This window comes from Medicago sativa, chromosome 6 (genome assembly GCF_051527215.1).
Source record: "Medicago sativa cultivar Bolivia chromosome 6, Bolivia_mono, whole genome shotgun sequence".
In the NCBI taxonomy this organism is placed as follows: domain Eukaryota; kingdom Viridiplantae; phylum Streptophyta; class Magnoliopsida; order Fabales; family Fabaceae; genus Medicago; species Medicago sativa.
In genome coordinates, this window is record NC_140754.1 from 1087980 (window position 1) to 1152936 (window position 64957).

Genomic DNA, 64957 nt, shown 5'->3' on the forward strand with positions numbered 1-64957 from the left:
ACTCACAACTGTCAGAACTGTGATTGCTTTGGCTTCCATAAATAATTGGCATATTCACCAACTGGATGTTAACAATGCTTTCTTACATGGAGATCTGCAAGAAGATGTTTACATGTTTGTTCCTCAAGGCATCACCACCTCCAAACCTAACCAAGTCTGCAAACTGCTAAATTCATTGTATGGTCTTAAACAGGCAAGCAAAAAATGGTATGAGAAACTCACCTCTCTCCTTCTTAAGCATTAGTACACTCAATCCAATGCTGATCATTCTCTGTTCATTAAGAAGACCACCACTTCTTTCACAGCTTTATTGGTATATGTGGATGATGCTATTATTACTGGTGATTCACTTGATGAATTTACATTCATCAAAAACATTCTCAACACCTCTTTCAAGATTAAAGACCTTGGACAATTAAAATATTTTCTTGGCTTAGAAGTTGCTCATTCTTCACAAGGCATCTTTCTTTGTCAAAGAAAATATTGCCTGGACCTCCTCACTGATACAGGTCACCTTGCATCCAAACCTGTCTCAACACCCTCTGATCCTTCATGCAAGCTTCACACTGACAAAAGTGCACCTTATACTGATGTGCCTTCATATAGAAGATTGATAGGAAGATTGATTTACTTAACCAACACTAGACCAGACATTACCTTTGCTACTCAGCAGCTCAGTCAATTTTTGACTTCTCCTACTGAGAAACACTACTCTGCAGCCACTAGAGTCCTCAAATACTTAAAGAAATGTCCTGGTCAAGGGTTGTTTTTCCCCAGACAATCTTCCTTATTCCTTTCTGGCTTTTCAGATGCAGACTGGGCAGGTTTCCTGGATTCTAGAAGATCCATTTCTGGGCAATGCTTCTTTCTTGGCAACTCTCTCATATGTTGGAGAACCAAGAAACAGTTGACTGTATCCAGATCCTCCTCTGAAGCTGAATATAGAGCTCTTGGTGCAGCAACCTGTGAACTCCAGTGGTTGCTCTACTTGCTCAATGATCTTCATGTCTCAACAATCAAGCTGCCGGTTCTTTACTGTGATAATCAGAGTTCTTTGCACATTGCATCCAATCCAGTGTTCCATGAGAGAACCAAAAATCTAGAGATTGACTGCCATCTGATCAGAGACAAAGTTCAAGCTGGAATCATGAAGCTTCTTCCTGTTTCCTCCAAAGACCAACTTGCAGATTTCTTCACAAAGCCACTGCTTCCTCATCCATTCAACATTCTCTTATCCAAGCTGGGCATGCTTAACATCTATCATCCTCCAGCTTGTGGGGGGCTATTAGAGAACAAAAAGAAAGAGAGTGATGTTACTTGAGCTGCAAGTAACTTCTATAGTTTGTTTTGATAAGCTGTTAGTTTGTTTTGATAAGTGCTTGTTCTTATCACATTTCCTTATAAATACTCATTGTAATCACATTTCACAATCAATGAGAATGAACCTTTTTCATTTTATTGCATTTCATAACACGATCAACCAACAATCATCAATCACTCCCCCTTCGTGATGGATTATCTTGTGACGAAATTTGAATTCAATTTACCAATGAAATATGTATGTATGTTGGCAGAAAAAACCTACAACAAAACTCCTCGTGATGCCGAGGTGAGTCAATCGATCAAGGTATTATTATTATTATTTGCTGTTCTATTCTTAGAAATATTATTATTCATTGCATGTATAGCAAATATGCTTCGTGATTGTTGGCATCACTGTTTTATTTCGATCATTCCTTCATCTTGCCTCTCTCAATGATTGGTTTTTGTTATTATATGCTATTTTGTTTCTATCATTCATTCGTTCATCTTGTTTTTACAGAATCTATTTTGAAGTTGTTTGAGGCTTTTCCTCTCAATCCCAAAAACACCGATGTTCTTTGGCTTCTAGGAATGGCTTTCACTACGCAGGCACTTTTAACCCGTAACGACAAGGATGCCAAACTATTCTTTGACACTGCAGCTGCTTACTTCAAACAAGCTTTTCGTCAGGATCCTTCCAATCCATCTTACCAATTTTCATCCGAACTCGCTCATGTTAAGGTATAATGCTTTTCTGTCATGCTAACTAATAAGAGTATAAGACCATACAAGTTATTGTTGCTTTTCAAATTTACCTGCACAAATCACTAACTTATTGTTATTCTTATACTTTTTTCAGTTTCATGAGCAAACTCGATGGCCTTCTTCTGCAACAAAGGTAACAAGACATGCACGTTTCTCTTCTTTCACTTTACTTTACTTTTCATATGCTACCAAATTTCTTGCTAGCTACTATCTAATATAATATAATATAATGTTTCTCTTATTCTTATACCTTTTTAAGATTCGTGGTCCAGAATGGCCTTCTTTTGCAAAAATGGTAACAAAACATACACGTTTCTCTTGTTTCTTCTGCAAATCACTAATTCAGCAATCATCACGGGCCATCTTCTGCTTCAAAGGTAACAAGACATAAAAGTTTATGTCGTTTCTATTCACCAATGCTTTCTCTTTATCTCCCCAATAGACAGTATATGTTTTTGCACTTACACATAACTTCAAATATTAGTGCGCACAAACTGATAGGTTAAGGTCTTGATTCCGTAATCAGTTTATATGTGTCTTACATCTTCATATGTAAATTGTGTTCACTTTTCGCCTAATCTATTTTGTTATTTTTCAGGCTCAAAAACAAAAATACAATAATCTGACGTATGACATACTTAGAAGCGTAACCCTGGCTGTTGGCATGGTTAAATTGGCCGAGTTTGCAAAACCCAACCAACACCACCATCCACACCGCCTCTGGGATAAGTGAAGCCATTTCATTTGATTTGTACATAGTTGGTTATTGAGGTTGATAATCACATCTGATTGGAAGGTGTTGCTATTAGTTAGCTAGTTCTGTTAATTAGAAAAGTATAAGTAATGTAAGTATATAGTTTCTGGATATGGTGAGAATCGATGGCTAAGCAGTGCTACTTATTTAGTTTCATTGAAGTTGTTTGAGACATAAAACAACTGACTGCTGGAGGAAGCTGTTAGGGTTTTTGCTTTATTGAATTTTCCATTATGGTAATCAGTTGTCATGCAACTTTGTGGACGATTTGTTTAGGGTCCTTGATAAGCTTTCTGCTTGTCGTCATACTTTAGCTGCATTTTGCTGGTTTTGTTTCACTATTTACCAAAAGAAAGGAACCCAAAAAATTGTGGCAGTGTTTGTTTCGTGTAATTTGTTGGTACATATTTAATGTATCTTCTGTGCCTGTAACTTTTTTTTGGCATAAAATTATGTTTTTGTCCTCTTGGTATGGAGGGCTTCTTATCCTGCCCCCTTTGCCGTCATTCCCTTGTCCTGTTTTTATAAACAAATTTGAACATGCCTTTGATGTTTCAATGTTTCAATGTAGTATTAGTGTCAACACTGAACATGCCTTTAATTCAAGATGTCGTTGTGTCAGTGCTACATAGGTGTCCCTCTTTGGATAAACAGCTTATATCACAAGCGTTTATCATGAGAAGTGCTTCTCTATGTATAAGCTATTTTACAACAAAAGGTAAAATAAAGTTAAATGGTTTTTGTATAAGCTATAAGTTGTTTTTCATAAGATATTCGAGAACTAGCACTGACACTTGACATGTAGACACCTATAATGATTTGAGAAAATGAAAGTGATGAATGTAATTAGATACGTTATTGTCGTGCCAGTGTCGGACGGTTTGGATAAACAACTTAATTTGCAGCTTATAGAAAACGAACGAGCTATAACAAATGCTAAAATAAAGTTAGTTTATTTGTATAAGCTATAAACTGTTTTCATAAGCTAACTTGGAGGACTTAAGAAAGTAAGTTGAAAACAGCTTATGAACATGTCATAAGTTGTTTTCATAAGTTCATCCAAACAGTCTCACAAGTGTTTATACAAATAGACATGCTCAACTATGCCAATCTAATTAGACCAGTAGAATATTTGCAATTTGCTTGTGACATTAACAGGTGCTTTTTTCAATGAATGGAAACATCAAAACATGCATAACATAACACATTGGAATTTTAATTATATTTGTATTACTATTAATGATTCGTGTCTTTGCTGAGAATGTTAGATTGGAAGGTGCAACTAGGTCTGTTTATTGGAATTTAGAAGAGTATAGATAAATAATGAAGTATATATCATAGAGTTTCTGGATACAATTAGAATTGATAGCCAAGTAATGCCACTTAGTTAGTTTCATTAAAGTTGTTTGAGGCATAAACTAGTTGCTTACTGGGGGAACCTGTTAGGGTTTTTAACCTTATTAGATTTTTGTCAGGGTGATTGATGTCACATATCTTTCTGGAAGATTTCAATTTTTTTAGGCCTTTAGGGTCCTCTATAAGCTTTGTGCCTGTTCTCCTACTTAACCTGCATTTTTGTGGTTAGTTTTAATGGCTTTGTTTTACTTTTACAGTTTACCAAAACAGCGGAACTAAAAAAAACATGGCAGTGTTTGTTTTGTGTAATCCGTTGGCACATTTTGTTGTAGTGGAGAACTTCATACTTAATATCTTTTCCCTGCCTGTAATTTACTGTGGCATATAATTATGTTTTTGTCCTCTAAGTATTTGATACTCTGCCAACGTTTGTTTCATAGAATTTGTTACATGCTTGTATTGGGATTGTGTAGTTTTAATGCAATTTTACCTTGTTTTCACATAATGCGTTTTTTCTCTTTTTACCCTGGAGAGTTTCTTATCCTGTCATTCACTCGTTCTGTTTTTATAAATAAATTCGAACAATGTTCCCATTTATTAATTGAAACTTCTATTTGCTTTCAGGTACAATGTTGCTGTGAAATGTGCAACCATAACTCCTGGTAAGCTGTATTGCGCTATAAATTAGTGTTGTCAAATAGCGGCTGCAGTGGCGCTATAGACTGTATGTAGCATGGCATAATTTGAAAACCAAGTTGAATTTGTTATTGACCTTGCTCACTTTATATCCATCTCTTCCATTATTCTGCAGGCACTGCAGTTTCTTGGTTTGCTATCTGCTACCTGCTGCAAATATATGCCCTTTATGATTGTGGACCAACAAACGGTACTAAATGATTTACCAGTCACCCTTGTGTCTCTTTTAGCCGATGAAAACTGGAACATTGTTGCAGAAACTGTAGTTTCCCATCTATTTTCATCGACAGAACGTATATATGATTGGACAATGCACATAGCAGATGGCTCTTATGTTCAAGGTTCACAAACCATTGATGAAAGTGAGAATCATATGGCTACTTTTCTACTGCAAGTGATGTATCATACCTGTGTATTATTAAAAAGGTACTTGCCATTAGATAAGCAGCTTAAGCTTGCCCGCATGGTTGTTGCTTGAAAGAAGATTTATGATAGTTACATTATGTTGACACTACAATAGGAAGCTTGTTGTTATATAATGTAAAGCATCACAAACGTGGAGTAGTTGAAATTCTTTCCACCAACAATTTTTTTTTTTTTTTTTTTAAACGGCCCAAGTTAGCTAGAGTTTGAATCCAGATCTTCAAACTTCTTTAACCCTAAGCTCAAACCAGTTGAGTTACTAACATGGTCAAAAGTTGTAATACACTCAATAGTGGGGCTGACAGAAGCAGTTGTAAGATATACTTATTTACTTGTCCAACTGAGTTAAATTAAGCAGAAGCAAATATTATACCATTCTGTTTTCTTAGACAAGCTGTGTATTAGTGCTACCCTTGGCATTACTTGCAGAGATGTGCAATGCATTTCAGTTAGGTTACAAAAGAAGAGATTTTAGTGTATTTAGCTTATGATATTTTTTTAAGTATGCATTAGTCATTTCTTTTCCACACGTACATGCAATCACATTTAATTATTATGTCACTTTTTGTACTATTTTTAAAACATCTTCATATTTAACTATGTAATGAAATATGATAATAAATGCATACAAATTAAATTGTATTTTTAACATAAACTACAAAAACTTTATAACGAAGAACACAAGATGTGGAAGTGAACTTCTAACTTAAATTAACATATTTATCCAAACATTCAAAATAAAAAGATGTACCCTACTGAATAAATATTAAAATTTCAAGAGAAACTTCAAAAATTGACAATCATTCTTCAAAGTAAAATACTATAAATTTCATATATTTTAAGCATTTGGCTCCTCCAAATTGGATGAATCATGAAATGCCGTCTCTCAAATTTATGAAGCAGCAAAATAGTATTTAAATAATAAAGCTAAAAACTAATCCTTTTAAGAATTCAAATTTAAAAACTAAAATTTTCTTTTAGAATGAATAAATCATCGAGTGATATATTTTACTTGGGACAAAACATATTAAAATGTATTTTAAATTTACTAGATAAAGGTCATTTGATAGTTCACTTCACTTACGATTTGATTTTGAAAATGAGTTTAACATTTATGCATTGTAAGTTAAACAAAATTTACATTAATCAAATATATGTGCAAATTTGAAAGTGTTATGAGAAATATCAAACATTTGTCAATGAATGTTGATTTAGTTGGTAATGAGTTGACTCATTTATATAGTTGTAGGCTTAAATCTTCGTTGCCAATATGAAAATGTCTTTAGTTTATGATCAATTAATTTTTGTTGAGCCTTAAAGTTTTCTCTAACTCTAATGAGCTTCTGAAATTCAAATCATCTAAACTTTAAAAAAAAAATATCTATTCATTTTTATTTCAAAATAAACATAATCAAACACACATATTATTATTATTATTATTATTATTATTACAAAAGTTGAAATATTTCTTCTTTTCAATTTTTTCAAACAAACACTTTTGAATTGTAACCAAAAAAAAAAAACAAACACTTTTGAATTTTGACACAGAACACTCCTGCATTCTTCAGTCTGCCGCCATGCAAGCTCATCGCCGCCGTGCGTGGTCACCGGCGATCAAAGGTTCCACTATTTCTCGAATCTTAAATTCAATCTATTCCCTTTCTCACTCAATTTTCACAAAGTATTCATCATTTTCTTCATCTTCTTCTTCTTCTCTTATTCTACATGATTCTGATTCAAACCCAATTTCAAGTCCATTTTACAATCTTCTCCCACCGACCCAAAACCCTAAAAACATTGTAAACCTCATTTCAACAACCCTCAAACAAAAAAGTTTCCACCTTTCTCATTTTCAAACCCAATTCAAAACAATTCTCCCTCATTTGGGTACCCATGAAATTTCTAGGATTTTGATTAGAACTCAATCTGATGCTTCCTCATCACTCACATTTTTCAATTGGGTTAAAAATGATTTAAGGGTCACACTTAGTTTGCAGAATTATTGCTTAATTGTTCATATACTTGGTTGGAATCAAGTTTTTGATCAAGCCATGAAATTGTTGTGTGAATTGATACAATTGAACAATGTGAATGTTGTTTCTAGTGATGATGTTTATAAGTGTTTGATTGATTGTAAAGATGTGTAATGCATTTCAGTTAGGTTACAAAAGAAGAAATTTTAGTTCAGTTCGTTTACAGAAGAAGAAATTTTAGTGTATTTTGCTTATGAAATCTTGATTTCAGAATTGAATTGATACTTCCATTAAAATGCCAAATACGGGTATATGCATATCTTTTTTTCGCAATTTTTTAAGTGTACGTTAGTCATTTCTTTTCCACACGTACATGCAATCATATTTAATTATGAGCAATGCTATTTATCAAGAAAAATTTTATCAAGAAATTGTCCCGAAATTAATGTTAGTCAATAAAATCTCAGTCTGGCCGGAAATCATGGGGTGATGGGTGTTATGTATTTTTTTTTTATGAAACTTTAATAAATAAGATTAAAATCTAAGGGTGATTATTCTGCCATGTCATTCTTGAATTCATCAAGAAAATCCATTCTTGATATCTAACATTTTCCTTTAATTATTATGTCACTTTTTTGTAGTAGGTATGCATAGAGACGGACCTAACAACAAGTCTCTTGCAACCACATAACAATTTCATTGAGGAAGATGACCCAATTTTTGACGAGGAGCAACACTTCGTTGGGGCGAGTTTAGGGATATTAATTTTCGGTTTAGGGATATTTATTTTCAGGAATATTAGAGCATCTTCAATGGGAGGTCTTTACTTAACAAGGACCACTCCCTGTAAAGGACCCTATTGGAGAAAGAGAAAATGAGTCCCCATTAAGGAATGTGTAACTATATAAGAAATCTCTCTCCCCTAGGTAACTAACGGGTCTCACGTTTAAAAGAAGTAATAAAATATGCACTATGTGGTTTCACTTACAAAAGAAATAATATTTTAATAATTAATAGTTGTTTTAAATATTATTTTACCTATTTGTCATCATTTTAAATAAAATGTAATTCATGCAAATTATTATTATTATTATTATTATTATTATTATTATTATTATTATTATTATTATTATTATTATTATTATTATTTAAGGAAGGAACGTAAAATTTGTAATGTTAATTTTTCTATTTTCAAATTATTACCAAATGTGGCAGAAATTTAATATATGAACAATACATAAAAGACACAAACATAAAAACAACTCATTTTATTAATATATGAACAATACATTACAATAATTCTCAAGCTTTTTAAGCTTATTACATAAGATCCTAAATCTATTTCTAATTTCCTAAAAGCCTAATTCTAATCTCCTAAGAGCATAGCCACTGGTATGTGATAGGACATACCAGTAGTTTGGCTATTGGAGGAAAACTAGAGGAGGAGGGAAGAGGAGGGCGGGAAAAAGAAACCAATGCCCCAGAGGGAGGTGGGGGGGTGCTCAGACTTACGCCTAGACAGACGAAACTAAGAACCACAGTGACCCACATGACCCTCAGATGAGCAGCACTTAATTGCAGCGCGGTTCCATCTTCATTTACCGTTCATACAAACCCTGAAAGTTTTCAACGAGGCCCTTATCTATGAAAGGCCAGCGATGGAAAACCATGGTTGTAGAAGGAAGAAGAGGAGGAGAGGGTGGGAGAGGATGGTGTGAGAAATGGTGGGGTTTGGGAGGCTATTTATAGGGAGGGGTGGGTAAAAAATGGTTGGGAAGCCATAAATGCAGTCAAAAAACGTGGTAAAACACGTTTTTTTTGACTTGACCACCGACAAAAACGTGTGGTGCAGACCACCGGAATACACCTTTGGTTTCCAGAATATATTTTCCGGATTATTGCGATTTTGATGAACGAGGGAAAAGTTGGCACTTCTTTGTAGGGTTAAGGACATTCCAGAATGTATAATCCGGAAATCTTCAATATATTTGAAGGAGAGCTTGAATTCTTTTGAAAGAGAGCCATCAATGTTCCTTTGAACGGTTACAACCACTAACACGTTTTCATTGACTGTATTAATGACCTAGGACTTGTTTTAGACTATAAATAGGCTTTCATCTTCAACAAATACCTTCATTCTTCACTTCACCTCTTTTCTTCCATTTTCTTCAAATTTTTTAAGTTTTGTAGGAGTGTTTGTGGTGTCATGGTCATTGTTGACCGTTCCTATGAACCCTGCAATTGTATTGCAGCTTGTGTGGGGTTCATATAACGGTCAACAGAGACCCTTGACATCAAATAAAGACACAAAAAAGCACATAACATCTTGTCCGTAGTTCATTTTCCGGAAATCACTAGCAATCTTGTCCGGATTATATAATCCAGACCAGGGGTATATTTGGAATTTTTGTAGGACGCGCGAGAAGGGCATAGGATGGGAAAAGTAAATCTCTTAAAACAACAGTATTACTCGAATGTGTATGGGCCGGCCTATTTTGGTTATGTTATTAGCTTAGCTTCAAATTTCAATGAATGCATAAGTCCTCTTGGACTCCAGTTGTTGACTTGACTGACCAGTTTAAGTTAGAAATTGATACTAAAATCCAATTTAAGTGACGTAGATATCAGGACAATTGACAACACATCACTACTACTGATAGTGGTAGCTTTAAGTGACGTAGAATTCGAACATAAGTCCTCTTTGCCATTTCTTATAGCATAAGGCGTTACAACAAATCTTTGAACACTATCACACAACATGCTGCCCCGCATAGTGAAAGTAATATATAACACCACACTCACTATCACTCTCTTTTTCTTTGTGTTTTCATATGTAATAAACTCTAACCCATTTTTTGTTTTTGTTGTTACGTACAGAAGAAAAAAACCAAGGGAGGAAATTGTGGAAACGCTGAAATTAAAGCAGCAACAATGGTGAAAACAAAGAAGAAAACAAAACCAAAAACAATGCCGTAGTTTTCAAAGTCTTTATGTTTTGCAACTCCATCAAAGGTTTCATTTTTCTCACACTTGTCATCTATGTTATTTAACTCATTTTTCAATCGTTGAAATTGAACAAAAACAACCATGTTTTGTGTGTGTTTTAAGGTGTTGAGACGATGAAAGCAGAGAGTCAAACAGGAAAAGTAACCGTCACGGGGAATGTGGACCACACAGAACTGAGTGACAACCTTGCTGAGAAGATAGAAAAAGAAAGTTGAACTCATTTCACCACAGCCCAAGAAGGAAAATGAATCAAACAAAAAAACTGATGTGAAGAAAAATGAATTAAAAAAAGAGATTCTGTTTCAGTTAATTTGTTTATGTAACGATTTGTTTATATATATTTTTTTTAATCTAATTTTTGTTTAATGTAATGTAACAGTTAATTACTACTTCTGTTTTGAAAATGGAACTACACTGTCAAGGATGTATTAACAAGATTGAAAAAATTGTTATGAAAACTAAAGGTGGGTTTTTCTTTATATTTTTCTATGATTTGGTGAATTTGATATTAACAATATGATTTTGATGCTTTTAGGGGTGCTTGAAATTAAAGTGGATAAAGAGAATGATAGTGTGGCTGTGAAGGGTATAATGGATGTCAAAGAGCTAGCTGACACGGAATCTTATGCGGAAGGTTGAGGTGGTTCAGCAGCCTAAGAAAGACAAGGAAGGTAGTGAGAAGGAAGGAAGTGAAGGAGGAGAGAAAAAAAAGGAGGGAGGTGGAGATGGTAATAACAATGAAGGAGAAGTTAAGAAAGGCAAGGAAGGTGGTGGTGGTGGTGGTGGGAAGGAAGGGAATGAAGGAGGAAGTAAGAAAAAGAACAAGGTGGGTGGAGATAGTAATAACAATGAAGAAGAAGTCAAGATAATGGAATATATGGTTCAACCACCCTTTGGTTTTGGTTTTGATTTTGGTTATGCAAATGTAAATGTTGAGGGGTACAATGCACAACTTTACCAGGAGCTGTTACATAGACATATGCAGTCACACCCACCACAAATGTTCAGCGATGAGAATCCTAATGCTTTGCAATGTCATGTGATGTGAGTTATCATTATGTTAGTAGTTAATTTCATTTAATTCAACATGATGGTGATGAATGATGTATCTCGTTGTAGTGTTCACTACTGTTTTTTCTTTGGTTCCCATGTAGAATCCTTCGAATGAAACAATTATATTCGAGGAGGTATTCTTCATATTAGAATTTCTCATATTAGAATTTCTCATATAGAATCCTTCTAACACATGACCATATTAGAATTTCTCATATGTTGGAGTTACCTCTTTCAACGGGAATTTGAATCATAGTTTGATGTGTTCTAGCTCATTCCACTAAACTTAATCCTTGTTAGTTTCACTACATCTTTGTATTTTAATTTTTTTGAAAAACATAGCTTTTTAAAAGGACTCATTTCACTAAATATTATTTTTGTATCAATAAATGGTAAAGGTTCACCTTTCAACCATTTTAAAAATCCTAATATTAGATTCACCCACTTTCAATTGTCTTCTTCAAAAAACTTGTAACTTTAAATTAAAAGCATTAAAAATTAAAAGTGATATTTACTTAATTTCACACAATAGAGAACATAAATAATCTTATTTATTTATGAATAAAAAAGATATGAATAGTATGCATATTAATTTGTCTCGGCAGATTTACGTAAAGCGGGAATAAACCGTATTTCCTTTCTCTTACGTACGATGGAAACACAAAGTTTCCACTTCTTACAGAATCATGAATATCCACCTGGTGCTTCCAACAGGGATAAAAAGACTTTGCGAAGATGGGCTAGCAGATTCCTTCTGGACGGAGAAATCCTATACAAGAGGAACTATGGCATGGTCTTGCTGAGATGTGTTGATAAACAAGAAGCTGAGAAATTGATGCATGATGTACATGATGGTACTTTTGGAACCCATGCTTCGGGTCACATCATGTCAAGAAAATTGTTAAGAGCCGGCTATTACTGGATAACCATGGAGCGTGACTGCCACAAACATGCTAAGAGATGCCACAAGTGTCAAATTTATGCTGACAAGATTCATGTGCCTCCCCACGCTCTCAATGTTATCTCTTCCCCATGGCCTTTCTCTATGTGGGGCATTGACATGATCGGAAGAATTGAACCAAAAGCTTCCAATGGACATCGTTTCATTCTAGTGGCAATTGACTACTTCACCAAGTGGGTTGAGGCTGCCTCCTATGCAAATGTGACCAAGCAAGTGGTTGTCAAGTTTATCAAGAATAACATCATCTTTCGTTATGGCGTTCCCAACAAAATCATCACTGACAATGGTTCCAATCTGAACAATAGCATGATGCAAGCTTTATGTGAAGAATTCAAAATTGAACATCACAACTCTTCTCCTTATAGACCTCAGATGAATGGTGCAGTTGAGGCCACTAACAAGAACATCAAGAAAATTGTTCAGAAGATGGTCACTACTTACAAAGACTGGCATGAGATGCTACCGTTTGCCTTGCATGGTTATCGTACAATAGTACGCAGTTCAACCGGAGCAACTCCTTTCTCTTTGGTATATGGCATCGAAGCAGTTCTCCCTCTGGAAGTGGAGATTCCATCTCTTCGAGTAATCATGGAAGCAAAATTAACTGAGGCTGAATGGTGTCAAAGTCGGTATGATCAATTGAATCTGATTGAAGAAAAACGTATGGATGCTATGGCTCATGGACAGTTGTATCAAGTGCGTATGAAGAATGCTTTTGACAAGAAAGTCCGACCTCGAGAATTCAAGGAAGGCGAACTTGTATTGAAAAGAAGGATAAGTCAACAACCCGACCCAAGGGGCAAGTGGACACCTAACTATGAAGATCCTTATGTTGTCAAGAAGGCCTTCTCTGGTGGCGCTTTGATTCTTACACACATGGATGGTGTTGAACTCCCAAATCCTGTTAATGCCGATATAGTCAAGAAATACTTTGTCTAAAAAGAAAAGAACAGCGTGGTAGGTCGAAAATCCGAAAGGGCGGCCTAGGCAAAAATGCGCTTCCCGGTGGATCAAAAACCTGAAAGGGCGGTCCTGGCAAAAGTTAGGGACAAAAAAAAAATGAATATGGAAAAGTTCGCTGAGATTGTACGCAACTCAGGCAAGAAGGAGCGCCTCGATGAGCCGAAAACCCGAAAGGGCGGTTCATGCAAAAATGAGGTTGACAATAAAAGACAAGTAACTATATCTGGCAAATCACCATCACCCCTTGGGGCATCTGCAACTGTCAATGATCGTCTTCATCAGAAGCTTCTGTACCTGTGAATTCAAAATTTCTATGAAATGTAGCGGTCATCGTGTTCAATGTATCACCAACCAATAAAAATTACCATTTTCCAAGCTTTGTAAATCCGTGAAGTCATGCCTTTGGCTGACTCTCACTCTTCTACATCAATTCGAGCCTGTGCTATATGTTTGAAACTCTATTTTTCTTTCTACTTTCAATACTATATACAAAATATTTTCTTTCCATTTGATAATGTCAATATCTGAAACAAACATCTTTGAAAATTGAAAAATCTTTTTCTGTCTATTTTGAAAGCAAACCTGAGCAACAGGGTACATTTCAATGAAACATGCATGAATAAATGAATGTCAATGTCTATTTCAATACAAGTTACAAGCAGGTTACTCCCCAGGATGATCTGTGGTCAATGGCAAGAATGAAAAACAGAATGAAAATCAAAAATGAAAATGAAAAGCTCGCTAAGTTGAAAACCCGAAAGGGCAGCTTAGGCAAAAATGAGCACCCCGCTGATTGGCAACCTATGAAGGCAATTCAGGCAAAAATGGGGCAATGAAAAGAATTTTATTCCCCGGTGAATCGAAAACCCGAAAGGGCGGTTCAGGCAAAAATGGGATTGAAAAATGAAAGAATGAAAGAATGAAATATGGAAAAGCATTGACCACAGATGCGAACATCCAATGTTTACCCAGCACTGACACGCCTAACAACGGCGACTTGTATCCAAGAATCTTCCAAGGTTCCCTCCTCTACAAGTTTTATTGCCCTCAGCCATGGTTTTGATACGTCTCTCAACGACGATCTCTCCAAAGAGGTTTTCCCCTGTGAATATGTTGCAGCACGAGCCACTACGTGCCCAATCTTCCAATGTTTTGTCTATCTCTGTGAAATTCCTCTGTCAAACTACAAACCAATCATGCATTTCAAGCATTCATACATGCATAATCATGCATTTTATGTGCTCATACATTCAATAATCTTGTTATACCATACATACATGTTGCATTTCCAATTTCAACTTTCAATCTAAATCAATTTCCATTTTCGATTCAGTTCAATTTCCACTTCAAATTCAACCCAATTTTAACTTCCAACTCAACTCAATCTTCAATCTTAAGTTCAGTTCAATTCAATTTCAAATGTCAAATTCAACTCACTTCCAATTTCAATCTTCAATCTCAATTTTAACTCAAATCTCAATTTCAAGGCAATCTCAATTTCAATTCAATTCAATCTCGACTGTCAAATTCAATTCAATCTCAATTTCAATCTCCAATTCCAATCACAATTTCAATTTCAACTGTCAAATACAATTCAATTTCAACTTTCAATCCAATTTCAATGTCAATTTAATTCAATTCAATTCAATCTCCAAATTCAATTCAATTTCAACTTCCAGTTCAACTCAATTTCAATCTTCAATTCAATTCTATTTCAACTCTCAATTCAATGTCTATGTCTATGTCTCTGATTAATCTTAATTTTCAATCTCTCTTTCAATCTCAAACTTTCAATTCAATTCAAATCAATGTCAATTCACTCTCAATTTGCTTTTCGCCAACAAAAATGGTCATGTCTATCTTCAAATCAAGTCAATGACAATTTACCCTCAATTGGTATCTTGTTAAATCAGACTTCCAATTTGTATCTTGTTACTGGTCAAGTGGCTAGTTCAATCCAAAGAATAGCTTGTACCTGCTTATATACCTATACTTCCGGACAAACGACAAGTTCGATCCAAAGAACAGTTTGTACCCAGCTTATGCCTTGTTATCAGTCAAACGACAAGTTCGATCCAAAGAACAGTTTGCACCTACCCACATGATGTGGTGATGATCCAACGGCGAGTTCGATCCAAAGAACAGTTTGTATCTACCCTTTTGTCTATATCTCCAGCCAAACAGCCAGTTCGATCCAAAGAACAGTTTGTGCCTACCTATCTGTTTGTATTTTCAATCAAGTGTCAAGTTCGATCCAAAGAACAGCTTGTATCTGCCTATATGTCTATGTTTCCGATCAAGTGTCAAGTTCGATCCAAAGAACAGCTTGTATCTGCCTATATGTCTATGTTTCCGGTCAAGTGCCAAGTTCAATCCCAAGAACAGCTTGCACCTATCTCTTGTTTTGTATTCCTTGGTCAAGTGGCTAGTTCGATCCAAAGAACAGCTTGTACCCTATTTTCTATCCCCTGGTTTGTCTACCCTGTCAATGTCCACCTGAATCCCCAGTGACATGACATGCTCCATAGACTCCAGTCGTTTGTCTTGCATTCATAATCAAAATATTGCATGACATTCATGATTTTGAAAATCCGAGAGCGTATTTTTATGTCCAAAAACAGTGCGAATGTTAATATTTAAGTATCTTCGTCCCGTCAAATCAAAGACTTTGTCTCTTGACTCTCCGGACAAAGAAAACTTAAATAGGGGCAGCTGTTATACCCTAATTTTGGACCTAAAAATACTAACTCAATTCTTCTTTTCTTGCATTTCAAGTCATTTGATTTGTCTCTGATCAATTACATCTTTCTCTGCATTTTATTTCAATATTATTTGCAAAATTCACATAGAAGGGTATTTTAGTCATTTCCTATGTTAAAATTTCTTTCAGTCTTTTAAAAATTTGGTTGAGTCCTTTCAATTGGTTTGTATAAGTCCTTGTTTCAATCTCATGTCAAAATTCATTTCAAAAATTGCATTTGAAGTCATTTTGAGTCAGTTTAGCCCCTAGGGGCATTTTAGTCTTTTCATGTGTTAAAACCCTGTTTAATTTCTAAAAATTGTCTCTGAGTCTTTTAATTTTGCTTGTGTAAGCTCTTGCTTTAATTCCCTGTTAAAAATCCATTTTAAAATTGCATCTGAGTCATTTTTAGTCGTTTTGGCCCCCAGGGGCATTTTGGTCATTTCACACGAAATTTCGACAGAGAGAGGTTACTTTAAAGTACCTCATTTAAGTAATTGGTTCGTTTTAGTCCGTTTTGTCATTTTTATTTGTTTCACTTTACGTTTATTTCAAATTACATTTTTTTAAATTCAATTTTATTAATTTTTACATTTTTAGTCTTTTTTTGTCATTTTTGCATTTTAGTCCTTTATTTTTAGTCATTTGCAGATAGGTCCAAATAGTTAGTTGCAAGTCCAGGGACACTTGGCAGCTCAGCATTGGTTCAATCATCACAATCATCACCTATAAATCCCAGTCATCACAGTCAAAGGGTCAACACTATTCATTTTTTCCTCATTTCCCACTCATCCTCCGCCACATCACCACAAAAACCCTAACCAACTTTCTCTCTCTTTTCTCAACTCTCTCCACCGTAACAACTCACTCCACCACCACTCCACCGCCGTAACCAACTCACTCCACCACCACTCCACCACTCTAACCAATCTAAACCACCACTCAGACCACTCAACCACCGCAACAGTCACAAACCACCGCAATCCATCGCTGTACAACAACGAATTCACCAAGCCATAGCCAAATCACACCGATTCTCCAAGAATCCGAATTCTCACAAATCCAATTCCATCACGAACGGTCTCAGATCGACGTAACGGAGTGGCAAGCAAAACGAATCGAAAGGCAGCAACGAACATAGGACGAATCCAGAACAGATCGAAAATAAAGAGGAAGGATCTTTCGTTCGAAGTGCTCCCCCGTCTCTAAATCGAAGCTCACTGTCAATTCACTGCCGTACTCGAAGTTTTCCGTCACGGTGCTCCTATTCTCCGATTATTCAGAAGGTAATTTCGTGCTCCTTTCTTTCGCGTTTTCGTTCCATTCCGGTTCAAAGATTTTCGAAAAGCATGTTGTAGATCTAGGAGGTTACAAGCTACGTTCACGAAAACTAGTTGCAAAACGAGATAGAGGAGAGGAATCCGAGTTCAAGAGTGTAAGTTTTATGTAGATTGGGGGTTTTTCAAGTTTCCGGCGCCGAAAACCGCTTTGGTTCGCCGGAGAAGGTGACCGGCGCCGATGAGAGCGAGTTGCAGAGAGAGTAGTGAGAGAGACGGGGTTTAGAGAGAGAAAGTGTGGAGAAAAATGAGGATTTGTGAAGGGAACCCGCTTTTATACTCTTATATGCTGCTCTGACTCCATGCGTGCAGCCTCACCATGGTCCTGTGCACCTTCGCATGTCTTGACCATTAGATCTTGGATCCGATCCAGCTGGATCGATCTAACGATCCCTGTGCCTCCTGATGACCCGTTTTCTTCATGAGTATGGGCTTGGGCCTCTGTTTGTATGAGTTTTTTCTTTTTACTGGTTTTTCTTGCTATTTCCTACGCTATTTGTGTCTTTCACACCTCTGTGATGGCTAAAACTTCTTAAAAATTCCAAGAAAATTCCTACGTGTTTCTAATGTGTTTTTTGATATTCTTGTGACTGTTTTACATATTAAAATTGATAAAAAAAATATATGTGATGTCTTTTGTGATTAGTTTGTTTTCTTATTAAATTCTTGCAAGTTTTTGCTACGTTTTGGCATGATTTCTTGTCCAATTGATGCATGTGCTTGTTGTGTAACCTTGTGATGTGCTTGCCATTAATTTGTATCTTTGTGTTTACTGTTTGTGAATGGGATTTGTCAATTTCTTGTTTTGCAAGTAATGGGAGTATTCTTGTGAAAATAAAGTGTAAAATATGCCTAAAATGTGCTATAAGGCTTGGCTTGATATTTCCTCATAATTCTTGTGTTGGAAACTGAACTAAAACACTTTGTAAAGTGGTCATGATATGAGAATTATAGGTCATGTGTTTGCCTTGTTATTGTGGTGAACTTTTAGGCATATTTTGCTACTTGTTTTGCTAAGTTTTGTCACTTTGTTAGTGCTATCTTACTTACCTATATCTCTATCTCTTTATGCCTCATATCACTAACAATTTCCTCTATTGTGTTTCATACATCATGAGCATTTCATCTTCCATCTCACATCTTCATCCTTTTATTTTCCTATACTTTAAAATTCATGCAAAGCTTAGAATGTAAAGACTTAGGAATTTTGTAATATTCTCCTTATGTTTTTATTTTCTTGCAAGACCATAGAATGTATCTAGGCCAATGATGTAATATGGACAATGGACTCTAATGATGTACACCGACACAAGCACCGACACATACACACACATCACATAGATAACTTTAGATATATGCTTAGGTTATGCATGTTTAGATGTATGTTTAGGATTGAATGTTTAGATGAATGCCTAGGATTTACACTTAGAAAAATCTTTTCTCCAAAAAATATGAACAATTTCACTCAAATCATTTTCTAAATAAACCTTGGGATCAAAATCCCATTGAATTTTTTTCTTTTCATTTTCTTAATCAAATTTTAATGAGTGTTAATCATACTTTGACTTTCATTTTTCAAAATAACTAATCAAACCTCACATTTTCACAACCTTATGCCCTTGAGGCCTCTCAATCTCCATTCTTCAAAATTCCAATTTTTCAAACTTAAAATCAATCAACAAAAACAAAAACATTTTTTGGAAGAGAACTACGGTGGATTTGATCCCTTAAAAGGGTACGTAGGCAAGGACAAAATTCCTTCAATTCAACTAAAATAAAAATTCAAACACATTCTTCTCCCTCCAATTCTTCACTTAGAAAACTCTTAGGCTTAATATCATCTTTCAAAATAGCATTTAAAAATAAAGCGCGCGCGTAGAAAGTAAAGACGGTTCCTATAGGATACTATAGTCGTTATGGGTGCCTAACACCTTCCCGTAGCGAAAACAACTCCCGGACCTCGATTCTCAAGGGTTTTGCTTACTTTTTCCCTTCCCAAGAAAAAATGAGATATCACCGGTTAAAAAGGTTCAAACGTAATCAATGTTTGACACCCGAAAACCAAGATAAAACAAGCGGAAGATGAGGAGGATGACGAGGAGATACCGTATGAGATCACCCGACTGCTTGAGCAAGAAAGAAGAGCCATTCAGCCCCACCAGGAAGAGATTGAGCTCATTAATCTGGGTACTGAAAAGAACAAGCGAGAGATCAAAATCGGTGCTGCACTTGAGCCAGAAGTAAAAAAGGAAGATTACTCAGCTTCTCCATGATTACCCAGATGTCTTTGCATGGTCCTATGAAGATATGCCGGGTCTAGATCCCAAGATTGTGGAACATCGGATACCGACAAGGCCTGAATGCCCCCCGTCAAGCAGAAATTGAGAAGATCTCGTCCAGACATGGCTCTTAAGATTAAGGCTGAGGTGCAAAAGCAAATTGATGCGGGTTTCCTCATGACAGCTGAATATCCTGAGTGGATCGCCAACATTGTACCAGTGCCAAAGAAAGATGGGAAAGTTCAGATGTGTGTTGATTAGCCAGTCCAAAAGATAACTTCCCGTTGCCTCATATTGATGTGCTCGTTGACAGTACTGCTCAGTCCAAAGTGTTCTCCTTTATGGATGGTTTCTCCGGCTATAACCAGATACGGATGTCTCCTGAAGATACAGAAAAGACGTCCTTCATTACTCCATGGGGAACATTCTGTTATAAAGTGATGCCGTTCGGCTTGATAAATGATGGTGCTACCTATCAAAGAGGTATGACTACTCTATTTCATAATATGATTCACAAAGAGATTGAGGTATATGTTGATGACATGATTGTGAAGTCAAGTGATGAAGAGCAGCATGTTGTGTACTTGAAAAAGATGTTTGAAAGATTGAGAAAGTACAAACTGCGGTTGAATCCCAATAAATGTACATTCGGTGTAAGATCTGGAAAGCTGCTAGGCTTCATTGTCAGCCAAAGAGGCATTGAAGTTGATCCTGACAAAGTCCGAGCCATCAGAGAGATGCCGGCTCCTCAAACTGAAAAGCAAGTCAGAGGTTTCCTCGGACACCTGAATTACATTTCTAGATTCATATCTCATATGACTGCTACCTGTGGACCAATTTTCAAATTGCTCAGAAAAAATCAGCCTGTTGTATGGAATTATGAATGCCAGGAAGCTTTTGATAGCATTAAAGAATACTTGTTAGAACCTCCTATCCTTGTCCCGCCAGTGGAAGGAAGGCCTTTGATTATGTACTTGTCAGTATTAGATGAATCCATGGGTTGTGTTCTCGGTCAACAAGACGAGATGGGAACGAAAGAACATGCTATCTATTATCTGAGCAAGAAATTCACCGACTGTGAGACTCGGTATACAATGCTTGAAAAGACTTGTTGTGCTTTGGCTTGGGCTGCCAAACGCCTGCGTCATTATATGGTGAATCATACAACTTGGTTGATATCCCGAATGGATCCGATCAAATACATCTTTGAAAAGCCTGCTGTTACTGGAAAGATTGCACGTTGGCAGATGTTGTTATCTGAATATGACATTGTGTATAAAGCTCAAAAGGCAATCAAACGAAGCATCCTTGCTGAGCATCTTGCTTGTCAACCTCTTGACGATTACTAGTCAATCAAGTTTGATTTCCCCGATGAAGAGATTATGTATCTAAAAGCAAAAGACTGTGAAGAACCACTGATCAATGAGGGGCCGGATCCCAATAGCAAGTGGGGATTAGTCTTTGATGGTGTTGTCAATGCTTATGGTAAAGGGATTGGAGCCATTATTGTAACTCCGCAGGGGCACCACATTCCTTTCACTGCACGAATAACTTTTGAATGTACGAACAACATGGCTGAATATGAAGCATGCATCTTGGGCATTAAAGAAGCCATTGATATGACAATTAAGCATCTTGACATCTATGGAGATTCGGCACTTGTTAATAATCAGATAAAAGGTGAATGGGAAACTCATCATGAGAAGTTGATCCCTTACCGCGACTATGCAAGACGTCTGTTGACATACTTTACAAAGGTTGAGTTGCACCATATCCCTCGGGATGAAAACCAGATGGCTGATGCTCTTGCTACTTTATCTTCCATGTTTCGTGTGAACCACTGGAATGATGTGCCCGTAATCAAAGTGCAGCGTCTTGATAGACCCGATCATGTGTTTACTATTGAAAATATGCCGGATCAGGCTGATGAAGATGTGAATGATAGAAAACCTTGGTATTATAACATCAAACAGTTCTTGCAAAATCATGAATACCCACCTGGTGCTTCCAACAGGGATAAAAAGACCCTGAGAAGATGGGCCAGTAGATTCTTTCTGGACGGTGAAATCCTATAAAAGAGGAATTATGACATGGTCTTGTTGAGGTGTGCTGATGAACAAGAAGCTGAGAAATTGATGCATGATGTACATGACGGTACTTTTGGGACCCACGCTACGGGTCACACCATGGCAAGAAAATTATTAAGAGCCGGTTATTACTGGATGACTATGGAGCGTGACTGCTACAGACACGCCAAGAGATGCCACAAATGCCAAATCTATGCTGACAAGATTCATGTGCCTCCGCATGCCCTCAACGTTATCTCTTCCCCATGGCCTTTCTCTATGTGGGGTATTGATATGATCGGAAGAATCGAGCCAAAAGCTTCCAATGGTCATCGTTTCATTTTAATAGCAATTGACTATTTCACCAAATGGGTTGAAGCTGCTTCCTATGCAAATGTGACCAAGCAAGTGGTAGTGAAATTTATCAAGAATAACATCATCTGTCGATATGGGGTTCCCAACAAGATCATCACTGACAATGGCTCCAATCCGAACAATAGCATGATGCAAGCTTTATGTGAAGAATTCAAGATTGAACATCACAACTTTTCTCCCTATAGACCTCAGATGAATGGTGCAGTTGAGGCCGCTAACAAGAACATCAAAAAGATTGTTCAGAAGATGGTCACTACCTACAAAGACTGGCATGAGGTACTACCGTTTGCCTTGCATGGTTACCGTACTACAGTGCACAATTCAACCGGGGCAACACCTTTTTCTCTGGTATATGGTATGGAAGCAGTTCTCCCTCTGGAAGTGGAGATTCCATCTCTTCGAGTGATCATGGAAGCAGAGTTGACTGAGGCAGAATGGTGTCAAAGTCGGTATGACCAGTTGAATTTGATTGAAGAGAAACGCATGGGCGCTATGGCTCATGGACAGTTGTATCAAGTGCGAATGAAGAATGCCTTTGAAAAGAAAGTCTGGCCTCGTGAATTCAAGGAAGGCGAACTTGTATTAAAAAGAAGGATAAGTCAGCAACCCGACCCAAGGGGCAAGTGGACACCTAACTATGAAGGTCCTTATGTTGTCAAGAAGGCTTTCTCTGGTGGTGCTTTGATTCTTACACACATGGATGGTGTTGAACTTCCGAATCCTGTAAATACCGATATAGTCAAGAAATACTTTGTCTAAATATGAAAAGAACAGTGTGGTAGGTCGAAAACCCGAAAGGGCGGCCTAGGCAAAAATGCGCTTCCCGGTGGATCGAAAACCCGAAAGGGCGATCCAGGCAAAAGTTAGGGACAAAAAAAATGAATATGAAAAAGCTCGCTGAGATTGTACGCGACTCAGGTAAAAATGAGCGTCTTGATGAGCCGAAAACCCGAAAGGGCGGTTCATGCAAAAATGAGATTGATAATGAAAGACAAGTAACTATATCTGGCAAATCACCATCACCCCTTGGGGCATCTGCAACTGTCAACGATCGTCTTCATCAGAAGCTTCTGTACTTGTGAATTCAAAATTTCTATGAAATGTAGCGGTCATCGTGTTCAATGTACCACCAACCAATAAAATTACCATTTTCCAAGCTTTGTAAATCCGTGAAGTTATGCCTTTGGCTGACTTTCATTCTTCTACATCAATTTGAGCCTGTGCTTTTGTTCGAAATTCTATTTTCTTTCTATTTTCAATGCTATGTACAAAATATTTTCTTTCTATTTGATAATGTCAACGTCTGAAACAAACATTTTTGAAAATTAAAAAAACCTTTTTCTATCTATTTTTGAAAACAAACCTGAGCATTAAGATACATTCAAGTGACGCATGCATGAATAAATGTGTATCAATGTCCATTGCAATAACATGTTACAAGCAGGTTGTTCCCCAGGATGATCTGTGGTCAATGGCAAGAATGAAAAAACAGAATGAAAGTAAAAAGATGAAAATGCAAAGCTCGCTAAGTCGAAAACCCGAAAGGGCGGCTTAAGCAAGAATGAGCACCCCGCTGATTGACAGCCTATGAAGGCAATTCAGGCAAAAATGGGGCGATGAAAAGAATTTATTCCCGGTGAATCAAAAACCCGAAAGGGCGGTTCAGGCAAAATGGGATTGAAAAATGAAAGAATGAAAGAATGAAAAATGATATGAAAAGCATTGACCACAGATGCGAACATCCAATGTTTACCCAGCATTGACGCGCCTAGCAATGGCGACCTGTATCAAAGAATCTTCCAAAGTTCCCTCTTCTGCAGGTTAAGTGATATATTGCCCTCAGCCATGGTTTCGATACGTCTCTCAACGACGGTCTCTCCAAAGAGGATTCCTGTGTGTATATGTTATAGCACGAGCCACCACGTGCCCAATCTTCCAATGTTTTGTCTGTCTCTGTGAAACTTCTCTGCCAAATTGTAAACCAATCATGCATTTCCAAGCATTCATACATGCATAACAATGCATTCTATGTGCTCATACATTTGATGATATCGTTATACCATACATACATGTTGTATTTCCAATCTCCACTTTCAATTCAATTCAATCCCATTTTCAATTCAATCCAATCTCAACTTTCAATTCAATTCAATTCCACTTTCAATTCAACCCAATCTTAACTTCCAATTCAACTCAATTTCAACTTCCAATTCAATTCAACTCCAACTCTCAATTCAATTCCTATGTCTATGTTTGTGTCTCTGATTGTTTTCAACTTCCAATGTCTATTTCAATGTCGATTCTCAATTCAACTCAATGTCTCCGTCAATGTTAATTCACTCTCAATTTGCTCTTGGGCCAACGATAATGGTCATGTCTATTTTTCAATTCAATGTCAATTTACTCTCAATTTGTATCTTGGTAAATCAAATCTCCCATGTATCTTGCTACATGCTTTGATTTTGGGCAAGTGGCTAGTTCGATCCAAAGAACAGCTTGTACCTGCTTATATGCATGTGCTTCCGGTCAAACAACAAGTTCGATTCAAAGAACAGTTTGTACCCGGCTTATGTTTTGTTATTGGTCAAACGACAAGTTCGATCCAAAGAACAGTTTGTCCCTGCCTGCATGTTGTGATATTGATCAAGTAGCAAGTTCGATCCAAAGAACAGCTTGTATCTGCCTTTTTGCCTATGTTTCTGGTCAAGTGGCTAGTTCGATCCAAAGAACAGCTTGTACCTGTTTATCTGTTTGTGTTATTGATCAAGTAGCAAGTTCGATCCAAATAACAGCTTGTATCTACCTATATGTCTACGTTTCCGGTCAAGTGACAAGTTCGATCCGAAGAACAGCTTGTACCTGTCTTATACTTCTATCCCCAGTCAAGTAGCAAGTTCGATCCAAAGAACAGCTTGTACTCACCTTCTGTTTGTATTACATGGTCAAGTGGCTAGTTCGATCCAAAGAACAGCTTGTACCTGCCTTTTGCCCCCTGGTTTGTCTACCCTGTCAATGTCTGCCAAGATCCCCAATGATATGACATGCTTTGTAGACTCCAATTGTTTGTCTTGCATTCATAATCAAAATGTTGCATGGCATTCATGTTTTGGAAGTGTGAGAGCGTATTTTTATGTCCAAAAACAGTGCAAATGTTAATATTTAAGTATCTTCGTCCCGTCAAATCAAAGACTTCGTCTCTTGACCCTCCGGACAAAGAAACTTAAATAGGGGCAGCTGTTATACCCTAATTTTGGACCTAAAAATACTTGCTCAAAATGTTTTTCCATCTCTGATATGTGTCTATTACTATTGAGATTGCCAATTTGATATTGTTTACCCTGATACTTTACATGTTTTAGCTGCATGTTTTACTGCCTTTGTTTTGAAAAATTTTCAATTGTGACTGTGTCTATGTTTTCTTGCATGTCAAGTCATCCAAAAATGTTTTTCTTGCATTCCAAGTCATTTGAATGTCTCTAATCAATTGCATATTCCTCTGCATCTTATTTCAATGTTATTTGCAAAAATTCATAAAAGGGGCATTTTAGTCTTTTCCTGTGTTCAAATTCACTTTAATCCCTGAAAATTGTCTCTGAGTTTTTTTCAATTGATTTGTATAAATCCTTGTTTCAATTCCATGTTAAAATCCATTTCAAAAATTGCATTTGAGTCATTTTGAGTCAGTTTAGTCCCCAGGGGCATTTTGGTCATTTCACATGAAATTTTGACAGAGAGAGGTTACTTTAAAGTACCTCATTTGTGTAGTCGGTTCATTTTAGTCCTTTTTGTGTTTTTTAACTGTTTCACTTTACGTTTTTCCATTTTACCAATTTTATTATTATTTTCATTTTAGTCCTTCAAAGTTTTGAAAATTGCATTTAAGTCCCTTTGGTTTAAAAAATTGTTTGTTAGTCCTTTTTCTTAATTGCAGTCCAGTCCTTTATTGTTCTAAAATTTGTTTTTTAGTCCTTTTACCAAAATTGCATATTAGTCCCTTAAACTTTCAAAAATTGCAAAAAGGTCCCAAGTCCAAATTAGTCCAAGGCCGAGCCAAACAAGTCCAGTACAGGTGTCAGCAAGCTATTGGTTCAGATATCACACATGTCAGCTATAAATACAAGCCAACTCATCAATGCACAGTACAGATCACCCATTCATTCAGTGCCAACTCGACAAACACCAATCCCATTTCTCTCTCTTCTCCACAGAATCAAACCCTAACCATTTTCCAGAAATCACCAAGAACACGATGAAGTTCATGAAGAACTTCATCCCCAAATCATAAACCCTAACTGTCCAGAATCAAAATCCATACCAATTCATCACAAATTCGTATCAATTTCATTACAATCAAACTCAATTCAACAATTATTGCACAAAACTAGTTCGAATTTACAAAATTCTCAGAGATTCCCTGAAGAATCTTCATCATCGAATTTTTACCTTCGCAATTCCAGCGTAGATCTATCACCAACGGTGACGAATCCAACGCGATCACGAAGGACTTGGTAAGAAAAGAAGAAAAAGGACTGAATTCGAGTTAAACCAGATAAGAAGAAGAGGAACGTGTTCACCTACTCATTTTCAGTTCGAAACAACAACGAAGCATTCACCAGAAGAACAAGGAAAAGATTCGAGAAGCTTCTTTCATCTTCTCCTTCGAATCTCCAAGTTAAATCACACGTAAACGCGTAAAACTTCTCAGTTTTTCTTTAAACACATCAACGAAGTTGGATCGAAGTAGATCGGTGTTTTCTGGAAAACATATGTGAAAAAAGATTTAAAACCGAAAAGTTTTTGAAAAAGCCGTAAGTTTAAACCCCGATCTACTCCGTTTCAGCCACAATTTCACAAAACTAATTCCAGAATCATAAAGAGGAGTCAAAGACGAACACAACGACGTAAAATTTTCTAGAAAACGTTCAAGTACGGTGGCGCCATCGGCGGGCCTCCGCCGTTGTGTTCGTCGGAGAAGACGAGGGAATTTGCAGAGCTTCTCTCTCTAGAGAAGCTTAGAGAGAGAGGGAGAGGTATGAAATGAAGTTTAGACCGGTTTATGTTCTTTTATAGAACGTAAACCAGACCGGTTCTTGCGAACCAGTCCGGTTTAACTTTGGTTTATCCTCTCCCCTTCCTCTCAGCCGTTTGATCTGTCTTTTGCTTACGTGTACGCTTCAGATTTATCCTTTCTGTGCACCTGAACCTGTGTATTGTGTGTCTTGTGTTCCTAGCCATCAGATCTAGGGTTTTGGAGGAAGCGGATCAATCCAACGCCTCCGAGTCGTTTGGATGATCCGAATCCACGTAGAACTCTGGGCTTGGGCCTGTTTGTTACAGATCCTATGGTTTGCTTGTTTTTTTTGCTATTTCTAGTACTGCCTTTTGATAATTGCACCCCTGTGATACCAAAAACTTTGATAAAAATTCCTAAATAATTACCTAATGTTTTTCTTGATATTTTTGTTGATTCTTGGTGATTTTTACCTGTTAATATTGACTAGAAAAATGTAGGTGAAAATATTGACTTCTTGATTAGTTTAGTGCTTTTAATTTTGTTAAAATCTTGTTAAAACTTCCAAAATTGTATGAAGGATCTTGTGATTGTTATTGATACTTGAAACTTGTTTCTTGTGACATTTTTGCATGTTGAAAGTTGTAAAAAAATATATGTGATGTTTCTCATTAGTACCTTCACTTGTTTTGTCAGATTTTATGAACTTTTACTATGTTCTTGATTCTAATACCTTGATATATGATGGTGCTACTTGGTGTGTGATTCTATGATACATATGCCTCTAAATTTGTGGTTATTTTACTGTTTGGTGTGTTAATTTGTGACTGACTTGTGTTACAAGTTATGTAAATAGTTCTATGTGGAATTAAAGCGTAAAATAGGTCTAAAAATGCATCATAATTGTATAAATTGATACTTTCCCCTAATCCTCATTGTCAAAACTAAATTAAAACCTATGGAAATTTGTTGAAATGGGAGGACTAGGAGTCATGTATTGGTTTTGCTTTTGTGATTAAATTTTTAGGTATATTTTACCTTTGGTTTTGGTGTATTTTGAAGTTTTTTTCAGTGATTTTCACTTGCTTATATTTTTCACCACATTACACCTTGTGCTACTAACCCTCTCATTTCATGTTTCATTCATCCAAAAGCATCTCATCCTCCATCTTATACTCTTAGCTCTTATTCCTTGCACTTTAAATTTTGCTAAGACTTAGCATGTAAAGACTTAGGGATTTTGTAATTTTCCTTATGCTTTTAAATTCTTGCAAGACCATAGAATGTAAACTAGGGCATATGTAAAGGACAATGGACTCTAATGATGTACACCGACACAAGCACCGACACATGCACACACATCACATGGATACTTTAGATGTATGCTTAGGGAATGTATACTTTAGATGTATGCTTAGGAATCACGATACTTAGAAAAATTCTCTTTTCCAAAAAATATGAACAACTTCACTCAAATAACTTTTCAAATAAACCTTGGGATCCAAATCCCATTGAATTTTCCCTTTATTTTCTTAAACAAAAAATCTCAATGAACTTTAATCATACTTGGACTTTTTTTTGCAAAATAACTAATTCCACCTCACATATTTCCAAAACCTTATGCCCTTGAGGCCTCTCTCTCTCTCTCTCTCTTATTCCTCAAAATCCCATTTTTCAAACTTAAAATCAACAAAACAAAAACAAAAACATTTTTGAAAGAGAACTACGGTGGATTTGATCCCTTAAAAGGGTACGTAGGCAAGGAACCAATATTCCTTCAATTCAAATAAAACAAAACTCCAAACACTTTCTTCTCCCTCCAATTCTTAACCTAGTAAACCCTTAGTTGGAAACAATACTTTCAAATAGCATTTAAAAATAAAGCGCGCGCGTAGAAAGTAAAGACGGTTCCTATAGGATACTATAGTCGTTATGGGTGCCTAACACCTTCCCGTAGCGAAAACAACTCCCGGACCTCGATTCTCAAGGGTTTTTCTTATTTTTCCCTTCCCAAGAAAAAATGAGATATCAAAGGTTAAACAGGTTCAAACTTAATCAATGTTTGACACCCGAAAAACCAAGATAAAACAACGCTACATTATTTTAAATAACTAAAACACTTACGCTACATTATTTTAAATAATCAAAACACTTACGCTACATTATTTTAAATAAATAAAACACTTACGCTACATTATTTTAAATAACTAAAACACTTACGCTACATTATTTTAAATAACTAAAACAGTTACGCTACATTATTTTAAATAAATAAAACACTTACGCAATATTATTTTAAATATCTAAAACACTTACGCTACATTATTTTAAATCACTAAAACACTTACGGTACATTATTTTAAATAACTAAAACACTTACGCTACATTATTTTAAATAACTAAAACATTTACACTACATTATATTTAATAATTCAAACACTTACGCTACATAATATTTTAAATAATCACTTTAAAACATTTAAAGAATTTTAAACAATTTAAACACTTACATTATTATGGTTCACCCAAACAGGGTTCGCCACGTGTCTCGCGTAGTCAGACAATAGTGACGTGGTCTCAGGTCCTCCAGGAAAGGGAGGCTCTCCAGCAGGATACGGTGGTATCAACTGACCACGACGACGTCGTGCCTGTCGTGGCTGAGTCGCCGCCTCAGGCTCACCCTCAGGAACATGATTATCTGCCTCAATATAATCCTCCATAACATCATGTGGCACCCCATCATCCTCTGCCTCGTCCAGTCCTGCGGCGGCGGCTGAAAATACATCCTCTCCTCCTCCATCCGATTATAGCCAACAAAACCATCATCCGCATACCCAGCATAATCATGCGCTGGTGTCGGATCAACCACCTGGGAGGAGTCATCCACATGTGCCTGTGAGCCCTCTTCATGTATCCTCGGGTCCCTGCGCCTCCGAGTCTTAGGGACATACGGGTCTTCAGCCCTCTTTTCTCTTCGAGCACTAGCGGTACTCGCCTCTTTACCTCTCCGCATCCTATCCTCTCTAATAACCCGCTGCTGCTCATCCGTATCCCTAGCCATATCTGTACAAAACAAATTTTAAAAAACATAAATAAGTTGACAACGTATTTAAGAATACAATGTATCTAAGCATTTACTTAAGGCATCGAACATAGGCGGACATAGGCATTCATACAATGTATTTAAAACTTTTAAGGCATTGAACATAGCAAGTAACATGTAACATATCAAAAATGAAACTTAGGCATTCATAAAATTTAATATAACTCATTCATCAAACTTTATATAACATACCACATTATGTCATGCTTCAAACTTGCCAAAAAATTTAAAAATCCAAGCTTATAATAATTATAACATATATACTTTATAAAATTGAACATACTTGAAAACAAATTACACAAAAAAAGCAATATTTCCTCACTTATGCATTTTAACAAACACCTTGTGTGCATTCTAAATTAGGAGCACAATTAGTGTTATTTGAACATCTAAACAACTACATTGTACCTAAACCTACTCTAAACAACAATGCCAGTATAAACAATCCATTACAACATCAAATTTTATACTAATTTGCAATTTCTAAACCTAACCTAAACACTAACATTTTGCTATAATTATGAAAATACAACCCTAAATAACCTACATTGCATGTAAATAGGATTAAGATGACTGGCTTGTGATTTGCTTGAAGAAATTAGGATGATTTTCGTGCAAATGAGGTTTAGGTGATTTTGGTATGGAATTGGACAACTTTTGAACCAGAAATTGTAACCAGAAAATGGAGGTTTCTGTGTTCTTAAGATACAGAATGCAGTGGCAGTTAACAGCCGCTGGGTCTCAGCGGTAGTTAACTACCGGCGTGTTTCCCAGCGGTAGTTAACTACCACCAGGTGCATTAAGGTCATTTCCATGTGTCAATTGGAAGTATTCTTTGTCAAAAAAGCAATTTTCAATCTTAATTTGCTACATTGCAAAAGTTCAACCCCTTCTATTGGACTCACCTCCATTGATAATTAAGTTGTTATCTCTAATTCTCTATGAAGAAGTTTTTGTTTTCTTTTCATGGTATCTAGCTTACACGTACAATTATTTTGGACCTTCGATGTTGTGAAATGAGTTTTAAGACTATCTATCTCAAATAGTGAATTTTTTTATACGTATAGGATAGGGAAGCCCCTAATATGGACCTATTTTATTAGGGTCCACCCATGCTCCTTGCAAATTGAGTGGTTATAGCAGTTAGTTTTTGTTCCTTCCCATTTTACTTTTTTGGTGATATGTTCCTTCTCACTTTACATTGTACAAATTGAGAAAAAAAGTAAAAGTTGTTGGGTTGGGTGTTGTGTTGGAAACCACCGCCCCTACCAATCAATTCCACACTTCACAACAAATTTACATGGCTGAACATAAAATGAAAGAATAAATCAATTCGCAACAAATCTAAGTTACTATTTTTTCTAAACCTTCAATTTCATCCTTCAAAGGTTGACGAAACACAACAACAACAACAAACAATGAAAGTGTTCATTGGATACTTCCAAAAGCACGGCAACATCCTTGAAGCCATCATCATTTCCGACAAGCTTACCAACAAATTCAAATATTACGACATCCTTGTGTGATTAATCATTACATTAAACACTACTAAATTCATTCCCAATCCTTAATTTGATCAAATATTGATAAGAAAGATGTAGGTAGCATTCAAGGAAGCACATGCAGGGAACATTACTGGACTCCAAGCCAACCTTCTCTGGGTGCTGGCCGACGAAGGTCTTCTCCCACCACTGCTCAACGTTAAGATGCACATGGAAGAAGGATATGAAATTTGAAATGAAGAAATGGAGTGAAGAAATAGAAGGAAAATGTAAAAGTGATTTGTGCAGCTTAAACCAAAAAGGAACGAAATCTACCTGCTATAGCTAGTCAATTTGCAAGGACCATGGGTGGACCATAATAAAAGAGGTCCATATTAGGGGCTTCCATAGGATAGAGATTGAATTTAAGACCATGCTTACGAACCAAAACTACTTATCACTCATACTACACCAATTTGATATTATCAATGGCACCATAAATTCAAAGTAAATCGTTTCATTAAAAAGATAATAATAATTCAAAGCAAAACGTGCAAATAATTTGACATTTATTTTATATGATGAAATTCGAATTTTTACATGAGTTGGATTTTCTGCTTACATTTTTTGTTATTATATTACATTAAATAAAAATCTCATCAAGTTAAAGTTAAATTTTTTGCATTAGTCATCGAAGAAAGAGATGTTATCAATTGACACTATGGTGTTGAATCTAATGACACCAAATTATAGTCATTCATTTAATGACTCGTGTGACATTTCTCTCAGATTTTTCAGTATTGACTTGAGTGTAAATAGATGCTTAATTGGTCTTCTTTGTCCCATAAGTACAACTTAATTGTTAGCCGCTAAGATATTGATATGCACGAATATGAGTTCGAACCTGAGATTTCTTATTTCTTCACACTTAAGGTGTGAGAGTCTAACTATTAGACTACTTGAGCAAGTAAATGTTTTAATTCATATTTGCAATGATAAAATCTAGGTGAAGCAAATAATGCTCTATATCTGGAGTCTGGACATGATTCAAGTTGTAGATAGATCATTTAGAAGATGTCTTGCACCTATACACAGTAGCATTTGTTCCGGAGTTTGCAACTGCTGGAGATGAAATAGGAGAGCTAAAATTGAAGATGAAAATGTTTCCTGAAAATATTGATTTTATAGAAACTCACCTTATGCCACTACCACATCTATAGATTCTAGACCCAACGTGATAAGCCTAAAAATCAAAATTATTTTCGTACTCTAGACAGTAACATTTTAGTAATTTAACCTATATGATGATATGATATATTACTAATAAAAAATAGGGCATGAATGTGGACCATAGTTTTGAGCAAGTTGTTCAAGTAAAACAAAAACCTTCTCACTCCACTCCACATTCTTGGTCTATACCCAAAAGATCAAACAACAGCAGTAGCAAATAATTCTCTAATCCAATCTTGGCAAAGCATAATATTGAACAAAATTGGTGAAGAGACGCCAAAGCTCAGATTATGATCAGGGTTATTGTAGATGTTTCCTAGCTTAATCTGTAATAAACGATGATCATGATTTATGAATACAACAACAACAACAACAACGCCTTATCCCACTAAGTGGGGTCGGCTACATGGATCAAATGCCGCCATAATGTTCTATCAAAGACCATATTTGGATCCAACTCATTGACCTCTAAATCTTTTCTAATGGTTTCTCTAATAGTTTTCTTAGGTCTTCCTCTACCTCTTTTAACCTGACTCTCCGCCATTTGATCTACTCTTCTTACCACGGCGTCTACGGGCCTTCTCTCTACATGTCCAAACCATCTAAGCCTATTTTCTACCAACTTTTCTACTATAGGTGCTACCCCCACTCTCTCTCTAATGATGTCATTCCTAATCCTATCATGTCTAGTCTTACCACTCATCCAACGCAACATCCTCATCTCCGCTACGCTTACTTTACTCTCGTGTTGGCTCTTAATCGCCCAACACTCCGTACCATACAACATTGCCGGTCTGACTGCTGTCCGATAGAACTTTCCTTTCAGCTTAAGTGGTACTTTCTTATCGCACAAAACACCTGAGGCTCTTCTCCATTTCAACCACCCAGCTTGAATACGATGATGTACATCAGCTTCTATTTCTCCGTCATTTTGTACTACGGACCCAAGATATCTAAACCGTGTAACTTGGGGTATGATATGATCTCCAACTTTCACCTCTAAGGTAGACCCACTTCTCCTTTTACTGAAGTTACATTCCATATATTCCGTCTTGTTTCTACTCAGGCGGAAACCGTACGCTTCTAAGGCTTGCCTCCAAGTCTCTAGCCTCCCGTTTAACTCCTCCCTCGACTCACCAAGCAAGACTACATCATCTGCAAAAAGCATACATCTCGGTGCTAACTCTTGGATGTGTTCCGTCAGTACATCCAAAACTAAAGTAAAAAGATAAGGACTTAGGGTTGACCCTTGGTGCAGTCCTATTGTTATGGGAAAATCTCCGGTATCCCCATCCTGCGTCCTCACACTAGTCGAAGCCCCCTCATACATATCCTGGATAGCTCTAATATAGGCAATCCTCACCCCTTTCTTCTCCAGGGCTTTCCACAAAATCTCTCTAGGTACTCTATCATACGCCTTCTCCAAATCAATGAAAACTAAGTGCAAGTCTTTTTTATCCGTCCGATATCGCTCCATCACGCGTCGAAGTAAGTAGATCGCTTCCATAGTCGACCTCCCAGGCATAAAACCAAATTGGTTATCCGTAACGTGAGTCTCTTTTCTTAGTCTTCGCTCAATTACCCTTTCCCATAACTTCATGGTATGACTCATTAGCTTAATTCCCCTATAATTCGCGCAATCTTGTATATCCCCCTTGTTCTTATAGATTGGAATTAAGGTGCTTCTTCTCCACTCGTCCGGCATTTTCTTCGTCCTCATAATCTCGTTGAAAAGTTTTGTGAGCCACCCAATTCCTCTATCGCCAAGACTTTTCCACACTTCAATAGGTATGTTGTCCGGCCCAACTGCCTTGCCATTACTCATCCTTTTCAACGCTTCTTTCACCTCGTGCTCCTGAATCCGGCGATAATAGTTATAGTTTCGGTCCTCCTCTCTGATGTCTAACCTGTTAGAGTCTGGTAAGATCTCATATCCTTCATTAAATAAGTTGTGGAAATACTTCTTCCATCTATCCTTAATATCTCTCTCTTGCACCAAAACTATACCCTCTTCATCCTTAATACACTTCACTTGGTCCAGGTCTCTTGTCTTTCGTTCTCGTCCCTTCGCAAGCTTGTATATAGATTTCTCCCCCTCCTTGGTACCTAAAGATTGGTATAATCCTTCAAATGCTTGAGTTCTCGCTTCGCTCACCGCCTTCTTAGCCTCTTTCCTAGCTATCTTATATTTATCCCAAGTTTCGGCATTTTTACACTTAGACCAATCTCTAAAACAATCTCTCTTGATCCGAACTTTACTCTGAACACTGTCATTCCACCACCAAGATTCTTTACCCCTAGGTCCAAAACCTCTAGATTCTCCCAATGTCTCTTTTGCCACCTTCTTAATCTCATGAGCCATCCTCTCCCACATATCATTAGCGCTTCCATGTGGTTGCCTGAAACCTCCCTCTAATATCTTGTGTTGGAATATCCTTTGTTTGTCACCCTTTAAATGCCACCACTTGATTCGCGGAGCCCCGCTACGGTCTCTTCTCTTTGCCCTCCTCTTAACCCTTACATCCATCACCATTACTCTATGTTGGGTAGTTAAGCCCTCTCCCGGTATGACTTTACAGTCTAAACAGATCTTCCTGTCTGTTTTCCTAATGAGAAAGAAATCGATCTGAGAACAAGAGGCCCCACTCTTGTAAGTGATGAGATGCTCCTCTCTTTTCCTAAAACACGTATTTGCTATTGTAAGATCAAAAGCCGATGAAAAATCTAAGATGGAATTTCCCTCCGCATTTACCTCCCCGAGACCATACCCCCCATGCACGCCCTCGAAACCTCTCGAAACCCTCCCTACATGCCCATTCAAATCCCCTCCTAGAAAAATCTTTTCTCCTAATGGAATATCCTGAATTAATCCTTCTAGCTCCTCCCAAAACTTTACTTTAAGGTGTTCTTCTAGTCCTACCTGAGGTGCATAAGCGCTAATTACGTTAAAGGTGTCTTGTTCCACTACACACTTTAAGGCTATAATCCGATCTCATATCCTTTTAACATCCACAATATCTTTCTTCCACTCCTTATCCACAATGATGCCTACCCCATTTCTCGATCTAACTTCACCCGTGTACCAAAGCTTAAATCCTGAACTATCTAATTCTCTCGCCTTTTTCCCCACCCACTTAGTTTCTTGTAGGCACATAAAGTTAATCCTCCTCCTAGTCATAGTGTCTACTACTTCCATAGATTTACCCGTAAGAGTACCTATATTCCAAGTTCCAAAACGAATCCTACTCTCATGAACTAGCTTCTTTACCCGCACCCGTTCACGAAGATGTGGGAACCCTTGCTTATTTTTCACTACATCCAGGCGGCGATGCAGCGGCCCTTGCTCATTTGACACTGTACTCGAGCCATACAGCGCGTTGCTTCCGGGCAACGACCTAGCATTCACACTATTTCGTATTTGGTCCATGTCATAGAGATTCGACAAAGTTTTACGTTGGCTGTCGAGGCCTAACACAACCCTCTCCATTTTACCCGGGCTTGGGACCGGCCTTGGCAGGATTATCATGATTTATGAATGCCAAAAAAAAAAAATATTACCTTTCTGTATCTGTAGGAGCGCTAAGAACAATATCTAGATGTTATAACGTGCATGTCCCGCGTTGGTAACTTTGATGGTAGGTTAAAGGACGTTGAAGGAGTTTGAAGAAGGAAATCATGGATTCTATATCGGAAAACTAATACAACTACTAACATTTACCTATTAAAAGAAAAGATGATATAACGTAAATACTGATCAATTATATAGCAAAAACTATGATTTCTATTAGCTATATGGATTGGGAAAACTGAAAAGTCTAAAAAATAGTGCAGGGGAGGCAGAGCTTCAGGATGTCTTGCAAGTCTCTCAAGTGGTTGGTTTTTAGCCTTTTATAAACTATGCGAAAAGTTGGGATTTGGTGACAAACTTCATGATGTCAATTGATCCCATAAAAATAGTTTTATAATTACTTTTTAACATTTTTTTATCAATATAATAAGATATTTGTAAATTTTTATCGATGCAACAGTTAATACTTAAAAAAAATATGATCGAACAAAAAACAACTCATCATTTGTTAAATATTGGTCAATACAAGGAGGAACAAAATCAAAGACACAGCGACTAGTCCAAGAAATAGCCGCTCTAGCAATGATATGATCAACCATATTTGCTTGACGCATAACAAACTTCTCAAAGTTGGAAGTCGAAAATAAACAAACGCCAAATACTAGCAACCAAAACATTAAACTCAGCCAAACCTTTCTGAGCTAGTAAGAACATTGTCAACAAGGACGAAATATTGTAGTCCCGTGTTGTAAGCCCATCGGATTGCTGACAGCAAACTAACTGCCTCACTCGTTCCGGACGAAACCAGCCCGAAAGCACCCCAGACAAACTCTCCTACCTCGTTCCGGATGCAACAGCCATAGCTTGGCATACCCAAGTTTGTATGAAAACTAGCACACATTGCACTTAAGAACTCCTAGAGACGGTTTCTGCCACTGAGTTCTGCTATCCCTGCAGCCCGCATTTGTAGCTGTTATTATTCTTGGACTCTTGTGCTGCAAACCATTCCTCCCACACATATTGCACCCTGTTACATACAAATCTGCTCGGCATTACTCCTGTGTTGATTCCAAACACTATCATTTATGTTCTGCCATATGGCCAGATAAGCATCAAGACATGGGCTGAGATGGACTCCTCCCTACTAGAATAGACATCAAGTAAAACAGCCGCCAGAGATGAAAAAAACAGGCTTCGATCAATAACCACCAACCTTAAACCTGTGATATCCCAAGAAAGAATACCGGTAATGCACTGGAAAAGGAAATGCCAATCACTCTCTACTGGATGAACACAGAACGTGCCGCTCAATCAACCTTTGTCGAGTTGGAAGACAACTAATACAAATTCTCTAAATTAATTTATTTTTTAAAAATTAAAACTTGAAGAGTTTGCTTTTAATATTTTGATTTCTTTTACTAGTAAGTATGCTTTCGTTTATATTTCATAGGTATGCTCATACAATCAACTGATCAAGGGCATCAATCGTAGCTGTAAGCTCAACAGATATATGATAAAAGATGATCGCCTGCCTCCAAATCCATCATGAGTTATTCTGCTAAAATAAAAAAATCAAACGGTCAACAAGAGCCAAGTGTATGCAATCACATACAACTTAATTCATTTAAATCATGTATGCAGCTAGTAAATAGAGGGGTAACCTTGGCGCAACTGGTAAAGTTGTTGTCATGTGACCGTAAGGTCACGGGTTCAAGTCCTGGAAACAGCCTCTTGTGTAAAAACAGGGTAAGGCTGCGTACAATACACCAAATGGTGGGACCCCTTCCCGGACCCTGCATATGCGGGAGCTTCAGTGCACCGGGTTGCCCTTTTTTTTTATGCAGCTAGTAAATAATATCTGCAGACTCAGATAAGTTAAACATTTCCAAATTATTGCAACCAAAACTTCATGCTGCCCCTTTTACTTGTATCCAATGTTGCCTTTTACTTTATCACATTTTACTTATTGTATCGAAAATAAATTAATAAAAAGGATAATCGTTCAATAATGTTATATCGAAAATAAATTAACAAATCAAAATCATAAATACTCATAAGCTAGCTTACTTGTTTTCATCCAGACTTCAGCTAACAGCATAAATACTCTGATAGCAACTTGGATATTACAGAGTGCTCAAGTCTCGGATCAAGTAATCAGGAATGCTCGGTGAAGCATTTAAGTGATTTGGTTCTTCCCCCTCAATAGCTGTATAAGGTTCAGTTCTCCGAATGCGTAAATACTTATTTAGAATGTGTAGTTGAGCTTAACACAACCCCACAAAACCGGCTTCCTCTTTGAGTCCGGATTTGTGAAGAAAATCCACCATTGCACCTACAAGTCCCCGTTTGCCCTCTCTATCCTCTGAATGCATCAGGTCCAAGAATTTTCTTGCATGATCCCTCACATTTTGACCATCGGCATTGACTGTAAAAATACATGAGCAGGACGGCCACTGAATTAGATCACAGCAAAATCCCATATCATACTTTGATTGTGCCTCTGTACAACAGCTGAGAAGCAAAGTATAAGTCTGCAAAGAAGGACTTAGGCCGAGTGCTACCATGCTTTGGAGAAATTATACGCATCTGGCAATCGATGCACCCTAAGAAATGCACTGGGAAGAGAAGTTCAAGTTGGTACATTTCGAAGCAAACCTGCACTGAGCATTGCCCCGTAGCATTCCCAAGCCTTCTCAACATTACTAGCCTTTCCCCATAGGTCTACCAGAAGACTGCTTCTGCTTCCTCAAGATACCCACAGTGACCAAGCACCTCCATTACAATGCTATACGTAACTTTGCCGGGTCTAATCCTGCATTCTGCATGTCACAGTATAGTTTCAATGCTGCCTCATAATTCCTTGCTTTAGCTTGCAAAACAATCATGATATTGTAGGTGACAATATTAGGAACACAACCCTGATCAACCATTTCACAAAATCGTCTGTCAGCAGCAGCTAAATTACCAGATTTTCCCAAACAGTTGATCATCACACTGTAAGTAAACGTGTCAGGAGATAAGCCAACTTGTTGCATTCTTTCATACATGGACATGGCCACATCAAGATATCCAGCTTTTGCACGGATATCGATGAGTGTGCAGTAAGTGACACGATCAGGCTCACATCGCTTTCTCCTGCATTTGATTGAAGACATTCAGTGCTTCCTTTGCATAGTTTGGGCGGTCATAGCTGTGAATTACGCGATTATATGTAACAACATTAGGAAAGTTTATCATACCGTCGGTTTGGCCGCCTTCAGAAAGCGAGGTGAGTTATCGGACGCAATCTTAGATTGAGACAACTTAGACTTCAAGCATGTCGTCATCTGATATATCATCATCATCATCATCAAGTTCCATACCTTTCGGCAATCCTCGGATAACGTACTTGCATGTTAAACTATTTGGAACAAACCCTATCTTGACCAGCTTATCTTGAAGCTCCATCAACTCAGCCACATTACCAACCTCACAGAAAACATTAACAATTGCATTGTAGCTTTCGGTATCGTAGACTTGAAACTCCTTGGCAGAGAATTTCAATAATGATACAGCTTTGTCAACGTCGTTTTCTTCACAATATCCATTTATTAGTGCCCTCTTTATTTCTAAATCAGGTACAGCACCCAAACTAACCATTTCCTCCAACAAGCTTTCAGCTTCTGAAGTCCTCTTTACTCTACACAAGCAGTTTATGATAGCTTTATAGGTAGTGAGATTTAGTTTCATACTCTTTTTTGCCATCTCAGATTTCAAAATCAATGCCTCTTCCACATTATTGACCGAACATAGAGACTCTGCTAGTTTAATGTAAGTGCTCATTTCAGGCACATAGTCTCCATCTTGAGATATCCTTATCAGAAAACTTCGAGCCGCAAACGGCCTACCTTCTTTACACAACGCAACTAAGAGATAATCATATAAATCTTTAGGAATCTTAACTCCAAATTTCTGAAGTTCTGCAACCAAATTCAACGCCAACAAAAGCTTTCCCTCCCTTGCATATCCTTGAAAAACAATCCTACAGGTAACATTGTCCGGACGAATCCCAATTACTATCATTTCATGCAATAGTGATCTACACATCTGCATCTTCCCACCTTCTTTACAATAACCAGATACAAGTGTATTATACGACACAACATCCGGATCAATTCCTCTTTGAACCATCTGATTAAAAAGTTGATGAGCCTCCATAATCTTCCCTTCTTTACACAGACCGTTCATCAACGCACCATACGAAATCAAATTACGAACCACACCTCTAATGCACATAATCTTATACAAATAAAACGCATCCTCCAACCTTCGCTTCTTACAATAACCATTAATCAATGTGTTATACGTAACCAAATCCGGTTCAAATCCTTCTTCCTCCATCTCTCAAGAAATCCATTCACCTTATCACTATCTCCCTCTCTACACAAAACATGCGTCATAATATTAAAAGTATAACCATTTCTATGTATTCCAAGCCTCCCCATTTCTTCATACACTTCCCAACATTCACCAATATAATTAATCTTAGACAAACCATTCAACAAACAATTACAAGCAACAGCATTAGGAACAAAACAACCTTCAACATTCTTCCAAAAAGTCTCTACACCCTTCTCAACCATACCTAATTTCACATAAACCTTAATAAGCATATCAAATATCACAGGATTCCAATTACAATCCTCAGTACAAACAATCAAACACTTATAAACATCATCACTCGAAACAACATTCACCTTGTTCAATTGTATCAATTCACACAACAATTTCATGGCTTGATCAAAAACTTGATTCCAACCAAGTATATGAACAATTAAACAATAATTCTGCAAACTAAGTGTGACCCTTAAATCATTTTTAACCCAATTGAAAAATATGAGTGCTGATGAAGCATCAGATTGTGATCTAATCAAAACCCTAGAACTTTCATGGGTACCCAGATGAGGGAGAATTGTTTTGAATTGGGTTTGAAAATGAAAAAGATGGAAACTTTTTTGTTTGAGGGTTGTTGAAATGAGGTATACAATGTTTTTAGGGTTTTGGGTCGGTGGGAGAAGATTGTAAAATGGACTTGTGATCGGGTTTACAATAAGAGAAGAAGAAGTAGAAGAAGATGATGATGAAGAAAATGATGAATATTTTGTGAAAATTGAATGAGAAAGAGAATGGATTGAATTTGAGATTCGAGGAATAGTGAAAGCTTTCATCGCCGGTGACCACGCACGGCGGCGATGAGCTTGCATGGCGGCAGAGTGAAGAATGCAAGTGTGTTCTGTGTCAAAATTCAGAAGTGTTTTGTTTGATAAAATTGAAAAGAAGAAATATTTCAATTTTTTTTTGTAAAATAAAATAAAATAATCTGTGTTTGATTATGTTTATTTTCAAACAAAAATGAATATATTTTTTCATTTTTTAAATGTTTTAAAACGATTTAATTTATATACTCCCTCCGTCCCCTTAATTTAACCACCATTTGATTTTATTTTTGTTCCTAAATGTAACCCCCTTTTCAAATTACTAGATGCATTTATTACTTTTTTCCTAAACATATCCATAATTAATACTAATAACTTGTTTTCAAATATGAATAGTCAAATTTAATACACATACAAACAAAAGACAATTTGGTAATATTAATACACAAAACAGACACATTAATTACACTGACAACTTTTATTAAGAAATGTGAAAAATGCAAAGGGAGGTTACATTAAGGGACGGAGGGAGTACATTGTATAAAGAATCTTGTTAATCATAAATGTCATCTCTATTGATAAAAAGTTTATTTTATCATTAAAGATATTTGATATTTCTTTTATGGAAATCGCTAAGTATCGCGGTTATTGTCTTGAGATTTTCACGGGATAACATGAAATCAATATTTGCTCTAAATTATGCCCCACCACCTCTCTTGATTTACGGAAATGAAGAAATTTAATTGAACAATTGATCATCGCTAGTCATTCAAAATGATATCTTTCGCTAGAAATAACATTGCTCTTCATTTATTTAATAGATTTTATTTTTTTGATGAATTGGACTCTGAAGCTCATTGGAGTCAGAGCAAACTTCAAGTCGCAACAAAAACTAATTGATCATCAATTAAAAAGATTCTCATATCGACAACGGAGATTTGAACGCACAACTATATGGATGAGTCATCTTCTTACAAGCTAAATCAACATTCATTGATAGATGTTTGAGATTTCTCGTAACACTTTTAAATTTGCACATATTATCATGATGTTATAATGTAATTTTTTTTTTTAACTTACGATGCGTAAAAGTTAAACTCAATTTCAAAATCAAATTGCAAATGAAGTAAACTATCAAATAACGTTTATATGGTAAATTGAAATACGTTTTAATATGTTTTGTCGCAAGTAAATATCACTCGATGATTTTATTCATTGTAAAAGAAAATTTTAGTTTTTAAATTTCAATTTATTATTTTTTTGAAAGATAATTTCAATTCTTATAAGAAGTAGTTTTTAGCTTTTTTTTTTTTTGATAGATAGAATTAGCTTTTTTATTTAAATAGTACTCCTGTTTTGCTACTTCATAAAATTGAGAGACGGCATTTAATGATTCTTCCAATTTAGAAGTTCACTTCCACATTTTGTGTTCTTCATTACAGTGTTTGTATTTTATATTAAAAACACGATGTAATTTGTATCCATTTATTATCATATTTCATTACATAGTTAAATATGAAGATGTTTTCAAAAATAGTATTAAAAGATAACTTTTAATATAATGAATGTACAATTTCCAAGAAAAGTTTCTATGTTTAGTTTTTAAACTTATGTTCCAAGGGCACAAGTTAACATTTCCTTTAAAATAAATGAATTGTCTTACTAAGGAAACGTTTCCTGAAAGAAGAAGAAAAAAAACAAACATATTTTCTCCCTCATTTTGTGTTTTCACTGGAAATGAAAACAGAAAACCACTGCTTCCTCAAAGTGCATACAATGATTTTTTTTACTATCACGTATCATGATAAAATTAGAAATTAAATGTCGTGGTTTACTATAACCCCGAATGCATTTCAAAGCAGTAATCAAACTTCATGATACATACTGCGGCTGAATATCGAAGGTCATGCTCGAGCATAATTTAAAGAGCACAAGATCAAAATACATAAGAATTAACTAACATTCACCTCAGCTAGCAATGCAACCAAAATTTGTCGGACAATTGAATTTGAGAACCTAGCGAATGAAATAGACTTCAACCCAAACTCTGGTTCACCTACCTCTCAAGAAGCATAACAATGTGGAGTATGTGGAAAAAGATCAACAGCCATGGCTTTTATGGGTTTGAAGGCCTCCGAAATGGGCGTAGACTTCTTCCTATGCCGGGCTAGACCAGCACTACTCAGCCTCTGAGTCTATGAAGTCTTACAAAAGTGGTAGACAACTAGACTAGAAAAGAAAAATGCATAGAAACTATCATGTTTTAGACAACGTGCTACTAGTGTTATGGTAGTAATCACTAGCATAATGAAGAAACTAGTCTATAGTGCGATTCTTACATTTGGATATAGTCCAGCACGGGGAGGATCAACAATAGCAACAACATTTTAAAACTGCTGCATGGAAGTATTCCCATTTTCAGGAGTGCTATCCTTTGGAACCTCGTTTTCAATTTCTAAATTGTTATTTTCAGAGTAAGACGTGTTTTCACCAGTTCCGGGATCTGGGCAGGTACTATTTTCAGGAATGACACAAACACTTCCACAGGTACTAGGCAGTCAAAATCAATTCTAAAACATACACACACATATCAACTATGGAGGCCAAAATAAACTATTCAAAATCAATTATTTGCCTCTAATTTCAATTTTGGTTTATCCAATAGTTAAACCAAACACTATGTTCAAAGTGAGAGAAAAAAAACAGAAACTCTGAGACACGTTTACTTGTTCATTGAGAAAATTCCTCAAATTTAATCATGGCAACAACAAAATGACACACTAAAACTTAAAACCTATAAAATAAATAATGTGTTTGGAATTGCGATTCAGTTACTGAATTCACCAAATACCCAGCAGGGATGAAGTGATAATATTAGCTTGTGAAAAGAAAAAGGCTGACCCCATGAAACAAGGATACTGACTGCCTAACGTAGCCTTTACTTTTTGCCCTCCCGGTGAAAAGAGGAATCACTTTACCAAAGAAAAGATGGGGACCATATACCATAACACAAATTAATTGCCGGCCTAAAACAATGAAATATTAACAGTATCCTCACAAACTATCACTTTCAAGTTTCAATCTAAACAGATATAATACAACTTTAAAAGGAAAATAAAGTTGTTCAATGTTCTTGCAGAGAGACATGACAATCATGAACTAAACCAATAGTAAATTGTTTGCCTCACCAAGATGATGAGAAAATATTACATAATTGTGGAAAACATCCTTAAACTCCTTGCAGTGAATTTATTTTCAGACTGCAAACATTTTTGTTAGAGTCATTTATTTTCACTGACTGCAAACATTTGCCTCACCAAGTGCTGCTTTGGCAGATATTCTCTCAGCAGGATTGTACTTATGCAGCATTTTCTGCAGGTACACAAGTGAATACTTAGCACCGAAATGTACTTAGTTCAGATAACTAGTGAAAATAACATATACTGATATACACGGTGTATCAACGAATGATTATCGTCTTCTAAACTGACATTGATTAAGTAGGGAAAAGCAACATTGAGGTAAAAAAAAACAGAACACTCATGTCTCAGTCATAACCATATTATCATCGTTTAATTAAAATGCAATTGTTATGGCTCACAATACTATATTATATCACTCTTGTCAATATAAGAGTGCACAAAATCGTTTTATTATATCAATATTTATCTCCTTTTAGTTTTAGTGAGTGGGAGAAGTACAACTAATATAAACACTAAAAACAGATGCACAAATCAGTGTCATAAATTACCAACTGATATCAATATATAAATATAAGCAATCAAGTTTTCCTACCTCAACTAACAAAAGAAAATCATAGATAGCTGTTCTGTTTAATCTTTTTCACCTATTAAGCTACTTAGTTGCAAAGAAAAACATTGCTATAGGTTCCTGCATTTTGTTGCTTCAAATAGCATTGTTTCTGGTGTCTGTAAATATCAGTTTTAAACGGCATTTGCATTGAAACAGTCAGCCAGTGATATCAAAATAGAGTAAAACAACAAAAGACAGCTAAGTCTACCTTCAAATATAAAACATTTTTTTCACATTTTCTTTCAATTCAGGAAGTGCATCAGAGTCAACTTGCCAATATGACCTTGCTCGGGATGCCGCCAAATGAGCATAATGAATAGGTGGCACTGCAAAGAAAGCACAAAAACAAATTGTTAACGCAGCATAAATAACACACAATATAAGTTTTTCAAAAAAAAAAAAAAAAAAACTCACCAATGGAAATAGAACTAGTGCATCTGGCAGAGCTGCAGGAAAAAAAATTAAAACAATAACACATTTAATTTCCTCTTTAAATGACTAATAAGTTTGAAGGTTGAGATCAAATACTTACGTATGACACAGGTCATTGGTAAGACACTGAATTTCATCAGCACTAAAATCATTTTCATTACACAACACGGTGTAATGAGCTGGGCGAACAGTACCCTGCAAATCTCATTAACAACAGAAATAAGAAATGTGCACACACAACCCGTGCTCCCTGTTGTTAGTTTTAAATCATTATACCAACAAAACAAAAAAAGCAAAAAGTTCACCTTATTTGCAGTATGGCTGCAAAGATAGAAATCAAAATATTGTGGACGGCATATATCTGAATCTACAACAGTACCTGCAATATTTTTAAGAACCGTTTCAAAGTTGTGACTCAAAATTAAATCGAACTAAATAAAAACAAATATTTTGAAAACACACCAGGTAAGACATTCCTATCTGCACCAAAAAAACCACGGTCAGATACTCCTTCACAACTGAACAGCCTAGTGTGGTGACGTTTTTGAACCACCAAAAATGTTATCAGAGGCTTATACCCCGGGCAAATTGAATCACAGGCCTGTTGTCAGCACGATTAAAATAAAATTGAACAACAACAACCAAGCCTTTTCCCACTAAGTGGGGTCGGCTAAAATTAAATTCAATGAAGCTAATAAAAGCACTTACTCTCTTTATTGCCTTGATCTCCTTTGCTATGACATCCGAAAATTCTGAGTTTCCAACACCATCTCTGTAAAAAATGATGCGCTCGGGCTTCTGGTTCTCATTTGCTGCAATGAAGGACATCAGAAGTTCCCTAAACATAAAATTAAATAGAATGTGAGAATACTGAAAAGAAAAAGGAAAAAAATACTGAAACAAATACTTCAGTATTCTTTTAAAACATTACATAAAAGTTAAAAACAAATACTTGATCATATACTGAAGTTCTAATATAATTTCCTGGCCCGCTTTTTGGGCACGAACCACGCCAGCATACTGCACGATATCAGGCCAATCTTGAGATGCTACGACCTACAAATTCAAACACATGAACATCACTTTGACCTTGAATTGCTTTCAGTAAAATCCAATTGAAAAGAAAAACATACTGAAGCAATTGAAGGTGATGAGTGCTTCTTATAGTGGGTCACATCTGAGCCAAATATAATTGTACGCTTTGAGCTGATGCCCGGAATTTCTTCTAAGTGGGCCCGAGCAAGCACATAACTCTTTCCCCCAACCTTTGCATTTATTTGGCACGCCATGCTCTCCAAGTAGTGCCTTCCCGGCAAAGGTAATCGACCTCTGTTTTCGAGTACCGCGTGCAAGGTTTTGCTTTTAATGCACTGGGAAGTAATACCCAGTTCAGTCTCGCAAACGCGTTTCAATTCACCTGCATATTAAATAATCACATCAGTTGCAGACACCAGCCCCACTACAGAGGAAAAAGCAAAAAGTATGTGTATGAGGCTATGAGCATACCATAAACAGACACGTGACTATCCGGTAAAATAGCAACAAGCAGGTCTAGCTTCTTTCCAATCCACTGAAATTCACCATGGAGCCTTTGCAACTCTTCTCCCACTTTGTCCGGATCAGCAACAAAAGGTGGAAACATTGGTTTATCTCTAAAATTCTGATTTTAACAAATATTAATAAATAAATCTCAATAGATCCAAACACACACACACACACACACACACACACACACACACGCGCGCGCGCGCGCGCACACATACCATTCCTAGTTTCTGGCATGTTTTGACCAGTTCATCACAGAAATCCGATGCACGTATAGCAGTAACTTTTGAAAAAATAATGCAAAACCATTTTTGCACTGATCCGGCATCGTATAATCTCTGAAAGCCAACACAAAAATACCTTAAAATAAAATACTTCAGATATTGAACATCCTATATTTAATTACCTATATAATTTCAAATAACTGTAAATATTTACCAGCAGATACTGGGATAAAAATACCTTTCCGTCCATGGTCCATTTACCAGACTCGGGATAATTAGTTTGGTTATCACCAAACATCAGCTGTATATGAAGCCGTGAATCAATCACTATAAAAAAAATAATCAGTGTAAAAATAAAATTTCAATTACATGGACGATAAGAGATAAAGTACCGCAGGCCCTGGAAGCAAGCGAGCATGAACACGAGCAAACGAATCACTGACCGTGATTCCAAACTCTCGAGCATGAGGATCATTGCCATATGAACTTTCTTTTACTGCCTGAACACAGTAAACAGATGATGTGTGAATTATTGAATAACAGAACACTGATATTCAAAACAAGTGAAGTTTTAAAATTTCAGTTTCGTTCTAGTGAACTTTTATATGCAACAAAAATACGCACAAGAAAGAAATAGTGACAGTATGTAACCAGAAATTTGCTCACATTGGCTATAGTTATCTGCCTTAAATTGGGAGGCTGCATCTTCATGTCCGAAACTGATAAAACTTCATGCTTTTCTGCTTGACGGCCCTGTTGGCCCTCCACAATGCTGCATAACTCCATTGGGAGGAGTAGCGGAATACGCCGTTTATCTACCGCTATCAGACAGGGAAGTCGTGTATAACTGAGCTCAGCATTATGAACGGTCTTGTAATACAAAGGAATGGTCTTTTCTTTGTCGTTGTGAAATCTACAAGTTATAAAGTACAAAGTTTGAGATTATCTACTTCCATATTCACGTATAAAAGAAAAATTGCATTGCTACTTACGTGATCTCATCAGCAGGGCGTGATGAAAGACCAAGTACAAAGAATAGTTTGCTAGAGACTTCTCCATAACTGGCTCTTATCAATTTATTTTTGAGGAGATCATTGATCTGTCAATTATAAAGTTTATAGTTAATAAAATTCCGACACAGTGCATGAGAGAGAGAGAGAGAGAGAGAGAGTGAGTATGTAAGTAAATTACCTTCAAATAAGTATCATTATCCAAATCCTCATTTGACAAAGTTTTTCCTAAAAATGAACTGAGCACAGCTATCAGAGGCCCATCACTCAAGAATCCAAAAGTGCACTTGTCTGCATCAATACAATCAGTCAATCAGTGGAGAAAATGTTGGTTCAGGTCATGACCGCAATTTGAAAATATTAAACAAGCCACGTTTCAAAAAAAAATTAAAACTTACCCACATTGAGAGAGAGTCCCATCTGAGTATGATGAATACTCTGAAAGAAACCAGAAAAGAATTTCACTCCTGGTATCTCCATCCGAGGGGCCTTGTTATAAGAGTAAAAAGCGCGGTCTTGCCTTTGATACCTAGACCAGTTAAAAACAAATGTTAAAAACACTCAGAGATAGCTGTAACAAAATATGAGAAGGGAAAAAACTGAATAAGTTGTTCATTGTGACCTTGTGTCTTGGTAATGCCCTTGGTGTAAGACAAGATTCAAACCCTGCAAAATTGGGTCTGGTAAGTCCACATTCTCCACATCCGCTTTCAAGCTCTTTAGAAGAGCACTAAAGCACCGAAACTCCTCACAGTATTTTACAAAAACTGAGTACTCTTTTATCGAGCTGTAGAAAAACAAATTTTAAAAAAGTAAGTCATAAGGTTGAATAAATTTTTAAAATGCACAAATGGTAAACAAACCTTTGTTGTGTACCATCACTTTCAATCAAATAAGGCATCTGAAATTTCTTATAGCTGAATGAAAGCTCTCCATTGGTGATTATAGTCTTAAACCTACTGTCAAAAGCCACATGTTTTTCGAACTTATTCTTGTGGACCAATCGACTCATAAGAGCCTGCTTATGAGAGTGAGGCGCATCTGGTTCGAATGTGACATTATATTTGTGTAAATCTGTGTTATTCAGATCAACCTTGAAATGATTAGAACAAAGAAGGAACGGCTTGCCAACCGTTCCTACTTCGTTTGGTGGAGGTCTTGTCATGCTGCATAATCCAAAAATATAATCAGCATTTAAAATCAAACAATAACAAAACTTCATAATCACTATTCTTAGCTTCTAAATTCTTGAGTTTTATTTGTGTAATTATAAAGATCAAAATCACAATTTTGACGTCCAACATACTTCCCAATTTCAAACATGACAAAACTAGGAAAGATAAGCATCAGTAGCCTCACTCAAAAGTCAAAACAACAATTCCCCCCTACTATTGCTATAATTGTGATTTACTGATGGTCCAACTCTGATTAAATGTGGGTGAAGTTCAAAATAGCATCTCACTGAATAAATTGTTTAAGCCATAACATTTAGCATATATCATAGTAAAAAAGCAACTTATCAGTGAAAAACACACAAAAAGCAACTTATCAGTGAAAAACACACAAAATAAGAACCAAAAGATGCATTTCTAACATCTTTTAATGTGATAGTAATCACATTACAGTGATTGGATAATGTAATTACTATGCTTTGATTACAACTGTGTAGCATAGTAATTTACAGTTAATCTTGATTTCATATGTATCTCACTGAATAAATTACTATTCAGTTATGAAATCACATTACTGGAGTAATCACTGTATGTATGAAATTAACATTAGTAAATTAAGGACGAAGATGCATACAACAACTGTGTAGCATATACAACTGTGTAGCATAGTAATTTATTCAGTGAGATACATATGAAATCGACATTAACTGTAACCATATCGAATCAGTTTTTCATAACCTGATAAATCAAAGCATTTGAAATTGAAACTCAACATTAAACATATGGAATCGGTTTTTCATAACATTGAAACTCAACATATAGTATCTCATATTAACTGTAAACATATGGAATCAGTTTTTCATAACATGAGAAATCAAAGCATTTGAAATCAAAAGCTCAACATATAGTATCTCATATGAAATCGACATTAACTGTAAACATATCGAATCAGTTTTTCATAACTTGAGAAATCAAAGCATTTGAAATTGAAACTCAACATTAAACATATGGAATCGGTTTTTCATAATATGAGAAATCAAAGCATTTGAAATTGAAACTCAACATATAGTATCTCATATGAAATCAACATAACATCTCATATGAAATCGGTTTATATGAAATCAACAATTGTAATCTTAGCTTAATCACATTACTGGAGTAATCACTGTAATTTGTTTGAATCGCTTTCATGATAACATAGAAATCAAAGAAGTCAAAATTGAAGTTAACTTCAATATTCAACAAAGAAACCGTGAAAATCGAAACTCACCTCAAAATTTTGTTTGAATCGCTTTCAAGAGAAGAAACGAGTTCAGCTTCCAAGAGAAGAAATCTTCAGAGTCGGTGACTTGACTTTTCAAATGACTTGGAGAAGAAATGAGGGAAATGAGAATTTTGAAATTGTTGGTGTTTGCGTTTTGTGTGAGTGATTTTGATCTAACCGTTTCCTTTTATTTCCTTTGGAGGGAAAATAAAAAATAAATAAAAAGGAAAAAAATGCTCAAACCCGTGAACACCGTCCAACCTGCCCGTCCAAACTGACCCGGACCCGACGGATTCCTCTTTTGCACCTTCACAATCCAATAAACAACCACTACCAAAATCAATGATATGATGTGATTCCAAAAAACAACCACTACCATAATCATTGATTTGCTTCCAAAATGTTTCATTGAAAAACTCCATAACAAACTCATTCCTTATCCCTTCCACCTCTTCCTTTAAACCCACCACCTCCTCACCTCCTCACCTCCTCCTTTTTGTGTCTGTTTGTGTGTTTGTGTGTGTGTGTTGTGTGGCAGTTTCAATGCATTTTGTTACTTAAAATAGTGTTGTTAAAATAATGACATTAACTCTTTTTTTTGTGTAGGGAATGAAATGTTAGTAAATACTTATGAGATAATATTACAATAAATAAGTATATTGAAGAACTAATATGGTCATATTAACAAGACATTTTAACATGAGGGACTATTTTGACTGATATAATGTACAAGCAAAGACTATTTTAAAATTTTGATACATTGAAAACGATTATGACTACTTGTTACATATTCAAAGAGCTAAAGCTAATAAAATAACTATTGCCCAAAAAATATTGTTTGTTCCCTGCAAATATAGACCATTTGAATTTTCGTCCCTGAAGTTACTAATCCTGCAATCTGCCACTGCAAATATTAATCATTTGACTTTTGGTCCTAATTAGGTTTTTTTTGCTGAGGTGGGCTGTCATTAGCGATGTGGTGCCCATGTGGCAAGTGTTGATTGGGCAAGGTGGTTGGCTTAAATAAGTCTTTCGTCCCTGCAAATATAGGTCATTTAAATTTTCATCCCTGAAGTTATTAATCAGATGTAATTAGGACCATCTTTCAAATGATTAACATTTGCAGTGGCAGATTGGAAGAATTAGTAACTTCATGGACGAAAATTCAAATGACTTATATTTGCAGGGACAAAAGACCTATTTAAGCCTTAAATAATTTATGTATCTAGTCTAGAAATCCATACCAGATACATAAATTATTCAATAGTTGTTTCTTGTAAAAAGGACCGGAGGGAGTACCATTTATATACAAATGCATTCAATGTCACTTTTCATTTGAAAGAGCATTATTCTATCCGTTTTAAAATGAGTGTGGTTTAAGTGGGATAAAGTGGTCAAATACCATCACAATTATGATAAAATAGTCTTACTATGTTTTAATTATGGGTTTGTCTAACATGTGCAAACTTGCACATGATAAGAATATTAAAAGTAGCAACTTTTTATTGAAAACCACAATTATTTATTAAAAAGTTATATATCTAATATAAAATGGAGCATTCATTCACAATTATTTAATTTAGATTAGATAATAATGGAGCATTCATTCACAAACATTAAATTTAGATTAGAGTATATTTTAGATATATCATGTGCATTACCACTCCCTTAATAATGGTTTAATCCTTCAATTAAAACCACTCTATATGGTACGAATACCACTCGAAACCGAAGGGACAGAAAGGAGTAGAAAAAGAAGAAAGACTCGTCAACACAAGTCAAGGAGGGAGAAGAGAGGAAAAGCACAGGAAGCATCAACTGTGGATTTCGGTGTGTAAAATGCATTGTGTGAGCTCTCTATTTATAGAGGAAATTCACAACTAATAAGTGAGAAACTTTGGGAACAAGTAATTCATATATTAGATCTAGTACAAAAATATCTTAATTGAGTACCAAAATATATTATATTGAGTATAAAAATATATTTTCAGATTGTGTTCCAAAATATTATAGATTGCGTTCTAAAATATTTTAGCAAAACTTAGGGATTAAGAAAACACTTTCGAATAATATAATTTATCATTTCTAAACAATAAAATATATATCAATATAATTTTTTCTAGTGCTTACTTTGTTCACATAATTATGTACCCTCATTAATTAGAGGTACACCCCCATTATATAAACACTGCTAATGTGTGTTCCATCCGATGTGTGACTTTCACTTTTTCAATTCACACAACACTATTTCTAACCAACGTATAATTTGTGTTTAGTCCTTTAACTCAATTTACACACATATTCCAACAATATGTTCATTCTCGGATTGGGATAATTACTACCATTAATTTATATATTCTATCGGCGTACACAACCCCACCATCACCCATAACAAGAACCTCCATGACATCACACAGTACAAAACATTGTTACATTTCATTGCTTCCCTCAATATTAGCTCAAAGGGACACCAGCCAACGAAAGAGGTTGAAGAAATAGAAGAAAATTAAGAGAGGAACATTGTTAAAGATTCTAATTCAAGTGTCTATTTATGTTTGAGTGAATTAAGGAAGAGATTAGATCTTGAAATTCAAAGAATAGCGTATACAAAATAAAATTGAAGATTGAAGTTGATTTATTTAGTAAATAAAAATAATTTTTGTAAAAGAAGAAAAAATGGAAAAGGGAGAGATGGATGACGATGAATGTTCGCACCACTCTCATTCAACTTCAATCAAACATACTTGTCTCTCTTCGATCTCCACCACCCGTACTACCTCCGTTTGAGTTTGAGTTTGAGTGAATGAAGATATTCTTTGATGAGATTACCTTTCAACTTTGGTAAATTCGGATTGAAAAACTTTTATTATCCACATTTATTGTTAAGCCATAACAGTAGAAATTTTCTTGCTAATGAGAATCACTCTATCCAAATGGCTAGAGTTTCAATGGATTATGTTACTAATCTTTTTTATGTATATATTAAGATAATTACAAATATTATCATAATAATTACAAATATTTCCCTTAGCCTACTATGCGTTCGTTTGACTTACTATACTTTGACTTGACTGATTATTTCAACCAAGAATGCATTATCTTATATTCAAAAGGATTGATTACAAAGAAGAAATATAGCAAGAAAATAATATAAAATGTTACCAACAGGTAATATATAACAAAGGGTCACATTCCCTCAAAAAAAAACAAAGGGTCACATTCTTCAACAAATTAATCTGATGGATAAGCATTCCATATTCATAAAGGAAGTATGCAAAGAGTCAAGAAAATCAAATGTCTTTAATTATCCAAAAAATAAAAGTTAATTAGTTATTTAATTTAATTTATTTAATATATTTAACTATTAATATTTTTTGATAAAATGACAAATCAAACCCTAAGTCCCACAATTCCTCTTCATTTCCATAATTCTTCTTTGATGTTAGTATTGCAGTCAGTTAGATCTAACAACAACAATAGATACGCGTGTTGTGTGATCCGAAGTCAAAAAGCTATTTTCAAAATTTATTTGACGATACCAGCAAACTTTTTTTTGAGGGTAAAACTTTTACTTATTTAATTATTATTTTGTCAAATAAAACTTTTACATATTTTTGAAAGAAAATAAAACTTTTACTTGTAGAATTAATTAATATTTTGTCAAATAAAATGCATTTTTAGTTGATTCGTTGTATTCAAAAATATGATCTATTCATATTATGAAATGGATTCAATTCAGTAACCAATTATTTGTTGGTTGAATGGATTGAACGGATAGTCGGTCTTATTTTATAGCAATTGCATTTAGAAAAACTTCTAGCAACAAAGGTTAAATAGGGGGGGAGCCGGACAAAACTGTTTGGAGTAATATATACATTTTTTTTAGGGGAGGAGTAATATATACATAAAATTTATGTTATAATAAGCATTAAACACAAGATTGATCATCAAAAAATTAAATTGCTATATTATATACACAAAATTTATGTTATAATAAGCATTAAACACAAGATTGACCGTCAAAAAATTAAATTGTATTCCCTCCGTCTTAAATTGTAAACAAAAAATAAAATCAAATCACTTGCTATATTATATACACAAAATTTATGTTATAATAAGCATTAAACACAAGATTGACCGTCAAAAAATTAAATTGTACTCCCTCCGTCTTAAATTGTAAACAAAAAATAAAATCAAATCACAAATGTTAAGAAAACTGAAACAGAAAAATTTGAAGTATAATTTTTTGAATTTTCTTTGGAATAAGTTTTATGGGAAGAGAGAAAATGGAGAAAATGGTTATTGCTTATGGAAAAAAAAAAAAGGAAGAGAGAAAATTGAATGTAATTTGCTTTTAATTTCATGAGAGAGAAAATGGATAATACTTTGTTTTTTTTCTTACATTTTGGGACAAAGAAATGGAGGGTGGGACAAAGAAATGGAGGGAGTATACCTTAAAAATTCAAGATAATTATACTGACTTTAAATTGTGATTATAAAATGTCTTGAGATGAAGAAGAGGGTGGGCAGTAAGGTAATTTTATTTAAAAAACAAAGATATTTTGATAACTTTCCATATAAAAAAAGGTTTAAATGCAATTTTGATCCCCATATTTTGATCTTTTTGAACTTTTGATTCCCATTTTCTTAAAAGAGCGCTGCTATTTGCAGCGAATGATATTATCCATAATTTATCACGACTTGCCTATGACCGTTAGATATGAAATAATTTTAATCATGGATGGATAGAATACAAAGTAAATCCATGTTGGCAGTTAATTTTGCACCATCGTGATTCGGTCGTGAACAATTATGTCGGGACAAACAACATTTTCCTTTCTTAAAACCAACCTTTTGATCCTCCAATTAAGAAAGAAAGTCAACATAAATTTTTAGTCCCCTCCATTTTTTATGATGTGGCAAGTTGACTTAGTCAAAAATTAAATCCACATGAGCATTTTTATTAAACATATAAATATTAATCATTTATAACTTTAAAATTTTAATGAAAATCTTTTTTTCACAATAGATTTTAATTAAAACGATTAATAGATTGTTCCCGTGAGCTTAGCTGAATTGATAAAGACAATGCATAATATATGCAAAATACGGGGTTTGAATCCCAGACACCAAAAAAAAGATGAACATAAACTTTTTTTTAACAAGAATATCACGTCTCCAACATTTGACCCAAGGCCAACAAATTCTTGGGTGCATGAAGAACATTGTGCCAACTTGCCAAGAGGATAAATCCAAATTCACTTTTCGTAACTATAATATATAGCTTCGATGACAAGTTAAAAGTGATTGAAAATTTGAAAGAAATAAAAAACAAAAATTACAAAAACAATAAGACAAGATTGAAAGCAAAATACATACGACAAATAAGTAAGTTTCATTTAGAGGTGTAATCATTGTAACTTTTCTCCTCTTGTACAAAATTTGTAGCATGTTGTCGAGAAAGTCTTGCTTTAGCGCAAGCTTTTGAGCGCATTATTTAGACGCACACAAAAATATATTTTATTTGATTATTTAAAAAAATGTTTAATTAATTTTTCATTCTACTTTTTCTTAATTATGTATGTGTGTTTAAATTTAGTGCTCAAATACTTGTACTCAAGTAAGTATTTTTCCATGTTTCCTCGTGTATAGTTGGTTCCACTTTTTCAATTATTGCTCGGTCCACAACCGCAAATAATTAATACGTATATGAGTGCACACATACAATTGATAAAAAAGAAAAAGTAAACGAGTTAATCATTTATTATTATTATTATTATTATTTTGAAGGAATCATTTATTATTATTGTTATACTTATTTTTTATGTTATACTTTTTTATCAATATCTAGATTTAAACACTCTAGTTTTAAACAAATAATTTTGCTATCTAGCCATAACCTGTTACATCTCCGCAACAACAACATCATCAAGAAAAATGTTGAAATAATTCTTAGCACGTTGAACAAGAGTATCCCTTACAAGATCAGAAATCATAATACGAAGTGTAAAAAGGTCATATGCATTAAGCCCAACAATAAAATCCTTAAGAACCTTGTTAGCAATAGAAGGAAGAACCTTAGCTTCTCATCATACTCAAGACCAAGATTATGAACAATAGTAGGAAGATGTCGAGTATCAGGACGAGAGACACCGTGTGATGATCTTTGGTATCGGCGGAGATGGATGAGAATGTGAGGACGAGGGCGGATGTCAAATATGTAGGGTTTTTGAACCCATGGAATGAGGAAATGAGTTCCTTCGCCGATGGATTTTGGAAGAGTGCCATGGAAATGAGAGAATAATGTATAGAGTGAAGGGTAGACAGTGGTGGCTATTACATATACGAGGAAATGAGGAAATGAGTTGAACAAGATTATTTAACTTGATAAATTATATATCATGGCACAACCTATACTGTGTTGTGGTTAGGGCTGGGCAAAATTAACGGTTAACCGAACCGAACCATATCAAAATTAACTGAACCATTTCACAAATTTATGAACTGAACCATTATTTTGATAACAGTTAATTAACCGAACCGAACCATTAATAACCACAGTTATCCAAACCGAACCGAACCGAACCATTAAGCATATCTATTTAAAACCAACTTATTTTAAAAAAACAATTTATATTAAAATAACTTATTTTATGCAAAACAACTTATTTTAAAATCAACTTATTCAAAACAGCTTATTTATGCAAAACAGCTTATTAGGATCTCATTTTTCAAAATAACTTATTCAAAACAACTTATTTATACGAAACAACTTATTAGGATCTCATTTTAAAAAACAACTTATTCAAAACATCTTATTTATACAAAACGGCTTATCAAGATCTCTTTTTCAAAACTACTTATTCAAAACAGCTTATTTATGCAAAACAGCTTATTAGGATCTCATTTTTCAAAATAACTTATTCAAAACAACTTATTTATACGAAACAACTTATTTGGGTCTCATTTTAAAAAAAACTCATTCAAAACAGCTTATTTATACAAAACGGCTTATCAAGATCTCTTTTTTCAAAACTACTTATTCAAAACAGCTTATTTATGCAAAACAACTTATTAGGATCTCTTTTTTCAAAATAACTTATTCAAAATAGCTAATTTATGTAAAACAGCTTATTAGGATCTCTTTTTTCAAAATAACTTATTCAAAACAGCTTATTTATACAAAACGGCTTATCAAGATCTCTTTTTTCAAAACTACTTATTCAAAACAGCTTAGTTATGCAAAACAGCTTATTAGGATCTCTTTTTTCAAAATAACTTATTCAAAATATCTTATTTATGTAAAACAACTTATTAGGATCTCTTTTTTCAAAATAACTTATTCAAAACAGCTTATTTATACAAAACGGCTTATCAAGATCTCTTTTTTCAAAACTACTTATTCAAAACAGCTTATTTATGCAAAACATCTTATTAGGATCTCATTTTAAAAAAAACTTATTCAAAACAGCTTATTTATACAAAACGGCTTTATCAAGATCTCTTTTTTCAAAACTACTTATTCAAAACATCTTAGTTATGCAAAACAGCTTATTAGGATCTCTTTTTTCAAAATAACTTATTCAAAATAGCTTATTTATGTAAAACAACTTATTAGGATCTCTTTTTTCAAAATAACTTATTCAAAACAGCTTATTTATACAAAACGGCTTATCAAGATCTCTTTTTTCAAAACTACTTATTCAAACAGCTTATTTATGCAAAACAGCTTATTAGGATCTCTTTTTTCAAAATAACTTATTCAAAATAGCTTATTTATGTAAAACAACTTATTAGGATCTCTTTTTTCAAAATAACTTATTCAAAACAGCTTATTTATACAAAACGGCTTATCAAGATCTCTTTTTCAAAACTACTTATTCAAAACAGCTTATTTATGCAAAACAGCTTATTAGGATCTCATTTTTCAAAATAACTTATTCAAAACAACTTATTTATACGAAACAACTTATTTGGGTCTCATTTTAAAAAAAAACTCATTCAAAACAGCTTATTTATACAAAACGGCTTATCAAGATCTCTTTTTTCAAAACTACTTATTCAAAACAGCTTATTTATGCAAAACAACTTATTAGGATCTCTTTTTTCAAAATAACTTATTCAAAATAGCTTATTTATGTAAAACAGCTTATTAGGATCTCTTTTTTCAAAATAACTTATTCAAAACAGCTTATTTATACAAAACGGCTTATCAAGATCTCTTTTTTCAAAACTACTTATTCAAAACAGCTTAGTTATGCAAAACAGCTTATTAGGATCTCTTTTTTCAAAATAACTTATTCAAAATATCTTATTTATGTAAAACAACTTATTAGGATCTCTTTTTTCAAAATAACTTATTCAAAACAGCTTATTTATACAAAACGGCTTATCAAGATCTCTTTTTTCAAAACTACTTATTCAAAACAGCTTATTTATGCAAAACATCTTATTAGGATCTCATTTTAAAAAAAACTTATTCAAAACAGCTTATTTATACAAAACGGCTTTATCAAGATCTCTTTTTTCAAAACTACTTATTCAAAACATCTTAGTTATGCAAAACAGCTTATTAGGATCTCTTTTTTCAAAATAACTTATTCAAAATAGCTTATTTATGTAAAACAACTTATTAGGATCTCTTTTTTCAAAATAACTTATTCAAAACAGCTTATTTATACAAAACGGCTTATCAAGATCTCTTTTTTCAAAACTACTTATTCAAACAGCTTATTTATGCAAAACAGCTTATTAGGATCTCTTTTTTCAAAATAACTTATTCAAAATAGCTTATTTATGTAAAACAACTTATTAGGATCTCTTTTTTCAAAATAACTTATTCAAAACAGCTTATTTATACAAAACGGCTTATCAAGATCTCTTTTTTCAAAATTACTTATTCAAAAAACTTATTTATGCAAAACAGCTTATGAGGATCTCTTTTTTCAAAAATAACTTATTCAAAATAGCTTATTTATGTAAAACAACTTATTAGGATCTCTTTTTTCAAAATAACTTATTCAAAACAGCTTATTTATACAAAACGGCTTATAAAGATCTCTTTTTTCAAAACTACTTATTCAAAACAGCTTAGTTATGCAAAACAACTTATTAGGATCTCTTTTTTCAAAATAACTTATTCAAAATAGCTTATTTATGTAAAACAACTTATTAGGATCTCTTTTTTCAAAATAACTTATGCAAAACAGCTTATTTATACAAAACGGCTTATCAAGATCTCTTTTTTCAAAACTACTTATTCAAAACAGCTTATTTATGCAAAACAGCTTATTCAAAACAGCTTGTTTTGCATAATTAAGCTGTTTTGAATAAGTTATTTTGAAAAAATAGATCCTAATAAGCTATTTTGCATAAATAAGCTGTTTTGAATAAGTTATTTTTAAAAAAGAGATCTTAATAAGTTGTTTTGCATAAATAAGCTGTTTCAAATAAGTTATTTTGAAAAATGAGATCCTAATAAGCTGTTTTGCATAAATAAGTTGTTTTGAATATAAAAAAAAGAGATCCTAATAAGCTGTTTTGCATAATTAAGCTGTTTTGAATAAGTTATTTTGAAAAAATAGATCCTAATAAGCTGTTTTGCATAATTAAGCTGTTTTGAATAAGTTATTTTGAAAAAATAGATCCTAATAAGCTATTTTGCATAAATAAGCTGTTTTGAATAAGTTATTTTGAAAAAATAGATCCTAATAAGCTGTTTTGCATAAATAAGCTGTTTTGAATAAGTTATTTTGAAAAAATAGATCCTAATAAGCTGTTTTGCATAAATAAGCTGTTTTGAATAAGTTATTTTTAAAAAAGAGATCTTTATAAGCTGTTTTGCATAAATAAGCTGTTTCAAATAAGTTATTTTGAAAAATGAGATCCTTATAAGTTGTTTTGCATAAATAAATTGTTTCGAATATAAAAAAAGAGATCCTAATAAGTTGTTTTGCATAATTAAGCTGTTTTGAATAAGTTATTTTGAAAAAATAGATCCTAATAAGCTGTTTTGCATAAATAAGCTGTTTTGAATAAGTTATTTTGAAAAAATAGATCCTAATAAGCTGTTTTGCATAAATAAGCTGTTTTGAATAAGTTATTTTGAAAAATGAGATCCTAATAAGCTGTTCTGCATAAATAAGCTGTTTTGAATAAGTTATTTTGAAAAAATAGATCCAAATAAATTGTTTTGCATAAATAAGTTGTTTTGAATAAGTAGTTTTGAAAAAAGAAATCTTGATAAGCCGTTTTGTATAAATAAGCTGTTTTGAATAAGTTGTTTTTAAAAAGATATCCTAATAAGCTGTTTCGTATAAATAAGTTGTTTTGAATAAGTTGTTTCTTAAAAAGAGATCCTAATAAGCTGTTTTACATAAATAAGTTGTTTAGAATAAGTTATTTTGAAAAATGAGATCCTAATAAGCTGTTTTGTATAAATAAACTGTTTTAAATAAGTTGATTTTAAAATAAGTTGTTTTGCATAAAATAAGTTGGTTTTAAATAGATATGCTTAATGGTTTGGTTCGGTTCGGTTAATAGGCAAGCAAACGGTTAACCGAACCATAACTTTGATTCGGTTCGGTTACTTCCAAAACTTAAACGGTTCGGTTCGGTTATTCCGAACCATTTCACCAATTCGATTCGGTTCGGTTCGGTTAATATGGATAACCGAACCATGCCCAGCCCTAGTTGTGGTTGACATAGATGGTCTTCGGCTCTCACACACGTAGAATTTGACTTCAAATATCAAGATTCTACATTTATTATATTATTATACGTAAATTCTATTATAAATTCGATTTCAATGAAATTTGTGGAGTTCTCTAATGTTGCATGAGCGCGACTCTTTATGTTCAATTTTTTTGAATGGAGAATCTGCTATCATTATTTTTTTACCAACCACAATTTCGGTTATATACAATAGATTTGATATAAAAAGAGAAAGAAAAGGAAATGGAGAAAATCTTGGTTGGTCACAAACAAACACAAATAAACACTGTTTGTTTGCCGGATACACAATTTATTCCTGGGATTAACTTTCCTAATATGTAGGTCATGATTTTATTCCCAGGAAAATATAGAAAAAAGTGTTTGGTAAAAACTTAATTCCCGGGAACTTTACTTAAAAAAAAATCCAAGGAATAAATAAAATATGTTTGGTTTACAATGTATATTCCTGGGAATGAATGTTATAATTATAAAAATACCCCTATTGTGTATGTGGTGAAAGTGTACGATTTTGTGTTCTATTAACCTTTGAGATTTTCCAAACCTACAAATGAAAAAGTATACAAAATCTAGTTGGAGTTAATTTTCATTGCTCATTCTAGTTGAAGTTTTTATCCTTCTTCTGAACATGCTGGGATAATGGGAGTAGGAAGTGAACATGAAGTCCAAAATCTATAGAAGTGAAGTGGCAGTTACTATCCTTAATAAAATAACCGAATATATAATTAGTATCAACGAAGGGCATAATTGGCTTTTCACATGAGATAATGGGTTTGGGTTCCTGGGAATACAATTTTCCCATCTCCATATGATGGGAATAATATGGAGGAAAACGTAGGTAAAAGAGGTTATATTTTGGTTCCTGGGAAACATTGATTCCTGGGCATTTTGCTTTGTTCCCATCTACCAAATAAAGGTATATTAAGTTCCAACACTACAATCCTGGGAATGTTTTCTCTATCCCCCTAAACAAACGCCCACAAACATTGATTAACAAGAGAAAATCTTAGTGAACATGTCATTGTTCAAATTTGAAGGGTAATTTAAAAAGTCATTAGAGTGAACATGTCCAAGACCAAAAGAAGAAGAACCTTCATGAGTAAAACGAATCAAATCAGCATTTGTAGTATCAAGTTCCTTTTGGAGCCTAAAGAGTTGTCCTTGAAGCACTGAAATAGCTCCAACACAACCATACACTGGATTTTTAATCCTTGCTTCAGCTTCATAAGCTAGAGAATTCATTGTATCTTCTCTTTGATGAGGTAAAACTTCATTAAGAATTTTGCTATATTTTTGTTTCCCTCTATATATAAATTCCTCACTACCATGGCCAAGTGAGTTTTTTAAGTGTTGTTTTTTTGTGTGAGTTTTAATTTACTTAATTTTAACGGATTTTTTGTTTTGAACTTATGATCCAGAGCAGTCACTCCACCAACTAATATATGGCCAACTTGTAAAGAATGTTTGATTTAGTCCTTGCATTCAAGTCCACAAATACCAATTGCATATATATTACATAGAATTATGCTTAGTTTAATGTAATATACCCTGCATCCTCTTCCATTCTTTAGAGTATAGACCATCATGGTAAAAATATGGTATTGAAAAAAGAAAGTCTCTTGGAGTGTTAATGGGGCACATGGACTAACATGCCAAACTTTTTTTAAGTTAGTCAGGTTTTTGTGGGAGTTGAGTAGACTCAAAATCATGTAAAGTGAAAATACTAACATAACAAAACTTATATTAAAACCAAACTAATATGGGTCATATTTGACACTTGTTAAGAAATCTAAGAAGCAAATAAATGATAAGTTACATGTAGAAAAAGCCAATTTCTGAAGTTTCAAGACAATGGATGCATCATTCTCAAGATAATTGTTTTTTAAACCAATCAATAAATGGCCTTAACATACTCTTTAGTACTTTTTATGTTTTAAAATGAGTGTCGCTTTTAAAAAAACATTGTATAAAAATGAATGTCATTCTCACGTTTGAATTGTAGTATGAATAAAATGAGTGTTGCTTTTATGTAGTATGAACTAACTTTTTTTAACTGTACTCCTAATTATTACTCCCTCCGTCCTATTTTAAATGACATAGTTTAAAAATGTATAATGTTCATATAACATGATTTGATCTTATTTTTCTACTAATATATACAGACAAAATATAACATATAAAATGTTGTTGGATTCGTCTTGAAAAATATTTTCAAAATATTAAATTTTCATAGTTTTTTAATAGATTATTAAAGATATTTAAATTCAAAATTGTGCATTGTTATACATGACATAGTCAATTCTGTCATTTAAAATGGGACGGAGTATTATCTAACACATGTATTTCATTTGAGATTATCTAGCATGGTCCATTGTTATGCATGCAGCAGTATTTCAACATGCCACCTGCTGTATAACAAGTTTTATACTGCTGTATAACAATGTAATATACCGTGCTATCTCCCTCTCCCATGGTAACACTCTTTTTATTCTTCCAACAAGAGAAAGACTAGAGTCTAGGTCTTCTCTTAGGTTTTTATATATTAATTGTTTAACTTTTTTTGTTTAAAATTCTTCTTGTTTTTCTACTGTAGTTTGCTCACTTACTAGCATTCTACTGCTTCTTTGCAGCATCAAAATGGCTAATATTCCTAATCTCGATCAAATGCTTAATTAGTAGCGATTCAAGCAAATGTTTCGTTTTTTTTTTTTGGTTACTATATGGTATGAGAATTTTTCGTTAGTATATGGTATGAGAATTGCATGATTTCTTGTAGAATTCTAGTATGGTAGCCAATTTAGACGGACCGGCCACATTACTACTACTACTAATGGAAAATTCTTTCATCTGAGTTTCAAATAATTTTAAGCATAACTACAAAATGAAATTAAACTCTTAAATTATTTACCGAAGAATGATTTCTAAATGAAATAATTCTTGAACATATTTTATTTAACTTCATATTTATACATCCTCCATTTTAAAATGAGTGTTGTTTAAGGTTTATGCACACGTTAAGAAATTCAAAAAAGTTGTGAAAAGACATTCTTATATTAAATTACCCCTAGCAAGTGTTGGTGTGCTTTTCATAAAGTAGAATATATTGTACTTTGAAAGTAGCTTACACAA

General features: G+C 34.7%; 3 protein-coding genes and 3 pseudogenes across 4 annotated transcripts; 1 reads left to right on the plus strand and 5 right to left on the minus strand.

The window, feature by feature from the left end:
* The first annotated feature begins 4060 nt into the window (after window positions 1–4060).
* Window positions 4061–11392, plus strand: LOC146911880 (heavy metal-associated isoprenylated plant protein 3-like; annotated as a pseudogene).
* Window positions 11393–29558: 18166 nt separating this feature from the next.
* On the minus strand, window positions 29559–30121 carry LOC146911881 (uncharacterized). Its single transcript, XM_085717905.1, has 2 exons — window positions 29881–30121; window positions 29559–29833 (listed from the first exon to the last, which is right to left on the minus strand). The coding sequence occupies exons 1-2, from the start codon at window positions 30119–30121 to the stop codon at window positions 29559–29561; spliced, it is 516 nt and encodes a 171-aa protein (XP_085574031.1).
* Window positions 30122–35866: 5745 nt separating this feature from the next.
* On the minus strand, window positions 35867–36361 carry LOC146911882 (uncharacterized). The gene has a single exon (XM_085717906.1). It carries the CDS (start codon window positions 36359–36361, stop codon window positions 35867–35869), a length of 495 nt encoding a protein of 164 aa, XP_085574032.1.
* A 2206-nt stretch (window positions 36362–38567) lies between these two features.
* On the minus strand, window positions 38568–39725 carry LOC146911883 (uncharacterized; annotated as a pseudogene).
* LOC146911884 (uncharacterized) lies at window positions 39440–41709 on the minus strand (annotated as a pseudogene). Its single transcript, XR_015014796.1, has 2 exons — window positions 39682–41709; window positions 39440–39577 (listed from the first exon to the last, which is right to left on the minus strand). The product of XR_015014796.1 is annotated as an uncharacterized LOC146911884 (transcript).
* Window positions 41710–44808: 3099 nt separating this feature from the next.
* LOC146911885 (protein argonaute 10-like) lies at window positions 44809–51644 on the minus strand. Its single transcript, XM_085716713.1, has 20 exons — window positions 51104–51644; window positions 49525–49827; window positions 49284–49448; window positions 49060–49190; window positions 48843–48952; window positions 48644–48750; window positions 48318–48564; window positions 48044–48151; window positions 47890–47952; window positions 47646–47765; window positions 47389–47542; window positions 47016–47299; window positions 46835–46938; window positions 46591–46720; window positions 46345–46483; window positions 46188–46261; window positions 45983–46077; window positions 45865–45896; window positions 45659–45776; window positions 44809–45009 (listed from the first exon to the last, which is right to left on the minus strand). The coding sequence occupies exons 2-19, from the start codon at window positions 49824–49826 to the stop codon at window positions 45661–45663; spliced, it is 2481 nt and encodes an 826-aa protein (XP_085572839.1). The 5' UTR covers window position 49827; window positions 51104–51644; the 3' UTR covers window positions 44809–45009; window positions 45659–45660.
* Between the last annotated feature and the right edge of the window lie 13313 nt (window positions 51645–64957).

What these genes read in the sequence shown, in the direction of transcription:
- LOC146911881 (XM_085717905.1), bottom strand. Translation starts at nt 30,121, where the DNA reads ATGGCTAGGGATACGGATGAGCAGCAGCGGGTTATTAGAGAGGATAGG. An exon ending in TGCTGGGTATGCGGATGATG is followed by an intron (nt 29,834 to 29,880) that starts GTTTTGTTGGCT and finishes ATGTATTTTCAG; the next exon opens with CCGCCGCCGCAGGACTGGAC.
- LOC146911885 (XM_085716713.1), bottom strand. Translation starts at nt 49,826, where the DNA reads ATGACAAGACCTCCACCAAACGAAGTAGGAACGGTTGGCAAGCCGTTC. An exon ending in CATCACCTTCAATTGCTTCA is followed by an intron (nt 46,939 to 47,015) that starts GTATGTTTTTCT and finishes TTGAATTTGTAG; the next exon opens with GTCGTAGCATCTCAAGATTG. An exon ending in GCAGCCATACTGCAAATAAG is followed by an intron (nt 46,078 to 46,187) that starts GTGAACTTTTTG and finishes TGAGATTTGCAG; the next exon opens with GGTACTGTTCGCCCAGCTCA.
- LOC146911882 (XM_085717906.1), bottom strand. Translation starts at nt 36,361, where the DNA reads ATGGAGAGGGTTGTGTTAGGCCTCGACAGCCAACGTAAAACTTTGTCG.